We start from the raw sequence: 72,089 nt of genomic DNA, 5'->3' as shown, positions 1-72,089 counted from the left end.
ACAACGTTTTATTATTTTTTGTCTACTTTTTATTTCAAGAAATGTTCCAAATAATTAAACAAATGTTATAAAAAAAAAAATGTTTTTTTTTTTTTTTTTTTTTTTTTTTACTTTCCACCTTCTTGCAATATTGGAATTCTGAACTAACAATTCTGAAAGGTCTGATGAATTGTGACAATTCTAAATTGGATAAAATAAAATTAAAATAAAATAATTGAGATTAAAAGTTGTGTTTACCTTATTTATTACTCACTGGCACAAATAAGCTACTATAGTTATTAGACATTTCATATTTATCTTCTTAAGGTAAAAAAGGGCCAGGTATCTACCCATCTAGGAGGCACCATTTGTGCATTCGTTTTAAATATATTCATCCCTGTGGCTAAATTCATAGATGTTATTTTATCATGAAGTATTTGCAGTTCCCCTTTTCAGGACGTCATGTTTTTCCAGACTGTTTAATATTCCCTCTGACATATTTGGGTTCCTGAATATTTTTCTCTCCCCAAATAAAATCTATTCATGTTTAATGTCTGCAAACATTTCTGAGAGAAAACAGGCCATGTTCTAGAAACATTTGACTAAAGAGAGGTGAAGACATGTTAATGCAGGCTGTTATTATTCAAAAACCGATTCATTTGCATGACACAAAATATGACATTAATGGTTTCTATGAGACACACACAGCCACACGTCATTTATTATTCAGTCTAAATGCCATATAACAAATGTTAAACAATGCCTAAATTTAGTGTCGTTACATTTTGAGCCTACTTAAAAATTAGCAAAATATTGCACATGCCTCGCAAGCAGGCTTTTGTTACAATGTCCTATACCCTACCAAACAAATAGCACATAACACTTATCTCCACCAACACAGACACAATCCTAAAGACAAACGAGACTAATTGAGCAGGGCTCTGCCCAGCAGTGAGGTTTTGTATTGCAAGTATGCATCATATCAGTGCGGTCTGCAGCTTGGATGCCCCAGATCCTACAAACAACCGGGCATAACAGAGCCGATCTCTTCGTTTTGAGGCTTGTACAGATTTGCCTGTCAAGAGTGTCAGGTTTGAAAGAGAAACACACACATTCGTATGAAAGGCAATAGCAACATTTGTGAGATGGTAAACAAGCAAATGTTTAAGAAACCGCTGGGTTCTCGAGTCACTGACTTGTGGAAACAAGTTTACAGAAATCACTACAAACGAGATGCCTCGGTTTTGTGTTCCTGTAGTCAACAACCCAGAATCTGAAATCGGTCTTAATGATCTCAGGTATCATGCCACAGCACAAATAAATATTTAGAGTTTAATATGAGAAAATCAAAGTGTGAGGAATAGTAATAGTGATTTATGCCTCATCGCTAGTAACTCGCCAGCACATTTGCTGTCTACACATTACAGCACATGCATTGTGTTCCTTGGAGAAAAAATACTTGTCATCCAATAGCTGTTTCATGGAGCTAACCAAATGCTCAGTACTGTATAACCTGTCCAGAGATCGGCTCAAGCATTCTCCCGGTGGGCCGCTCTGTCTCACATCACATGTTTTTCATTCTGACACATGAAGGCAGTGATGTAATGGAGGTCAGAGTTGCTCTAATGTCACTACATCAGATGTAATTAAACCTTTCTAGTTGCCTACAGCACTCATCCGCTCATGACCTAAGGGTCAGATGGAGTCTTATTCTGCCTCGCTTCCAAGACACACTAAGGAGTTTGTTTTCTAAGTAGCTTTCTGTCCATGTGGGAACATTCAAGGAACTGTGACAAAAGTTCAGAGGTCAGGGAAATAGGGTGAAGGGAACCAACTGAAGAATGCAGACATGGGCTAATGCCGATGACTTAATTCAATTAAACAGCTCACTAATTCAATTGTAACTAGTAAAAATTGCATTAAAGAGCTCTGTAGTTGTAATTCTTACTAGTAAGAATTTAATTGTAGAGCTCACTGATTTAATTGTTACCAGTAAAAAAGCAATTACGACCAGTTACTATGGGACTATTTTAAACGGCTTGCCATGTGCGCTGAGCAAATTTTACTAAACAATTTTGATATTTGAAAGCACCAAAACAAACACACCCATACCCCAACAGGACCTCGCCCTTAATTTTGATATTTCTGCCTCACATGTAGGCAACCACAGCAACGGTGATTGCAGAAACAAGTAAAGATGACACAGAAGCATATTCCAACATAGCCAACACACATAGGCTAAATTGTGTGAAACAGTGCAAAATCTAAATTTCTCAACTATCAAGCAGAATCAACACAACGTCGGCAATCGCATTACGGGCCTTCCCGCTCTTTGAGTTCAGGTATGTTAACCAATAGTTTAATTTTGTCATTTACTGTTGCAAGTAATTTCATCATTCAAAGTCATACATTTATGAATTTCTAATTAGTGTCAGTATTGCAAAATTCTTCAGTTTTGAACAAATTGGATTCAGCTATAAAGCAGCTCTACAGAACACAATGGTTTCATTATAGAGCTCATTCTCATCCGTTCATGTCAGTGCTGCCAAATCAATGATAACTGAATATAAAGTGTCTTTATAAAGTGTCTAAGCCTCAACTAAGCAAGCCTACCAAGTGACAGAAATGGAATAAAGGGCTTGGGAGAAAGTTTTTTGAGTTTTCAAAATGATGAACAATTACAAAGACAAATTTACAATAATCCCAGGAGCTTGTACAAAGAAAGTAAACCGAGTTGCTTCTGACTTCATGTTGACTTTAACTGTCAAGTCACTGTTTGCTACATATTTCATAACCTTGCATAGTGATGTAGCAATATAACAGTCAGCGTCCCCCAAGCGTGTATATTTGAAACTGTAATCATCCGTACATGCCCCCCCCTGCGATATCTCAAATAAGTCACATCATGGATACACTGAGCATACTTAATTACAGAACCCTGTTCCCCAGCCCGGCAGACGCCTCTCAAAAACTAATTGAGTCACGGTAAAAATTGGAGAGGTCCTGTATGAATAATTAATGAAGGCCAGAGCCTGATTTCTAACCATACTGTTGGCTTATTATCAATGCAGATGTGAGGCACAGCCATTTATCCTGAAACTGAGAAAAGATGAGCTCCCGAAAAAGTGTGAACACCAGTATGAGTCTCAGGATATGTTAATATTCCAATCTGGAAGACCCAAAAAACAAGTATGGAGATGCTTCTATCAATCAAGCTTCGGTTCAATTTCACGTGCCTTACGAAAATGTGTCTGAGTGCAATTTGTAAGGTTTACCACCCAGAACCCCACAGCAATGCACTGCAAACAGCTCAACACCTAAGTAACCTCAGAAAATGGATGCAGCAATCATTGTTGGAGCTTCTGTTTACTATAGATAGAGAATATCATAAATCATCAACATCATCATCACCTTGTGTGGAATCCAGATGGCTGTACTGGCTTCGTTCATTGTGTCCAGGTGAGGCTTCTGTGGGGTTGGGGAGTAAAAATGTAATTTAGAGTATGAGAAATGAAATTGTTCAGTGCTCCAGGGACATTTTGCAGCCAGTTCGATTTGATAGGTTCTCCACTCTCTCTCTCTCTCTCTCTCACACACACACACACACACACACACACACACAAAAACATGCATACTGCTTAAAGGAGTTGTTCACAAAGTTAAAAAAAGCCATAATTTCAAACCTGTAAGCTCTTTTAAAAAAAAAAAATTATGCAAATATGTTAGAAATGATGCATCATGATACAAATGCCAACTTGTATGCAATGCAAAAAATATTTATCTATGAATTGCATTTCATACTCATCTTTTCAGACATAAATTTCCAGTTCAGAGTTGCAACATCTGTCAAAAATAATAATATTTATTTAAATTCTTTATATTAATTGTGAAAACAATTAAATGCAACCAATTCATGGTTCAAATATGGCTAGTTTTAAAACATGTCAGGGGAAAAAAAAACTATTTATTTAAATCAAATTTATTAAAGTATAGTTCAGTTAAATCAAATTTGTTGAAATGCAAGAGTGTACTGAAACTTTAGACAAACTATATACTGAAAATATGGAGAAGAATATGGAGATCATACTCGAGGTTGGAACAACATCTAAATCATAATCAGGCCAATTTGGTGAAGCTTTTATTAATATTTCCAAAAAGTGTTCTATTTCTAAAAATGTGTCTTAGTAAAATCATATTTAACCTGTTTATTGCATAGGTTCCTGAAACATTTGGTTTATTATTACTAGCAATAAATCTCTTTCGTTTCATTTATGACCGACATTAAAAGTGTCACTTTATATCAATTAAAATACATAAACTTTTAACAAGGCTAAATATTTTGAGTGAACCATTTATGAATTCAAACGGCAGCTATGTGTTAGAAACATAACTAAATTTGTTATCCACGGATAATGTTCCCCTCTAGTGAGCTGTCAGCTTGAAAACTGGATCACTGAGTCAATTAGAATTAAAGATCTGATTCTTTCCCATGCACAGTATGATCTGGTTCTCCAGTCCAATGCAATGATCTAGTCACAATGGATAACAGCTTGCTGGAGAGGATTATTAGTGAATAAATCACTTACACTTTTGTCTGCTCCTCATCCAAAGACACGATAGATAAGGACCAGCATTAACATATGGCAGTTAAGTTTCAGTTAGAACTTTAATGTTTGGATGAACTATTCCTTTAACATGGGGAACATTTCTCCTCTATTGCACACACTTCCTCTTTAACCCAAACGAGAGAAAGAGCGAGCTAGTATTGGCTGAAGAAGACTTTATAATAGAACTAAATCAAATATTAATGTTATCTCACCATGTCCTTCACAAATGTTATCTACATTCAAATCGGGTGAACTTTGTCGAAGACTGTTCGACTGCAAATGATAATTTCTTCATCATTTTACTGCATGCGTTTGATGAGGTGCTGATTGCTGCTTTTCTGCAGACAATGTCACAATGTCCCCTGTCTTATTGCTATAATTAAAAACCAGTGAAGTGGGTTCGGGAAGGGGGAAAAGGTCAGTATTGGAGAATGAACACAATTCGAGAAGGAGTCAGGACCGCCATTACAAAGATCAAACTCAAATCCATCACTGATATGGTAGAAACACAGTGTGACAGGGTGTTTATACTGCATGATCATTGGAACTAATTGAGATTGCCAGTATAGTAAGACTGCAATGACATAATGATATCATAAATATTAACAATGCATTGTTATAGTTCTATAGCTCAGTTCATACATTTACTGAAACGTAATTATGAAGATGTCAGATACGAGCCTTTCAACTGACACTATTCTTACCTGCAGTGAATGAGCAAAGAGTTCAGTGCTAATTAAAATGCTGACAATTATAGCAATGTGTTACTAATTATCTGACTAAATGCATGTGTTGTTTATTAAGGGAACTCAAAAGAATGCAATCAACTTAATTAATTTTCTAACTACGGAAATGCCTATTCGGTCCTCAACACTTTGCGGAGGTGCTGTTGCTCATTTCTATAGATGCACTGAAAATAGTAATTATTTTCATATTAATATTAAAATGTAACACTATTTTGTTTAAATAAATTTAAAAAATCACAATATTATAATGGACATTACCGTTCAAACATTTGGGCTCAGTCAGAATTTTTACTGTTTTACAAAGAAGTCTCTTATGCTCACCAAGGCTTTATTTTATCAAAAAAAAAAAAAAAAAAAAAAAAATTCAATTCATTCCTGTGATGCAAAGCTGAATTTTTAGCATCATTACTCGAGTCTTCAGTGTCAGATATTGTGTGTGTGTGTGTGTGTGTGTGTTTGTAAACATCATAATTTTTTCAGAAAAAGAAAATAATTTATTGAGATATAGAGTCAGCATTTATTTAGACATAGAGTCACATTTGATCTAATGTCTTTGCTAAATAAAATTAATAATTTCTTATTAAAACAAAACAAAATAAAACAAAAAAACAATAACAAAAAAGTCTAACTGAATCCAAACTGTTGAATAGTAGTGTAAAAAGAACCAATATCTCATGCATCTCTGCATTAAGTTGTGGCCTAATGGTTAGAGAGTCAGACTCCCAATCGAAAGGTTGTGAGTTTGAGTCCAGGGCTGGCAGGAATTGTGGGTGGGGTTAGTGCATGTACAGTTCTCTCTCCACCTTCAATACCATGACTTAGGTGCCCTTGAGCAAGGCATCGAACCCCCAACTGCTCCCCGGGTGCCGTAGCATAAATGGCTGCCCACTGCTCCGGGTGTGTGTTCACAGTGTGTGTGTGTTCACTGCTCTGTGTGTGTGCACTTCGGATGGGTTAAATGCAGAGCACAAATTCTGAGTATGGGTCACCATACTTGGCTGAAAGTCACTTCATAACTCAAGAGATCAACCAATCGTAAGCAATGTAATTTACATAAGCTTTTTTTGTGTGTGTGTAATTATAAATAGGCATTCACTATTAATTCACATAAATCAAAGCCATCTACTTAACGACTGTTGCATCTCTTTCAATAACATTGCTCAAATAAAAAAAAAAATATTTTTTTAACCAAAAATCACTGTCAGTGTAAATTCCAATTTAGAGCCAAAAAAGAGAGAAAAATTTAACTTTTTAGTACAAGGAACTTAAGGAAAAAAATATAATCTTTGACAGAGCAAACCAGCAGATAATTACAACAGGAAAAAATTAAAGAGAATATGATTTAACAGCATCCTAATAGCAGTACGCACAGATAAAATATGATTTGTTTTTCCACCACTGCAGGACTGAGGAACTCAGATGTCTGCATGCTCCTCACGCAGCGGTACACCAGAAAAAAAAAAGGCATATCCTACTGCATCCGGGATCAGGTGTTAACCCCCAGATGGTATTTCTTCACACATGTTAGCTCAACGGCAGACTAGAGCAAATAACCATTTACAGACCCATATGGAGAGAGACTAGTGAGCCTGTTGAGTCTTGAGCATCAGACTCTCAAAATTTGCAAACAAAGAACAGCTCAGGTTCTTGTCGACAGGAGTACCATGGCAAAACAACCCCGAAGTCAAGCATCAGGGACTGCAGACACTGGGTATCCAGAAGATGGTAAAATTATCCATGAGGGGCTTTACATTCAGGTTCATCGCTCACAATGTAAAGGAAGCATGAGTCTCACTATGAAGGGGAATACACAAGCATGCTTAAGATTTTGAAGTGTCGAAAAATGACATGTGGTGCTCTTGTACTATGCAATGAACTATTTCCTTTGAACTTTGCTCTTTGCATATGAACAGCATTTACATGTATGTAGATGATCTTCTCTAATTATTCCCTCTAAGGCCTATCAGTTCTTTGATGAACATATGACATTGAAATGCCCCATCCCAGTTCATCCCACAATTTTCTATATTCCTGTACAAAAAGTGTATTACTAAGAGTTTTTATTAAAATCTCAGTATAAGATTTAACGGTGAAGTCATCTTAATGGTTTAAGCCAGCTCTTTTATCACGTTTTTAAAGATGCTATGAGCTATTTTAGCCAGTTCTTGTTAGTGGATCCATCATGCACAGAAAACTATAACAGTACGCAGTATCCAGAAGGCTCACGTTTGTCATTGATAGTCACTTGTGTGCTGATTATGCTAATAAATGTACATTTTCATTCAATGCTTTCAAAGCTAAGTTTATTTGATTAGATTTTTTTGGGCTACATGCCCAAGTAGGCCTTCAGGTCCAGATGGAATCTGCAAACATTTCACCCCCTTTTCTGCACTGATTAGCAAAAATCTGCCAAATTTATTTAATTGTGGTTCTTCTTACAAATTGCAAGTTTTGTACAGGATTTTCAACTTCATGTGTTACTGTACAGTATGTATGTATATATTGATGTGTATAGCCCATCAAGACCTGGCTTTATAAGCCGCACCAACGAACAGAGAGGTGAGAGATGTCTCCAAAGACTCGGCTAAAGTATCTCTGTTGTATTCCTCCAGATAGCAGTGTGTGGCCGCCAGCCCTTGATATACACGGACTACACGGACCCACACAGCACTGCACATGGAGAGAGAGAGAGAAAGAGAGAGAAGGCCAAGCAAGCAAGCTCGCCGCCCTCCGCATGGCTGCTGACCCGCGAACTCTGCTACCTGACCCACGAGCCCAGGCTGCACAGCTCATCCCCAAGATGACAGCGCATGATGACGTCGAGACAGTCCTCCAAATGTTCGAGACGATCGCTGCCCGGGAGGGGTGGCCAAGGGACGAGTGGGTGCGGATCGTGGCGCAGTTGCTGACGGGAGAGGCGCAACGGGCGTACTTTATGCTTACCCCCGAGCGGAGCGGTTCATATGAAGTGCTGAAGAGCGTTCACCAACGCCGATGAGCTGGTGGAGGCAATCGAGCTGGCAGAGGCCACCCAACACCGGGAAGCTGGGGAGCGAGCGCCGCCCTTTCCCCAAAGGGTGGCCCAGGAGTGACACACGCCGGAGGGTACCCAGCGACCAGTGAGCAGGCCGGCGGTTCCAGGGCCACAGGACAAGCCCATGCCCACCGAAGCTCCCCACTCCCCTGGACGGGCTTGGCTGGCAGGCTGTGCCGTACACGCGGAAAGTCCGAAACAGGCCCCATGGATGGAAGTGAAGATAAATGGCCGACCGGTCCTCGTCCTCCTCGATTCTGGCAGTGCGATCACCCTCATCTGGCCGACTGTCGTTCCTCCACGGCCCGAACCCAAAGCCAGACTGCCCATCACCTGCATCCATGGCGATACCAGGGAAGTACCGGCACTGTGCGTCACTATCACCGCGCCCCCTGGCTCCTGGCCGGTAGAAGTCGGGATCGTCAAGGATCTGCCAGATCTGCTCCACTCCCCGCCCTCCCCCAATCTACAAATCATTCTAATATGCTCTTTTGCAGCTCAACAAAACATTTATTTGTTATCAATGTTGAAAACATTTGTCCTGCTTAATATGTTGGTGGAAACATGATACATTTGTAAAGGTTCTTTGATGAATTAAACATTCAAAAGAACAATATTTAGAATAATTTTTTCAACTTTAAATTGAACCTTGAATTATTGTAACTTTAAATGTCTTCATTGTCACTTTTGATCAGTATAATCAACCCTTGCTGAACGAAAGTATTAATTTCTTTAGGCTGTAAAAAAAAAAAAAAATATATATATATATATATATATATATATATATATATATATATACTACTACTACTACTACTACTACTAATAATAATAATAATAATAATAATACATTTTCAGTGTCACAGTCTAGATCACATTTTCCAGACATCATAACTAAATCATGGAACAAAAAATAAATAAAAATAATTACACATGCATATTAAAGAAAACATTTCCTAAATTGTCATTAAAATAATGCCACAATGCAAAAACTTACCAAAACATGTTGCTTATGATATTCTAACATATTGCCTGGATATTGTCTTGATGGGTTTTAGGAAGTAGAATCTGTGCTCTGGTGATGCAGGGCATATAGTACTTCTCTTTTCAAGCATTTAAAATATGATCTTGTGTCTCCCATTTTTCATTGATGTGTTTGTTTGTCTTGAAACTCTTTGTAATCATGCACTCTGATGTCGCTCCACCTTTCCTCATTACCTTTGAGCTTTTGTCTTTTCCCCCTTTCCTGCTCATGCCTCGTTCTGTAATCCATCCATTACAGGTCTCATTTTGTCTGCGTTTCTTCCTTTGCCAAGCGTTCCTCTCGAGACCTTGGATTTGCTGCTTGGTTTTTCATTCCCACCAGCTTCTGCACATGGGTCCCACCAAATGGATTTGAAGTATTCCCACTTCTCTCCACCTGACCTTGAGCTTGTTGTTTACTGCCACTGGTTTTGAAGTGGAGGGAAGTTCTCGCTCTTGAACATACTACAAACCCTGGAAGAATGGGAAATGATCTAGTCCCTCTGATTTTCTATTAGTGCTTCTGCACATGTCACTGTGACCTGGCTTCTCGTTCACCTTGAGTGGATGTGATTGATGCTATTGAGAATTCCTTCTTAGAAAAAAAAAAAAAAAAAAATATATATATATATATATATATATATATATATATATGTGTGTGTGTGTGTGTGTGTGTGTGTGTGTGTATTTTTAAGAATCTTCCAGCTCATTTCCAATGCATGCAGCTTGCATGATTTACAGAGATATGTCATATATAAATTATGTTTTTTTCTATCTTTCTTGCTTCTCTGTCCTATATATGTGGCTGCATCTCTTATTGACTGATGGAATAAATTATTTATATGAATGATAAGCTTTTGTCAGATTTGTTCCTCTGTGCCACGTAAGACGTCAACCCTGCACAGACCTGTGCGAAGCTCATTTTTATTCTTCACACTTAGTCATCTAGCATTTTATTTATTTCCTTTTGAATTATTTCATTTCAAATTATTATTTTTTTGATTGCTTTGATCTTTATTTGTCTTGCAGTCCCTGGCCTAGGAGGGAAGAATACATAAACAACCTGGATATTGGTATAATGTCTCAATGTTTTCAAAACATCATTTTCTGGATTAGAGTGCTGGGGAATGTTACTTTTAAAACATTCAAATATGTTACAATATTCTGTTACTCATTTTAAAACGTAACTGAAGCATCACATTAGTTACTTTAAGCACTGCATCATTTTGAATTCAAAACATTAAGACTTTTTAAACAGCACATAAAACGTCCCAAGGTTACGCATGTAACCCTAGTTCCTTGAGGGAACGAGACGCTGCGTCGATAAAACGCTTTGGGGAACGTCCCTGACGAGACCGGCTCTGAACATCATGTGTAATCTGTCCAATGGACGGGCGTGACGTCACGGAGCGGGGTGACGTAGCGACCAGGAAGCTATATAAGCACGTGCCGTGCAGCTGGCTTCAGCTTCGAGTAGGGAAGCAAGCGCCGGCAGGGGTGCCGGGAGTATGGCTCTGCGACGCAGCGTCTCGTTCCCTCAAGGAACTAGGGTTACATGCGTAACCTTGGGACGTTCCTTTTCGGGAACTCGAGCTGCGTCGATAAAACGCTTTGGGGAACGAGGTGCCCACGCTGCCAGACTATCAAATCCCTGCCCAGTGTGTATCCGTAGAGCACAGCTAAGGCGAGAGAACAGAAGAGCCCGGAGTGGCTCGCATATCAAGATCGTAGAATCTGACAAATGTAGAGGGCGTGGACCACCCCGCAGCGTTGCAGATGTCCAAGAGGGACACACCTGCTGAGAGGGCCTTGGAGGCCGCCATACCCCGAGTAGAGTGAGCCTTGGCCCCCAAAGGGGGGGGGGATACCAGAGGACTCATAGGCGACGTTGATAGCCTCGACTATCCAACGACTGAGGGTCTGCTTGGTGGCAGGAGCCCCCTTGTTAGTAGGACCGTAGCATACAAGCAATTGGTCGGATTTTCTCCACAGGGCAGCTCTGTGGACGTCTGTGGACCCATGGGGGAATACGGGACCGTACTGGAGGTCTCAGCCTCAGTGCACCTCGGAGGAAACGTGTAACTAGGGGGTGTCTACCCAGTGACTGGTCACTGAAAGGGACGTGGTAAGCAGCTATGGCCGCCACGTACACCTTTAAGGTGGAGTGGGTTAACCCCGCAGAGAGCCTAGCTTGTAAAAACTCCAGAACTGTACCAACTGGGCAGTTAACAGGGTCAAGGTGGCGATCTCTGCACCATGAAGTGAAGAATTTCCACTTCAGGGCGTACAGTTTCCTCGTAGAGGGAGCTCTGGACTGGAGGAGGGTCTCAACAACCTCGGTTGAGAGACCAGCTGCTAACAGTTGTGCCCCCTCAGGGGCCACACCCACAGCTTGAACACCTCCGGGCGAGGGTGAATTATCGTGCCCTGCGCCTGTGAGAGTAGGTCTGTCCTGATCGGTATCTCCCACGGAGAGCCGTCGAGGAGCGAGACTAGATCTGAGAACCATACTCGGCCCAGCCAGAACGGGGCTACTAGTAGCAGACGGACCCCGTCCTGGCGTACTCTCGCCAGAACTCCCGGGAGCAGAGCGATAGGGGGAAATGCGTACAGACGAAGCCTCGGCCAGGTCTGTACCATAGCGTCCAGTCCCAACACATGGTGACCTCTCAGGTCTGGGAGGAAATATTTCAATGCTCGATAGACTGCTAACATCTCTAGGCAATTGATGTGCCATGTCAGATGGCGACCACTCCACAGACCGCGGGCAGGGTGGCCACTCATGACCGCACCCCAACCGGTGAGGGACGCGTCTGTCGCTAGCGTTACACGGCGACGAAGAGCTCCCAGCACCGGGCCCTGATTCAAGAACCAAGGATTCTTCCACATGTCTAAGGCACGAAGGCATCGCCGCGTGACCTTGATAGTGCGAAGTGGATTTCCCCTCGGGGAAAAGCCCTTGGACTTGAGCCACCACTGCAGGGGCCTCATGTGCAGCAGGCCAAAAGGTATCACGTTGGACGCAGCTGCCATGAGCCCTAACAATCTCTGGAATTGTTTGACAGTGAGTGACTGGCCTTCTTTGACTCTCTCGACTGATGTGAGGATCGACTCGATCCGAGCAGGAGACATACGTGCCTGCATCGTGGTCGAATCCCACACTACGCCTAGATAGGTGGTTCTCTGAACTGGAGAAAGTACACTCTTCTTGGCATTTAGTCTCAAACCCAGCTCCCCCATGTGTGCGAGAACGACATCTCGATGTCGAACCGCCATCTGCTCTGATTGAGCTAGAATCAACCAATCGTCGATATAATTTAGAATGCGGATGCCCTGCATACGGAGGGATACCAGAGCCGCATCTACACATTTCGTGAACGTGCGGGGTGAGAGTGCAAGGCCGAAGGGAAGTACTCGATATTGATAAGCTTTGCCCCCGAAAGCGAACCTCAGAAACTTCCTGTGTTGTGGAAGGATGGATATGTGGAAGTATGCGTCTTTGAGATCTATTGTGACAAACCAGTCCTCGGATCTGATTTGAGCTACAACCTGCTTGACAGTGAGCATTTTGAACTTCAGTGACATAACTGAGCGGTTCAGGAGACGTAAGTCTAAGATCGGACGCAACCCCCCATCCTTCTTTGGAACTATGAAATACCGGCTGTAAAATCCGGATTCCCTGTCTAGAGGAGGGACCACCTCGATGGCCTCCTTCCTTAATAGGGTATTCACTTCTTGTTCCATAACCAGAGCCTGCCGGGGGCCGACCACAGTCGGTGTAACCCCGTTGAAATTCGGTGGTGGACGACCGAACTGAATGCAATAGCCTTCTTTTATTGTACGCAGGACCCAATGAGATACATTTGGCAGTAGCTTCCACGCTGCTAAATAATCTACTAAGGGAATCAGTCTCTCGAGACTGACCTCTGGTGTAAGAGGCCCCCGCAGGGGCGGCGAGCATCCTAGCTCCGCTACGCTCACGGGCGGAAGTAACTGGGAGGAGTGCTCGCTGGAGGCCGCTGCGCCCTGGAACTCTGGCAGGGTTGGCAGACCGACCTCCTGAGGGCACTTGGGTGAGACGGGCACCGTATACTGGGGTGGACCGCGCTCTACCCCAGTAGGGGCTACACTCTGGATCCTGGCGTCAGGATCGTTTCGTCGAGGACTTCCGGGCCTCGATAACTGTTCTTAAATCGGGCTTTTTTGATTTGGAAGTCCCCGACTCAGAGCGACGCTGAGGCACTCGGTCCCGGCGTGGGGGAGCACGAGCGGCGACACTCTGTTTTTGCGCTTCCCGGTATGAGGAGCCGGTATGCGGCGTGGTGATCTCCCGCCCAGATGCACCACGAGAGCGACGAGGGAGGAAATCCTGGAACGCCGCCGCCTGTTTGCGTGCCTCCTGGAACCTGTCGACGACAGTGTTGACTGTGTCGCCAAACAGGCCCGAGGCTTGAAGCGGGGCGTCCAGAAGGCAGACCCTGTCTCTCTCTTTTATCTCAGACAGGGTCAGCCACAAATGCCTCTCCGCGGCCACTAAGGCTGCCATAGACCGCCCAATTGCGCGAGCGGTCTCTTTAGTGGCACGGAGGGAGAGATCAGCGGTCTTTCTAAGCTCTTCAATATCTACAGACTTAATCCCCTCTCCCTCATCGATATCTCCTAGCAGGTCGGCTTGATAAGCTTGAAGGACTGCCATGGTGTGAAGGCAAGCCCCAGCCTGACCTGCTGCCGCATACCCTTTGCCCACAAGCGATGATGTAACCCGCAGCGGCTTAGTGGGCAATGTCGGAGTCTTTAGAGACGATGCCGAACCGGGCGACAGATAGCCCGCGAGCGTCTGTTCGACCCGTGGCACCGTTCTATAACCACGCTCTCCTAGCCCCATCACGTTGCCATAATATAGTGAATCGGGGCTAAAGAGGCAGGTAGAATACGGACGTTTCCACGATCTCGATAACTCGTCATGGAGATCGGGAAAAAACGGAAGACTCCGACGTGGAGGTGGTTGCCTCGGCCGCAGAAAGCGTTCATCTAGCTTGCTTTTCTGCGGCTCAGAATGTTTTTCAGCAGGCCATTCGATTTTTAATTTATCTACTGCTTTAGTAACCACCTCCAAAAGCTCCTCATACTGGGGCGATAGGGGTGGCGAATCCCCAGCAACAGTCTCCACATCGACCTCCTCGGAGGAAGAGAGGTGAAGAGCTGTCTCCTCACCCTGGGGGGAAGAAACCGACGAGCGTGCTTCCGAACCCAGGGTTTGGGCGCCGGATCTGGCAGATGAGGAAGGAGATAAGGACGTGCCCGTCTCCATTCCCTCTGACAGATCCACCTGCGAACCCCACGAGTGCAGCAGCCGCTCTGCCTCGGCAGAAGCGGGGCCAGCACCGCGAGGAACGCTGGTGAAGGCTCCCTCCTCGAAGAGAGCCCTCCGGGATCGAAGCGTCCGCATTGGCAATCGCTCGCAATGCGGACAGTCGGCCCCCTCGAGAGCCGACTCAGCGTGCTTCGATCCCAGGCAAGCCACGCACAGACTGTGTGTATCCCCGCTCGTGATGTAGCGAGGGCAGGGAGGAACACACAATCTGTAACGTGGCTTGGAATCGCCCATAATATGCTTGGCCTTTGCTTTTACTTCAGGCATATTGCTGTTTTAGCGATCTTTTAATGGCTAGTAGACAAACAACAATAAATAGGACCAACGGGACAGACTTGTAACATGCACACACAGAGCGCTTGCTGACAGAGCGAAGCTGAAGCCAGCTGCACGGCACGTGCTTATATAGCTTCCTGGTCGCTACGTCACCCCGCTCCGTGACGTCACGCCCGTCCATTGGACAGATTACACACGATGTTCAGAGCCGGTCTCGTCAGGGACGTTCCCCAAAGCGTTTTATCGACGCAGCTCGAGTTCCCGAAAAGGAACTGTTGTATCTCAAAAGATCAATAAACATGCATTTTTTATAGGATGACCTTTACAACATGAGTAATACATATATATAAGTCTGGACCTTCGTTTATAACACATCAACTTACTAACTCTTTTGGCAAACACTTTTAGGGACTAAAACTCTCCTGACTTCTAACTCCTATTTGATACTAAGATCAAACCCTTATACTACAAAAAAAATCTTTGAATTGTGAAGACAAACCCCATATGAGAGAATACTTTGTCTCCCAGATTCCTCCTGCTCTCTGATTTGATTTCTCAGGATGCTTTTGTTTCTGACATTCTGGAGAAATAAAGTGGCAGCTCAGGTGCTTTGTTGGAGAAACACCTGGCACTGAGAGAAAAGAAACAGACACAATCAAATGGAAATGTTCCAATCAGACATATAATAAGACACAAATTAGTCAAACACACTATGATATTTTATGAGTAGCGCTCACTGACTGTTTTTCCACATTCTTCTAGATTTCAGTCTGTGGTGCTATTCAGAAATAAATGAAACAAAAAATGTAAATTTTTCTGAAGGATCATGTGACACTAAAGACTGGAGTAATGATGCTGAAAATGATATGAGGTTCACATCACTCTTACATATTCTGACATTTGTTCATTTTTAGATATTCCTTCATCTGTAATCTGTGTTGTTTTGCAGCTCAGATTGGAGTGTTTAGGCATTGTGCACGAGAAGATGGATTATGAGCATCATGGGTGCTTTTGATTACTGCTTAGCCCCCAAACCATTGAAGAACATTGATTTATGTGACCGGGTAGAAAATATGTGTTTTCTATAGCCTGCGGGAGAAGAATTGGAAGAGAAACGGGACCCCTTCAAGGATTAATAGGGAGTGCTATCATTTGTACACAAATTTGCCCCAGTCTCCAATCTGGAATCTAACCGTGTGTGGAAAAAGCACCAGAAATAGATGGATTTTCCCTGCCACTTAACAGCCTACAGTTATAATAGCAGGCACCAATTATATCAAATCCCATCAGGGTTATTTATTTACAGTTCTGTAGGTTCAGTAGTTCATGGGTGGAATGCTGATGGTTTCCTCATGAACATGCACCTGTCTAGTATGTGCATCTGGAAAGACATTTTTTCCCTGGATGCATAGGGCCTATTTGGTTTACCGAAAATATTTCATACAATACCAGTGCATCTTCCATGAAATATCATAGCATTGTAAAGAATGCATGATAAAAACTTTGTGTCAATGGCAATCTTGCACAGCGGTTAGTGTTGGTCCATTGATATAGATTTTTATTTTTTCACATTCCTGACCCCGCGCTCTCTCTTCAGATGCTGAAATGAGAAACATTAAAATTCTGACCATACTGAAGATAACGTCCCAGTTGTTGTGGTCAGCTTCGATCCATACCACCCTTTTTTTCACTGGAGATCCATACTGAAGCTTTTGGTGACTTTGAAGTCAGATAAATATTTCAGTAATACATTTCACATTTAGTTACAAGAATACTGACAAAAAAACATTACTGTCTCAAGCCCATAAAAAAAAAAAAAAGGATGAAAGCAGCACAACTCAACATTGAGAAAAACTATAATTAAAATGCCCCTATTATAGAGTACTGACAATTACCTTTCATGCAGTGTAACACAGCTCGAAGTGAATGAAAACATCTTGCAAACTTTTAAATCTGAAAGTGCACAGTATATAAAGTTATTGCCTCTCAGAAGAAAGAGTGACTCTGAATCATTTTTAAAACAAATCCCAAGACGTTTCGTGTTGACATCAACATAAAATATTAGCATATTACCCTGTACCCTCGGTAACGCTGTTCACAAAGCAGCACTGTGCTCACAAACGCTGTTTTACATGCATGATTAAATGAAAATGAGACCAATCACCACTGAGTCAGGAAAATGAGGGGTTTGGAAAAATGAATCGTTGAGCGAATCGTTTCGGAATCGTTTAGCAAAAAAAAGTAAAAAAAATAAATGCATATTATAAAACAATGATTTTTTATTTGTTTGTTTGTTTTTTCATGCCTTTGCATGCATGTCTACCTGTTATCGGGGACCCCCAAAACCAAAATATGAACTTTTCATTACACATAATAGGGGCACTTTAATGTTTGTTGTTGTTGTTGTTGTTTTGAGTAGCCTACCAAATCAGTATATTAGAATTATTTCTGAAGGATCCTGTGACACTGAAGACTGGAGTAATGATGAATTTCCACATCATTAATGATTTTATATTTTTTGATCAGAAAGCCTTAGTGAACATAAAAGTAGTTTAATTTAATGGAAGTGTAAGTTACTTTATCATGATAAAACAGAAAACTGTTTTAAGTTGTCATAATATTTCACATCACTGTATTTTTACTAATAAAGCTTTGGAGAGCATACAATAAGAGACATTAAAAATATATTTATTTATATGCAGAGATAACTAACATAACAGCCTAACAAAGATCACTCAGAGTACCTTGGCAACCACATAGTGGAATGAAGCTGTTTATAAAGTTCCTGCCCTTGAAAATGAGAAAATAGTGAAGAAAGAAGGAGAGGAAGAGAAGACTGTGATTAAGAGGATTTATTTTTACTCTTTGAACTGAGTTTGACATTGAATCAGTGCTCTGCTTCGATTCGTCTCTTGTTTATCACAATGGACTCTATTATGAGATTGATCCAGCGGCTGCAATAAAGCACTAGAGCTCTATTTAGAGCTTTCTGTTTATTAAATGGAGGAAGCTCTACAGCTATGTAAACAACTTATTTGTTGGAAGTTAACCGTATGTATTCATGGAGATTAAAATCATTGCCTCTTAACTCAGTTTTTCTACTAAACTTTCTGTAAATAGCAACTCCATTATGACTGTGATAGTTTAGACGAACACTTTTTCTTGTTACACATAGACTTGGTGTCTATTCTGATAGCATCTTATTCTGTACTTTCACCTGGCATTCACTTTCCGAATATCAAAAGTTCTCTTTAATGATAGACCTAGCCACCTGTGGCTAAAATTGATCAATCTCTGTGTGCTCAGAAAAGAGAGAGAAATCGAAGCACATAAAGGAAAAGGATATAGAGTCTGCAGCTCTCGCTTTGGATTGAAAGTATGACGTTGTACTAGAATTAGGAAATTGATAGTATTGTATATCTAGAACCTGTGATCTGTAAACAAGCAGTTTCTTTACAGAGATAAAGGGATTTTCACATGAAAAAAATGATATGCTTTGAGATCAGGATTAGTTATTGTCACTGCAGTAAGATGTGGCAACATGTGACTGTGATTATGTCTAAGGATTATGACAAAGAAATCTAATTCTGTTAATGAACTGACAATTATAATTAGAATATGAGTTCCTAATCAAATTACAACTGTATTAGGCACTCTCCCATGAATAAGGTACAAACTGGAGCCCAATTACTTAAAAAATTAAATAAAAAAAAGCATGGGGCACAAATCCCATGTTTTTAGTGTTAAAAACTATTATATACTGTATCCTTCCATAATATCTATGTATCTACAGTATCTACAGTTGCAGTCAAAATTATTCAACCCCCTTGACCTGCAAGACATTTTGCTGCAGAACAACATTTTATGAAAACAATTCAACAAAGGCATCAGTAAAGTATTAGAGAAAGTTTGTTAATACACTTTTGACTGATTCTGAGAATGGAACATTGATGAATCATGATAAAATTCAAATTGGCTATAAACATTCATGTTCAAAATTATTCAACCTCCTTTGTGCAGAATCTTTTATTCTTTAAAATCATCAATAAATGCTGTCTGTAAGTGTTTAGAAGCTTCTGTCACCGCTCTATTACAGTCTTGGTCCATTCCTCGCCTGAAAAGCTTTCAGATCACTGATAACCTTTAGTTTTCACATTGCCACTACTTTCTTCAAATTCGACCAGATATTTGCAATGAGAATTAAGCCTGGAGACTGAACAGATCACTCAAGTACATTCTATGACTGATCCCTGAACCAAGCAGAAGTAGATTTGGATGTGTACTCTGGGATGACTTTCCTGCAGGAAAGTCCATTGATCATCAGCTTCAGTCTTTGCACCAAAGGCATCACAATTCTTGTCAAAATGGCCTGATACCACCATGTCTCTCATACAGTCAAGACTTCCACTTCCTGCTACAGTAAAGCAACCCCAGAATTTATCCACCTCCAAGTTTGAGGATGGAGATGGTGTTCTTCTGCTTATGAGCTTTGCCTGTTTTGCAGCAGACATACCGCTGATCCAGTTTGGTCACATCACTCCATAAAACATTCCTCCAGAGCTCCACAGGTCTACACAAATAAATTTTATCAAGTTCAATTTAGCCTTTTGTTCTTCTTGATCAAGAGTGGTATTCATTGAGATGTCTCAACATGAAGGCAATACTTGTCTAGTGTTCTTCTTACTCACTGCATTGAAATGGTTTTCCTCCTTTCATCGGGTCATCTTGTAAGTCTTTGGCTGCACAGTACAGGTTTTTCTCAGTTGCTCTGATTAAACATTTTATGATATTGTGCTATTTTTTCAACACCCTCAAAGATTTTCTGGTAAAACACACTTTAAGTTTAGGAATAAGGCTGAGAGTTGTGTCTCTAGTAGCTTTCAATGTCTTGGAAATCTTCATATACCCTTAGACTTTGTAAAGTAATACAATATTTATTCTCTTTAGCTTTTGTGAGATCTCTGATGACATTTTTGCTACTCAACTTCAACACATGCATGGGCTAACTGTATTTGTAATATATATATATATATATATATATATATATATATATATATATATATATATATATTGCATTACAAACTAGAATCCCTTATACTATTTGCAACCTGGTTACATAATCTTTCTCCATTTTTTTTTTTAATTTTTTTTAGATTTTATAAATATTTTGTATTTACATTCAATGCATATTGCTAGAAAAATAACACAAACCAAGGTTTAAAATGTTGCAGGGTTGCAAAACTGCAAACATTCTATAAAACAGGGTTTTTGCAGTTCTTAACAAGTCTTAATTTGTCATTTCACAAATTCAGAACTTCAAAGGTTCAAATCAGGACAGAAAGTTATAGATTCATTTAGTCATGACATTAAACGCTGCATGTGTCGCTGAAAACAACCAAATAATATATTCCTGCTAAATCAATATCTTGTATTTTTGTCTTGTTTTCCAATACTAATATTTAAACACCCTTAAATAAATATTTTCTTAAAGAGATCCCGGAAGATACAGTAAAAGTTATTTCCATGTACTATTGTTTGGGAGCATAGGCGTTCAAGTCCTTAAATGAATTACAAAGTAAAGGAATCAGTTTTGTTAATAAAACGTATTCCTGTAAAAATGTATTCCTTAAATGTAATTTACGTTAAAAAGGTCTTTAAAAAGTCTTACATTTAACTTCATAAAACCTACAGAATAAATACCCTGATAAAATGAACTATGAATAAAACCTTCAACCATTGTTAGAAACAATAAATTAGAGACATTTAAGAATAATTTCAGGCTCTGACTTCAAGTATGTAAAAACCGCACCTCAAACAGAGTGTACACCGTATAAAACCAGTGTTGACAGGTGCATTTTAGTTTTTATTTTAGTATACCATGTTGATAGTTTGGAGTGCACACACATATTAAACTGTTTGTAGGAGAGTGTGTGTGAAAGAACTCTTTTCAAGCTTCTTCGTCCAGTGTAGTTTGGTATTTTCTTTATTCATTTGGAATACAGTACAATGTCACAGGTGGATACATAGATTTTGTGCACTCAGTAACACACGTTCACGAGGTGAAATGAATGAATAAGGTTACACTGACCCTCCTTGGAGAGCGTTAAGTCTCACTAATAAACACATGTATGACACATTGATTTTCCACATTCAAAAATAGTTCATCCCAGACAGAAGTATATTCAGACCTGATAGGAACATCATAGAAATGTCGTCACTGTAAACAATAATCTTTATGATCTTTAAAAAAAACAGCATAAGGCAAAGTAAGAAATGTCACAGGACAACATTCAACACGTTTGACGTCTCCAGTATGGAAACTTGTTTACATGAATGTGAGCTGAATTTGTGTGCGTCTCTTTAGAAAAACACAGAAATGTGGCTCACATCTCCAAAAAAGCCTGTCATATATTGCCATCTCTTTCACAAAAAATAATGAAGCTCTACATGTATCGGTTCAGTCTTACAAACATTAACATTCATGTAATACAAAAAAAAAATCTGGCTATAATAAAAATGACAAAATCTTGGATACTAAAGTGCTCTACAGATAATAAACTACTGGTCTGATTAATGAGAAAAGAGATCCATCCTCTTTTGTGCAAACCAACATTCTCATTAAAATCCACAGTACTTAGCATTTGTCAGCCCACATTTCCGATTCGCTTTCATGTATTGCTTAAATATATACTCAATATTTCCTCCTCATGAAAGATGACGCAAACAACAAACCTCATAAAAAATGTATGCTTCTTCAGATACCCTTTTTCATGATGCCAAGTAGACATGAAACACTTATATATAATATATGCTTGAATATTGAATGTACATTACAATGAACCATATATTTTGAATGTTTCAAGTTCCGATTAAAAATGGAACATAAGATTCATATACAGGTGTCCCCCAGTAACAAGCGTAATCTCTCTTTTATGAAAGTGGAGCTTTTAATCGAAATATATGTCCTGTCGGCATCCATCAAGGCGACATCAAGAAGGCATTGGTTTGCATTTCACGTCTTGGGTCATTTGCCAGCATATTCAATAAGTAAATAAATCTTTACCGTACGTAGAAATTTACGGGTCATCTTCAATTAACTGGTTTTATTCGTGTCAAAAATTGAATTTAATGTATTAATTAATGTAATTATTTTAGATATTAAATTATCTGGTTTTATTCAGGGTAAAAAAAAAAAACAATAATAATATTTGAATAATGCATTCAATAATGAAATTGTATTCACATCAAAAATATGATATACCCTGAATATAAACTGGTTTTATTCAGGGTAAAATTATATATATATATATATATATATATATATATATATATATATATATATATATATATATATATATAATATATATATATATATATATATATATATATATATATATATATATATATATATATATATATATATATATATATATATATATATATACTTTTAAACCCTATATTAACTGGTTTTAATAATGGTTAAATTCTATTAAATTTAATATTCAACATTATATATGCTAATCATTTTAAACCTTAAATTAACTCATTTGATTCATGGTCAGTTACTGGTCAGGATGTAGTTTAATAATGAATTGAAAAATTAAACCTTAAAGTAACTGAATGAAGTGGATGAAAAAAGTAACTGAATTCATGGTTAAAAATGTTTTACTCTAATAATACATTAAATCTTAAACCTTACATTAACGGTTTTATTCATAGTCAGAAAAATAAAATAATTGGAGGTAAAAGAAAAGTGCTTTTATTAAATATTAAGCCATTTTTATTTTGTAATTAATTCATTACTGAAGATAAATCTACTAATTCTTATTATAATAGGTTATACCAACAAAAGCATTTTTAAGGGTTAGAGCAAGTAAATCTTTATGGAAAGTGACAACTTTTACAGTGTGATACGCCTGAAACGAAACCTTCAACACTGTTTTGATTTTCTTGTATTTCTTTCTTTCTTTCTTTCTTTCTTTCTTTCTTTCTTTCTTTCTTTCTTTCTTTCTTTAATAAGCAGCTACTGTGAATAATTAATTCTGCTGGATCTGATTTACCAAGCACAAATAATACTCGGGGGCAGATGGGGTTACCAGCCAATATGGTAATGATATAATGAGAATTTCCTTATCAGGTATTTCTATTCTGGATGAGTTTTGAATAACAGCTATTCTCTGGTCAAAGATAATTTGCTATTTGAAGCGATAATATTTTGCTCGCGGCTCAGGAACATTATTAGCTTTCCCTGTTTCTATTAATGAATAAGGAATCGTGCCTGTATAATGGGGGAAACCTGTACATTGTTGTCCTGTGACTCCTCTTTGACTGTCACGCGATCGGAGTGCTCCTGTGTGCGCTGAGACAGGTGTTTCCATCCATTGCATATTTCATTTATATCTGGACATCCAAATATAAGAGTTTCATGGTGCTGTAAATAACAGCTAAATCAATTCAGGCCCTGGGCAGAGTCAAAAACTAATATTATACCCTGGAAAACGCCTTTCAACAGAATGACACACTTACAGCTGATACATATTCAACCCCTGACATTCATATTTGACACATTATTCATACCTTAGATACTCCATTTTGCTATCTTCATGTCAACCTGCACACAAACTACTATATTTCCCAGGAAAACACTGAACGATGTCACAAATGTCACATTCATATGGACATATGAACAATATATTTTGAAGCATCAGTGAACCACAGTGTTTGCTCTCAGGTAATATTAATACACATATTCCTTACAATAAATAGAAACATCATGATCATCCATTTAGGTTTGGCGATAAGCTTAAATGGACATCGATTTGGTTCGAAAACAACTAATAAATAATTTCCTGATATGTCAGAAAACAACTCTTTTTATAATGTGTCTTAATAATTTGGAATTTCATGCCAGTCATGTCATTTCAATTAAAAAGCTCCTTATTATAAACTTTACGATATAATTACAGTGCAAATGTTCACAAAATGTAAGTTGATCGTTCAAACAGTTAGCCTGAAAATGCATGGTGTATTTCAGGTGAAAAGAAAATCAATTTGATCCACGTACTGTAAAACACTTAAAGAAATAGTTCTCCCAAAAACAAAATTTGCGGAACAGATTTGGAGAAATGTAGCATTACATCACTTGCTCATCAATGGATCCTCTGCAGTGAATGGGTGCCGTCAGAATGAGAGTCCAAACAGCTGATAAAAAGCATCACAATAATCAACAAAAATCCACATGAATCCAGTCCATCCTTTAATATCATCTGAAGTGAAATGCTGCATGTTTGTATGAAAAGAAAACATAATTAAGGCATTTTAACTTGAAACCCGTAATTTCAGGCCAAAATACGAGACAAAACATAATCCATAATAATGCTATATAAAGGGAAAAAATCCATCCCGTTGTCCTCTCACATCAAAATCAACTGACATATTTGTTGAGATACGTTTTGGACTGTGGTTTCTTTTGATCTGTGCATGCTTCTCTCCTGATTCAGATGAAACCACTTAAGAGAAAATAATATTACGGATTATGGACTGGTATTTGAGCCAGAAGCAATGGTTTTAATTTCACAAGATGTTAATTGATGGACTGGATTGGTGTGTATTACTTGTGAAACATTGTGATGTTTTTAATCAGCTTTGTAGACGCTCATTCTGACGGCACCCATTCACTACAGTACATCCATTGGTGAGCAAGTGATGTAATGATAAATTAACTCATCTACATTTTTGGGTGATCTATTCCTTTAATACTCCACAGGTATGTCACTAGTGGTACAGTATCGCTTTTGGGTTGTTTCATGGCACCTTTGGCCATATGGAGTACTACTACAATCATATCAGGCATGTGCAACAGGTAAAAACCAACAATAGTTACTCAACAAACACAAGACTAACATTGCATGACATGAGCATGCCCTAAACAGCCCTTATTATCATGCAAAGGGATCAGTATACATGATGGAAAAGACGTCAGAAACGGCCTCTGCTGCATATCCAACTCTTCGTACATGTAAAACGGGTCTTTCTTCAAGAAATTTGTTTTGGGGTCTAATATATAGATGAATGGATGCACAGCTGAGCTCTACTGGTACATCCAGGCTATTGTAAATCCATGCATTGTCATGCATCGAAGAGTAGGATCCTCGGTTGGAGATGTCCATGCGGCTAATCTCACCCAAAACATACTGAAGAGGGAGAGAGAGCTGTTGAAGGGGACATTTTTTAAAGTCCTTTACAGCATAAACTTCTTCTTTCTCTCTTTTTCATGTACTTTTATCAGACCCTTTTGGGTAAGACACAGTATGTGTGCGTTTATATATCTGAGTGCAATACGTTTGCTGTTAAATCTGAATAATTCTCTCCAGTGGAAGCTGTAGCTCGTCTCAAAAATATTTCAGTCACAACATTTGGATTTCACGTAAATAAAATTGACTTTTCAGCTGCTCCAGTTTGTATGTGCATGTTTTTTTATTTTATTTTTTTTATTTTTTATCACTGTTATATGTTGAATTGGATCTACATTGTGATTGGTTCATTCAGTTACTTCATGCCACTGCGAAGCACCTGATTGGCTGCGATAAGCATGACACTAATGATGAAAGCGATCGCGAAGGCGCAGATCAAACTCTTCCGTACGCATGTTTGCTTCACCTGCTGGGTCGGACTTTCCGCTAAAGAAACAGAGAGAAATATATGAGAAGATCAGGAGAAATATGGTCGTAAGACAAGATTTGGTGGTGATTGATTGAAATGTGGAACATTGTGACCAAAAAGTGTTTGAAAGATAGTATACATCACTGGATGTTTTGCAAAAAAAAAAAAAAAAAAAAAGGTTTATAAATATGTAGGACTGCAAGAAACCACCTTTCTTTGCAAAACGTAGTGAGATGCATGCTAAGGAGATCTTTTTAGGTAAATTTCAAATGCCGCCTTCTAAGATACCTTGTTTTGGACTAAATTAAAGGAGGCATCACAAATATCCTTAACAGACAAGACCATTTTAGAATGCATTGAGACCAACTCCACGAAAGCCCATGAAAGTTGGTAGATAGAATCGAGGGGAATGTCAATGAAAATATACTGAAAAATATTTTTTTGTCTTTTTGTGTGTGTGTGTGTGTGTGTGTATGTGTGTGTGTGTGTGTGTGTGTTGATTAATCAACTGTGAGTTTGTCAAGTCTTTTGTGCATTTTGCCTGCTGTAAGAAGTGCTATTTGTATGATGTCACAAACTATCGTTCAAAAGTTTGTGTTTGTACGATTTTTAAAAATGTTTTTGAAAGAATTTTCTCATTCTCACTAAATGTACTGTACATTTATTTGTACATATAGATACAAAATGCAATATTGTGAAATTGTATTACAATTTTAAATAACTGTTTTCTACTATATTGTAAAATGTAATTTATTCCTGTTATGCAAGGCTGAATTTTCAGCATTATTACTGAAGTCTTCAGTGTCACACGATCCTTCAGAAATCATTATCAATATGCTGATTTGCTGCTCAAGAAAATGTATTGTTATTATCAATCTTGAAATCATCTGTTCTGCTTAACATTATGTGGAAACTACTTTTATTCAAGATCTTTGATAAATAGAAAGTAAAAAAAATATGCAATTATTTGATATATAAATATTTAATAACATTGTCTTTACTGTCACTTTAGGTTAATTTATTGTTAATTTATTTTTTTTATTTTTTTGGTTATTTTGCTAAATAAAATTATTATTTTATGTAATGAAATTCATACTGACTCCAACATTTGAACAATAGTGTATGTAGATCAAGATATTAAGATTCTGGGGGGTTTCATTCACCAAAATCCTAATTTAGCACCTTACAAAATTAAAGCTGATGATGAAATACTTCGTTTTACAGGGTATTATTAATAATTCAACCCGTATTTCATTCAGAGTTGTGCATTCTTACTGTCAATGTCAACCTGGCAGTCCTCAGGATTTTCGATGTGATTCTCCTCTGTCATTATGATATTCTCGATGTCCTTCATAGTCAGGTGGTCACAGAAGGTGTCATATAAGAGTCTCTTCAGCTCTTCCACAGTCAGCTTCTGCAAATCACACTAAAAACAGAGACCAAACTCTATTATTAGGGGCCAAGCACCAAAGGTGCCAAGTGTGGAGTCTCTTACTCAAACTTTGTAGTGCTACCACTTGTCTAAATTTTCAATCATGTTTATGATCATTACATTTGAACCATAGGGCACAGAAGGAAAACCTTTTTCCTCTGAATCCTTGGCTCATGCCGATTCGAATTAACTCCAAAATTAACAAATTTTAAGATTTTCTTTGTCTCGCTATTTTTAATAGTTAGATTAAAACCTACTTTTTTTTTTTTCTAGATGGTTTGTCTGATTTTTGTCAAAATTGGCTGAGATCATCTTCAGAACTGGCAAAAAGTTATGGAATTCAAGTTGATTAGTCAAACCGTTCTCAAATAATGTGTGAACAAATTCAACAAAAAGCAAGCAAAAATGGATGTGAGGCTGTATTTTTGCAATAGTTTGGCAAATTGCGACCAACTTTGGTCTGTGTTACCTTTCATAGGTCACTTCGATGCTGCGGTGACGTCACCACGTATGGGAACACCTTCGGTGTGACGAATGTCTGAAGCCCTATACCATCCCGCCAATCCTATTGGCCAAATGGCGCATGGCACCACCCTACGCATGCGCACGCATGATATACCTGGGTCCCGCGCGCCATTTCGCTCAGATTTCATTCCTTCAGGAATAGCGAATCATCTGTGCCCTATCATCTCACGTTCTCGCGTTCTTCGCGGACGTGATGAGTTTCCGTAAATGCAAGGAGCCATGTACCAGGTACATCACGGCGGGTGACACTCATGACAGGTGCGTAGTATGTCTTGGTTTGCATCACGCACAGGCGGCACTTAGCGGTCTTTCTTCCCCTGTGCACGAACGCCACAGGTTTTTCGTGCCCGGACATTTTAACGCGTATGACAGCGTTGCAGGAAGCGAAAGTTTTGAAACCGCTAGTATTGTTTCGGGCCACGTGGGAACGCTTGCCCGACATTTCTCAATGGGTGTTACGCACAATTTGTCACGGATACACCATTCAGTTTCGAAAAGGCCCGCCTCCTTTCCGCGGAATTCTTTCTACGACGGTGAAGTCTATGGAAATAGCAGTGCTGCAACAGGAAATGTCAACTCTGCTGAGCAAAGGGGCTATAGAAGAAGTACACCCCTCTCAGATGGAGGCAGGATTTTACAGCCGTTATTTTGTGGTACCAAAAAAAGACGGCGGATTACGGCCCATTCTGGATTTACGCCGTCTGAATCTTGCACTCAGGCCGAGCAAATTCAAGATGTTGATGGTAAAGTCTATTCTGTCTCAGATCCGACCAAACGATTGGTTTATTACAATCGATCTGAAGGATGCGTATTTTCATATTCAGATCGTCAAGAGACACAGGAAGTTCCTCAGATTCGCTTTAGCTTATCAGCAAAAGCTTATCAGTACCGCGTTCTTCCCTTTGGCTTGGCTTTAGCGCCCCGTACTTTCTCAAAATGCATGGACGCAGCTCTGGCCCCGTTGCGGCTCCAGGGCGTTCGTGTTTTGAATTATTTGGACGATTGGCTGGTGCTAGCGCAATCGCAGACTCAAGCACACTCTCATCGGGATCTTGTGCTGAATCATTTAAACATCCTGGGCTTACGCACAAATTTCCAGAAAAGTGTTTTAATCCCCTCTCAACGGATAACCTTTCTGGGAATAGATTTGGAGACCTGATCGGTCTGTTAGCGGGCTCTCCATGGGAGATTCCCCTCAGACAGGATTTATTATCACAAGCACAGGGACTGATTTGGCACCCGAGGCCAGATCTGTGGAAACTGTGGGCGTGGCCACTGAGCGGAGTGCGTTAGTATGTCCCGGTCTTTCTGTTGAAACCACTGAGACTATACTGAATTCTAGAGCAGCTTCTACGAAACGCTTATATGCTTTCAAGTGGAGACTGTTTACAGCCTGGTGTGGAAATCGTAATGTGGATCCAGTTTACTGCCCAGTGGCTTCAGTACTGGAGTTCCTTCAGGATCGTTTTTCTGATGGAGTAACACCAGCCACTCTAAAAGTTTACGTGGCAGCCATTTCAGCTTACCATGAATACATAGACGGTGCCTCAGTGGGCCGTCATCCACTAGTTTCTCGTTTCATACAGGGTGCGCGACGGCTGAGGCCTTTCCGCCCCGTGCGAGTTCCTTCATGGGATTTATCCATTGTGTTGCTAGGTTTATCAGGGCATCCGTTTGAGCCCTTGGAGACTGTACCAGATAAAATCCTGACACTGAAGACACTTCTTCTCATGGCTTTATCCTCCCTCAAGAGAGTTGGGGATTTACAGGTTCTTTCTGTTTCACCCTCGTGCATGGAATTTGCACCGGGCTCTGTAAAGGTGCTGCTGCGGCCCAGGCCTAACTATGTTCCTAAGGTCGCATCTAACCCCTTTCGCTTTCAGCAAGTGGTCCTGGAAGCTTTACCCCCTGCTGAGGCTGGGTCAGGAGATCTAAGTCTTTGCCCTGTGAGAGCTTTAAAGACTTATGTGGATCGTACAGCCCCATGGCGTGAGTCTGACCAGCTGTTTGTCTGTTTTGGACATAAGAGTAAGGGCCATGCGGTTACAAAACAGCGCATGTCCCATTGGCTGGTGGAGGCAATATCTTTAGCCTATGAGGCGCGCGGACTCGCTTCGCCCTTAGGAGTTAAAGCTCATTCCACTAGAGCTGTGGCTTCTTCTCAAGCTTTTCTCAGTGGATCTTCTATTGATGATATCTGTGCTGCGGCAGGATGGTCCTCACCGAGCACTTTTATCAAGTCCTACAGTCTGGATGTGAGGATGGCTCTTGGCTCCCGGGTTCTCTCCGCTTGAGCAGATGCTTCCTCGGATCCCAGCTATCAGGTACATTAGGCGTTTTGGTATAGCGTTCCCATACGTTGTGACGTCACCGCAGCATCGAAGTGACCTATGAAAGGGAGCATCTCGGTTACGTATGTAACCATGGTTCCCTGAATAGGGAACGAGATGCTGCGGTCCTGGCCATGCCATACCTTGATAGCATTCTTCTTCTTCAGTCATGAAATCTGAGCGAAATGGCGCGCGGCACCCAGGTATATCATGCGTGCGCATGCGTAGGGTGGTGCCATGCGCCATTTGGCCAATAGGATTGGCGGGATGGTATAGGGCTTCAGACATTCGTCACACCGAAGGTGTTCCCATACGTGGTGACGTCACCTCACACTGACCATGCCACATCAATTTGGTAACAGTGCCACCAATTGGTCAAAAGTGTTAAACCAGTCATTAGCCACTGATAATGTAATTTACAAAAATGCCTATTACTTTTCATTACATTAGCCCATTGTAATCATTCTGACAACACAGATACCAATGTTACCATAGTCAGCTGAGCGTCCTGTCTGCCATTTTGATTTATGTTGAAAACCTACTTTTTTAACTCCTCCTAGACTGTTCGTTCGATTTTCACCAAATTTGACCATGCTGGCACAAAGTTATGGATTTCGTGTCAATAGACAAAACCATTTGTGTATAGCACCACTACAAATTTTAGTCATAATGCTAAAATGACTCTGAGGCTGTATCTCTGCAAAGCTTTGACATATTGACACCAAACTTTGTGTGTGCCATTGTCACCTCACACAGAACACACCGCATCGATTAGGAATTAATTGGATTATTAAAAGTTGACTGAAGGACAGATGGGAAGTTATCTTTTCAGAAAGTTGTTTTGCATACATTTTGATTACAAACTACTTTTGTTTTTCTTTTTTTCTTTTTTTGTAAAACAACATGCACTGATGAATGTCTGATCAGGAATGTTTTGTAAAAAAAAAAGTGGATGAGGTTGATTTATATTTCAGCGCACATTTATTCATAGCTCTGTACCCATAATTACACAGAGAGAAGTTAAAGAGAGGGAGACCCCCGCAGCTATTTGGGGTCAAACACGCTGCTAAAAAAAATGCACCAGCAGCGAGCTGCGATTAGTGAAACAAACCCTTTGGGGGAATCACCATATGGCCCGCACAAATTATATTCTGCTTGTCTCACTTGGAGACATGCAGCGAAGGTGACTTATGAAATGTATTAATAATTCTTGCTTAAAGTCATCATGCCACATAGAATATATCTGCATTTGCATGTTAATGTATTCAGATATGTAAATTTGGCTCATGTTTAAAGGCTAGGATGCCCTTTATATGAATCAATTGCCATAAAGTGATTCTTGTCTGTTTGTTGGATTTTATAGAGAGCATTGAAAGTGTATCTAATCTGGTTTCTGTGTGACAGGGACAGACAGAAGCAGCATACTTTTTGCCTGTTGTCACTTGGAATAAGAGAGAAGTAGCTAATAATCACCTTCCAGAACACAGAGTCAAAATTGGTTCCGTTGAACTTGTCAGGCATCCCGGCAGCTGAGAGTTTGGGCCCCAGGAGAGTAACAAATTCCTCAAAATCCACCTGGCCATCACCTAAAAAACAGACCGTGAAGTATTAAATGCATTCTAGCACCACATCAAGTTCCAGCATGTTGGCTCTGGAATATGAAACGGGTTTAGAAATGGACAGAAATCTGATATTTTCCGTCAGGGTTGTTTGCTATTAACATCTGAATAGAGAATGCCTGCATCTGAACTGAATTTGCAGTGAGGTGTCAACGTGATGAAGAATTGTAATTTAAATTTAATAAAGAATCAAAACGGCATGAAATTAATAATATATTTAATTTGTATCTATGAATGACCCATGAAAATGTAATCAAAAACTATCAAATAGAGTTTGTGAAAAGCTAATAATTAAATAAATAAAAAAATGAAACACCTACCAATTAATGGTTAAATGTTTTATTAGTTTTTCTGATTTTCATATGACTTATCCAACATCAGAGAATATTACTGAAAAACTAACTTTAAATTTCAAGCTGTAAAAAATAAGTAATTATTCTAGGTAAAAATGAATGAAATGGGTAAATAGAGTTTAAGAAATATGAGATAACACAATAATCAAAACAAACAGAAATTATTATTATTATATTTTAAATATTAATCATATTTTTCATATATTTTTTAGCAAATTGACTTTCATTTTGTGATTCTGTCCATATTAAAATGCTACTGCTGTTGATGGTAATGAGTTTGGAGATGTCTGAACAGTTAAAAAAAGAATTTCACATATCTGGGAATAAATAGTTCATAGTTATATGCTTAATAATTATTTAAAAACAATAATATAATTTATAACTAATAATTATAATATTATTTGATGACAATGATTATTATTTGGTTAGACTAATAAAACTGTTTTGTTTTATTCAGATTTTTTTTTATTATTGCAATTCCCAAATATTCAACAGTCACTGCTTATTTCTTAAATGTTGCTAAATTCCTACATTTTGCCTGGGTTTGCTGGCCATGGAATGGTTTCCTAATTAGCCCATTGTTGGATTAGTTTGATTAATCTCTCTCTCTTTTCTTTTCTCCTAGCTTCAAAATATTTTTAGTGTCAGATTGAGTATAACTTCATGAATTTGGTTTTGTCGAACTGAAAGACCCTCTCTGAGTCTTTCTTTAAAGCACCGCTGCTACAGCCATCAAAGCACCGCTTTCGCCTTCAATTAATTTCAAGACAATTACTGTCAAACTTCAAAACGCCTACTGTGAACAGTGTTCTCATTATTAGCCCATGCATAATCCATATGTCTCCATGCATTGTGAGGAATATGATAGTTTGGAGCAATAAAAGGTTACAGTTATTTAGCTTTTATATGTGTTGAATATTTGTCAATTGCAGCAGGCATCCCTACAGTGCTGAGAAATGCATATGATGGGTGTCTGGTGGGCTTCCTTAAAGGGATATTTCACTAAAACTGAAACATTTTCTCACCCTTACGTTGGTCACAAACATCTATCTATGGAGAACACAAAAAACAATATCTGGAAATAAAATAACTGAGACATCTCTTCTTTTCTACTCCACAGAAGAAAGAAAATCAAACAAGTCTGAACACAAACAATTTAGCACACTGAATATTAACATTTTTGGATGAGCTATCTCTTTAACCCCTTACCTGTCACCCCCCATTTTCGGGCATGGAGACAAAAATAACATACCCAAAATTAACAGTTGCTGCTCATGAGTCTTTCTGACTAGATACATAATCAACATATGTTCACAATGCTGACACGTCAAAGTTTACTGCTCAATAATCATAATTATTTAGACCGTTATGATATTAAAGATATATTAGCTCAAACATGAATACAAAAAATAAAAATATTAAAAACATATGTAGCTGCATTAGTGCTAAGGTTAGCATCAAGCTACATCAGATCATTTATGAAATGATTAGTACACTTTTACTCAGAACTCACTTTAAACCAACGAGTGTTTGTAATAACTTCCTTTTGCGATCACATTTGGAATTTGGTGGTTTACTGTTGTTAAAATATGCTATTTATAGCTGTTTATATTGCTGCACAAACTAGCATTTCATATGTACATATTTTTTATGGTTTTCAAAATGCCTCAAATCGAAATCAAATCACATACAAAGCCTATCCTTTCATAATCGTGTGTTTATTATCTATGGTCTTTGTGTGTAAAAGTGTTTATCTGCGTTTGTTATGGTCAGATATGTACAGGGAAGTAAACAGGAAATGCATCACAGGATGACGAGTCGGGATGAGATGTACAATATGATTGTGACATATGATGTGGCATGATGACTGACATTTTTACCAACAAACGAGCACGAGCACGGAACAGTGTAAACACACAGAGAGCCCAGGGAGCTGCTAAGCATCATCAGATTGCGTAAATCAGTGGAAAATGAATAGAAATTATGTTTCTGTCTGAAGAATTATGAAGTAAACAAGAGTAAATATATCTATATATCTCTAGGTACATGCATTTTTAGACTATAATCCTTTATTGACACTGTTCAGTGAATCTATGTGAACACAAATAATTTAGCTCTTCTGACATAAATTACTGTTACTGCAATGTCTTATCAAAACAGTGGTTAAATATCAAAGCCAGAGTCTTTTATCTTTCTACTGATTGCAGAGTTTGTCCAGAGTGTGATGTTTAACGTGCTGTGAAAGTGAAACAACATTAATCTGGGGCCGTTGCCGATCTTTGTTTGCACTGCAAACAAATATATTAATTTTAATGTTAAAAACCTGTAACTGGTTACTACTGAGTTTTCCTGTTTTACTGTAATGAGACAAATGAGATGGGAGGCGAGCAGATTCATATACAAAGCATTATTCTTAGACAAGGTCAAAACAGGCAAGGGTTGGGCAATGGCAAACAGGTATTCAGAGGGCAAGACAGAAGAGGACTCAGATAAACAGGCTTAGGTCAATCGATGGCAAACATAGTCCAACAGGGCAAGACAAAAGGGTAATCCCAAAACACAGGCAAGAATCTGAACACAAGAAAACTGGCAATGCAAAACTATGACTAAACTAGGAAAAACAAAAACTGGCTGGTGTGAGACTGGCTTATATAGTGTGTATTAGTGGTAGCAGCTGTGTGTAATTGGTTTCAGGTGAGTTTGTGGTCAGTGCAATGGAGCATGGGAAATGTAGTCCCATGCGATGTGAGCGTAAATATAATAGGAAGGCGATCTCTGGAGGCAAGCGGACGGAAGTTCATGGACAGGATTTATGACATTTAAACATTAAAAAAAGTAATTTTATGTGAAATATTGTTAAAATTGCAGTTTTTGAAGTTAAAAAGAACAAGGTCATCTGACAATTTAAAGTGTAAATTGCCATAGCCAGAATTCCCCATGCAACATTTTATTTGTATTTATTTATTTATTCATTTATTACAGTTTCTTCTTATTTTTTTTATTTATTACATTTTTTTCATTAGGTTTAAAGATAAAATTTTATGTTGTTAAATTGTTACCATGGCGATTTGTTTTTATAAGACACTGTTCACCTTCTATGAGTCAAAATCTGCTAAAGGGTGGTAATGGAATAACACATTTAAAAAATAATAATAATAATAATAGTCACTGTTATTTACAACATGAGCTGCATTTTCATGGGTTTAAATAAAAATGTTTTTGTTATAAGGGACAACGAAAACAACTTTCTGCATCAAAGCCACATTCTTCACTCATTTTTATAAAATATGTATATCATTACCATTTCAGTTTGAAGATATACATTTTTACATGATTTGTTACATTATATTACCCCTTTGCAGATTTTGACATATTGGTATTTATTTCACAATAAAATAAAATAAAAAAAAACGTGTGGTGTTTTTTTTTTTTTTTTTTAATTAACACGCGTATTTGTGATGCATGTTTGTATATTATAAATTTACAAAACAGATTTTAGTACTTCAGTAGGCTGGTAAATTAACACTATATCAGTTAATGAAGTTACTCTTATTTTAAGTTAATTCCATAAAACATTCATGTGACCACAGCTTTTTTTTTTAGCATAAATTGTACATATTTTTTCAGTATATCAGCTGATAACCCATGCTGAGAGCAACAATCTATTCTTGTTTTTTCAGCATGGCACTCCATTCACAGTCTTGTGTGTGTCTCCTCACCATCCATGTCGAGTCTTTGAATGATAACCTCCAACTCGACCTCATTGGGCATGTACCCTAGAGAACGCATGGCCAAACCGAGCTCCTGCTTTGAGATGAAGCCGTTCCCATCTCGATCAAACACCTTAAATGCCTCCCGGATTTCTGAGGAAGAGAGCAACACACCGATCTGTTAGACATCCAATATTAAAACTATTACTCTGCAACATTGTTATAAGAGACAGATATTAAAATCATCACACCTAAGTGACTCAAAGAAAAAGGATGATTGCAGTTTATTGATTTTTGTGCACAATAATTCACTTTCAACTTCAGCAAAGCGCAGTCCTTTTGACTTGATTGATTTAAAACAAAGGAACAGGAATATTTCCATTGCATCCGAACAGGCTTGTTAAAAGAAGTCAAAATGCCATAATACATACGGTTGGTTGAGCCTACTTGTTTCACCATATATGCATTATACCTTATCAATAAGTCATTTGCAATTTTCCACTTGTCACGCCATGATGCCATATTCATAACTATGAAATATGAGCCACTCTGGCTGCAAGATATTACTATAAATCCAGATAATATATTCAATACGGAGTGTGAACTGGATTATTCGCTACTATGCTTTGCTCACTGTGCTTTAGATTTGATAAATGGTTATTTGGACATGGGGTCCAAACAAAAACAGCACACTGAATCTATCACTCCCCTGAGTGAAGGAAATTAGGGAGGAAATATGAGAAAAATACAAGAAATGACGGTACTGCTGTCCAAATAAGCCAACAGCAACAGATGGTTACTCTGCATTACGGTGGAAGTAAGCAGATTTCAAACGGAAGTGAAGTGTGGGCTCTAATTTGCTCATTTCAAAGCAAAACAATTTAGCTGCAAGCAACACTTTTGAAGGCCGGAAAAAAGAAATGTTTTTAAAGAAAAATAAGATGGTTCTAGGATACCCTATCAACCAGATGAGAGAAAGCTCAAACAGAATATTTAGAGTCATTAGCATTTGATTTTAATGATTATTAACAAGCTCATTTTTCAAGAAGCTCAACAAGTAGAACAGAAAACACATAAACAACTAGAGACAGGAATTAAGAATTTAACTATTTTTGTTCGAATAATTAGTACTTTTTAAGAAAAGCCACGCCATTTAATTGGCAAAAAATATTGTGAGATCTTTTAAATAATAATTAATTATTTGTTTAAACAAATATTTAATAATTTAGTAAATTATAGAATAGTACTGACAAAACCACGTCACATTCTTTAAACACGTCATATGAACAACAAGTAAGGGTTAAAGATTTAAGCATCAACACAATAAAAAGTATATTACAGTTTACATTTTATACATGCATTAGAATGTGTTCTGTTTAATTTAATTTAATTTAATTTCTGATCATAGATTTTTACCATTATTTCTGGAAAACAATCCGCTAAAATGTCATTCAGTGTTAACAACAGCTCATATACCAAAAAAACTTGTCCGGTATATTTAGAATTAAAATCAACAGATGACAGTAAACGACTCTCCAATCCTTGCCACTATCCTTCAAACAAAAAACCTTCATTTTTTTTCAGCAATACATTTATTTAAAATATAATCAAATCTGGTATGATCACTTATTCTTTCATATATTTTAGTAAGTACGGGACAGACTGAGTACATTTATTTTTTTCATGAATATATCTGTTGAGCTGAATGACAAAGGAAACATTATTTCACCCATGTTTTGACATTTTGTTTTTACAAAAGTTATTTGAAACATTAATAAAGTCGACACTGTTCGATTAACTAAAAAGACCCAGTTGATAAGAGTTGTTAATTCACATCACACTCATTTTTTTGTTGTTTTTTCTTCGACTTGCTTAAAATAACAGATTTATGATATTAGAAGTGAGGCTTTTTAAAATTAACTGAACCAGTTACTGTACTTTGTTACAGCTACTGGGGACATCCAATGGTTAAATCTGCATAAAAGAAATTATACACAGCAAAATCTGACATGATGTATTCTACAAAGAACAAGTGTAAACTATAATATCATTAAAATCCAAAATAAATTGTCTATATCATATAGAATATAATAGAATACCCCCAGCATCAAACCAGTGGCATTTCTGAATGTCATTCAGCTCCATGCAGTATTTAAAGTAAAAAGTACTTTTCCAAAAACCAAATGCATTAATGTAATGCACTAAAAACACTTCAGTTCATGAATTATTGTGATTGTTTTAATAGACTGAATAGACTTTAATAGACAAAAATCAAGTTTGAAGTCTTTAATCTGATAAATAATAATATCTAATAGTTACTTACGGAATACAGAAATAGACAACAGGCCACTTGTCTCAGTATATTCTGATCGACAGACAGGTAATTACTGCTGTGCAAAGGTGATCATTTGAGACTTTTTAAGGGACCTCCGTCATAGAGTGACTCAACCCACATAGGATTACAAATATACATGACAAACAGAAAACTGGCATTCACATGACCTGGCAAAAGTTTTGTCCAACTAAATTTGCTTTAACCTTTAGCCTTCGATTTAATTTAATAACCCTTGGAATGTCATTGTGTGAAGAATACATGACACTGTGTAGGAGTTGTTTGGAATAGAGAATCATGCCTCTGTCACAAACCGAGTTTATAAAAAAAAAACATAATGATGTGTGATATGTAGGGAAATTTGGGAAACTACTGAATCTCTATATAGTGGACTCAACCATGTTGTGCAACAAAGCTTCTGGGAAACCCACCTCTGCCTGTTGCTAGGCAACTGCACAACTGTTCCAACCCGCTATTGTGAGGGTTGTGATTAGACCACAGCCCTTCCAGCATGATAGCGCGCACTTGTCACATTAAATCAAAAAGTTGTACCCGCTCATAAAAATAGCACTTTCTATAAAAATAATAATGATATCTTTGAAAGTCAAGCATGCACCTAAAAATGATCCAGTGTGACATGTGTTTTCAACAGTGCAATTAAAAAAAATACAGCTTTTCAGGGAATAGTTGCAGTATGGAGATGAGTTTGTTTTTTCGTCACAAAAGATTTGAAGAAATTTAGCATGCCATCACTTAACTGACCTTACTGATCCTCTGCAGTGAATGGGTGCCGTCAGAATGAAGGTCCAAACAGCTAATAAAAACATTACAATAATCCACAAGTAATCCACACCACTACAGTCCATCAGTTAATGTCTGGTGAAGCAATATATGCTTGAAATAAACAAATACATTATTAAGGAGTAATTTTTGGCCAAAATACAAGTCCATATGCTTCCTCCAGTGAAAAAGTATATCCCATGTTGCCCTCACACATATTTGTTTTGAAATGTTTTGGACTGTTTTTGTTTCGGTATTTGATCTGTGCATATTTCTCTTCTTATTCAGACAACTTTTTCACTGGAGAAAGCAATATTATGGATTCCAATTAATTTAGTCAGAATAATTTGTTATAAGTTAAATATGTCTTAATAATAGACTTGTTTATTACAATCATTGAGCATTTCACTTTTCAATATGTTTAGTGATTTAATGTGGTACTTGTAAATTTATTGTGATGTTTTTATCAGCTGTTTGGACTCTAATTCTGACGGCACCCATTCACTGCACAGGATCCATTGGTGAGCAAGTGATTTAAGCTACATTTCTCCAAATCTGTTCTGATAAAGAAACAAACTCATCTACATGTTGGATAGCCTGATGGTGAGTACACTTCAAACACTTAAAGTAAAATCTTTTCAAATCACTTTTTCAAATCTTTATTTTTGAGGGGGTGGAAATTAAATTTTTGTTATCATTTACTTACCCTAATGTTGTTCCAAAATCTTTTAACTTTCTTTTTAAATCAAAACATTTTTGAAGCTCATTATTAAGACAGATTGAAAGCTAAAAATTCCTTTAAGCTATCGTTTTACTTTAAAAGACCTAAAGTCATGGACAACTTTTATGTTTTAATGCTGCTTTGCAACCTTTTTGGAAAAGGAAAAAGAGTGGTTATGTTTTTCAGAAGAAAAAAATATATCCAGTTTTGGTAAATAAATGGATGAAAAATGTATCATTTCTGTGCACGTTGCAAAGATGCATCAGTGACTCCGTTTTAAATTACTAGGTTTCAAAATATTCTTCATTCAACTCCATCAACCAGGAAGATTTGAACAGCTAATGTTTTATCTACTGTTTTGCTCAAAATTAACCAGAAACCAACATGCCTTGACCCACACCTGCGGTATAATTTACATAATTACCTAAATAATAACCTTCAGCCCATTACACATGCAATGTTCATAAATAGAATTAAACCTTTTTTGTCTTTGAAATAACACAGAAGACGTTTTTCTGCTAATTTAGTGGCATGAGGCAACAACAACAATACAAAAACTCAAGTAAACTCAAATCTCTTGTGAGGAACAGATAGCAATCCGATTAAGGGATTTGCAAAAGGTTTCCTTGGAGTGAGAAACACTTCGATTGGGGAAGTCCATGCCAGAGCACAATGCCTTGCCAGATGCTGTGCTGCTGGCAATGATTAGATTTGTTAAGAAACCTCAGTTCTTTGCCAATTAAATTCTGACCTACCATATGTATTTGTTTGTAAATGTTTTGGGGATTTTTTAGATTGTCTCCTGGAGAAAACTCTTCTTCTTTTCTAGAACTAAAGGAATGTTTTTGGTTTAATACAAGTCAGCTCTATTGACAATATTTGTGGCACAAACCTGATTAAAACTAAATAATTTACATGAAACACTTATTTACATTTGAAATATAATCATAATATCAAATAACTGTAAATCAAACATTAACACTGGTGTTAATTTAGTATTATTTATAAATTATTATATATAAATTTTAGGTTAAGTTTTAGTAATTCTATGTGATTTTATAATTTTTATATATTTATATAATTTTATATATTTATATACATCTTTTTCAGTTTTATTAATTTTAGTAATTCAACTTAACAAATATTTTTTAGTTTGTTGCCAAGGCAATCCAAAGTTTTCATCTTATATATATATTTTAATGGAGATTTATTTCAGACACCATTTTATTTTTATTTTTTTTTATTTTTTTTTATAGCTTTTGTTTAATAACAACACCAATTAACACTAAAATAATTTATATTTATCTTCAACCGCTTTATTTTCATCTTAAACCAAATTATATATATATATATATATATATATATATATATATATATATATATATATATATATATATATATATATATATATATATATATATATATATATAAAGTCCTGGACAAAGTGTAAGTATAGAACAGAGATGAATGAAGTTTTCTTCAAAGAGAGCTAATTAATCACTTTCCAGTGTTAACTCTCTCTTTGTGAGCCTCTTATAGGGGGATTAAACTGACATAGTCATGCCAGCTCAAATCGCCGCTCAGGAAGAGAGAGATAACATATCCATACTTCTCTTTCTGTTCTAGAGTCAGATAATGGATGTAGAGAGAAGAGCTGAACTCCCTCTCACGTGGCAATCATATCTGATGACCATATGCTCAGGGGTTTGCCAATGCATTATGACAGCCAGAAACGGAATCCATGTATGGTGTTTCATTTTACAGATTTAATTTTAGACACCAAATATTCTTCCATATAATGTCTGCTGCTCGATCTGTTCATCAAATTATTTACAGAAATAGTGTAAATCATGTCAACATTTACTCACTTTTACAGTATGCCATTCCAATCCAGAAAATGTATTAAGATTATACACTTTTCATTTCCATAATATAGTTTCAGTAAATGTGGACATCATATGGACCAAATTCATATACCTTTATCATTTTTGGTATTTATGGAGTTTGACTCTGCACTGCAGTGTGAACATTCTGCATAAAAGTTCATGTTTTCCAAGCAGGTTTAAAAATTACACTTCACATCATTAGAGATGATGTTCTGAGTCAATGATTATACAAGTGCATCTCAATAAATTAGAATGTCGTGGAAAAGTTCATTTATTTCAGTAATTCAACTCAAATTGTGAAACTTGTGTGTTAAATAAATTCAGTTAACACAGACTGAAATAGTTTAAGTCTTTGGTTATTTTAATTGTGTTGATTTTGGCTCACATTTAACAAAAATCAACCAATTCACTATCTCAACAAATTAGAATATGGTGACATGCCAATCAGCTAATCAACTCAAAACACCTGCAAAGGTTTTCTGAGCCTTCAAAATGGTCTCTCAGTTTGGTTCAGTAGGCTACACAATCATGAGGAAGACTGCTGATCTGACACTTGTCCAGAAGACAACCATTGACACCCTTGTCAATGAGGGTGAGCTACAAACAATCCATTGCCAAAGAAACTGGTTGTTTACAGAGTGCTGTATCCAAGCATGAAAGTTGAGTGAAATTAAAAAGTTTGGAAGAAAAAGATGCACAACCAACCGAGAGAACCACAACCTTATGAGGATTGTCAAGCAAAATCAATTCAAGAATTTGAGTGAACTTCACAAGGAATGGACCAAGGCTGCGGTCAAGACATCAAGAGCAACTACATTTTAGTGTTCCTGTAGCTCAACTGGTGACGCATTGCGTTAGCAAGCAAGCAAGCACAAGGTTGGGGGTTTGATTCCCCGGGAACACATGATAAGTAAAATTTGATAGCCAGAATGCACTGTAAATACTTTGGATAAAAGCGTCTGCTAAATGCATACATTTAATTTTACATTTAATTTTACATTTGGCTACAGCTGTCGTATTCCTCTTGTTAAGACACTCCTGAAAGACAGGCAACATCCAAGAACTGGTCTATTATCCAGTGGTCCAAAGTCCTCTTTTCAGATGAGAGCTTTGAAAGTTTTGTATTGTATTTGGAAATCAAGGTCCTAGAGTCTGGAGGAATGGTGGAGAAGCTCATAGCCCAAGCTGCTTTAAGTCCAGTGTTAAGTTTCCACAGTCTGTGATGATTTGGGGTGCACTGTCACCTGCTGGAGTTGGTCTGTTGTGTTTTTTGAAAACCAAAGTCACTGCACCTGTTTACCAGGACATTTGGGAGCACTTCATGCTTCCTTCTGCTGACCAGCTTTTTGAAGATGCTGATTTCATTTTCCAGCAGGATTTGGCACCTGCCCACACTGCCAAAAGCACCAAAAGTTGGTAAAATGACCATGGTGTTGGTGTGCCTGACTGGCCAGCAAACTAACCAGACCTGAGCCCCAGAGAGAATCTATGGGGTATTGTCAAGAGGAAAATGAGAAACAAGAGACCATAAAATGCAGTTGAGCTAAAGGCCACTGTCAAAGAAACCTGGGTTTCCATACCTCAGCAGTTCCACAGACTGATCACCTCCATGCCACACTTAACTAAAGCAAAAGAAGCCCCTAACAAGTATTGAGTACATCTAGAGTTAATGAACATACTTTCCAGAAGGCCAACAATTCACAAAAAAAATATATATATATTCGTCTTATGAAGTATTCTAATTTGTTGAGATAGTGAATTGATGGGTTTTTGTTAAATGTGAGCCATAATCATGAAAATGAAAAGAACCAAAGACTTGGTTACTTCAGTCTGTGTGCATTGAATTTAATACACGAGTTTCACAATTTGAGTTGAATTACTGAAATAAATAAACTTTTCCACGGCATTCTAATTTATTGAGATGTACCTGTATAATGAAATCGTGACATCACGATACCAACAAATCACAAAGTGTTCCGATCACATTCTGCCATCGTCTTTAAATACCCTTTGTTGTCCAGGGATTTTTACTGATATTGAATCTCTGTTTAATCCCTGTGGACCTTCCCTTTAAAAGTCCTGGGAGCTTGAAAGGGCTCGCAGGGTCTCTATCATCTGAAGGCAGGGTGCTTCTAATACACGCTGAAGCCCTGTTTGATGTATGAAGGTGCAGTTGCACTTCAAAGCTGTAATGTGTTCTCACAGTTCTCATAAAAAGATGCTATTGAAAGAGAAAGACATGAAAGTGCATGTGTGGGGTTAAAGAACTGTCAAGCCTTCAACACAAACAGCTCTCTTTCTCTCAAACACACTTGCAAACAAATTATGCACTGAGGACTTAAATATAATCCATAATGTATGCAATGGCTCACTCATTAGTTTTTCATTTAAAGTTACTCATCTATTATGAATAGACAGACAACAGTGGCCCAGTAGTGCACAACACACAAATTCTCCACAACACAAGGAAAAACACTGCATAGGTCTCATTTGTGTTGTGGATTTGTTTCCATTGTGTTGCAGCTTGTTTCTGTTGTGTTATGACTTGTTTCCATTGTGTTCTGCTAATTTTGTTGTGTCGCAGCTTGTTGTGTTTTGCTAATTTCTTTATGCTACTGTATGGATTTTTTTTATTGTGTTGCAACTTATTTCCATTGTGTTGTACTAATTTTGTTGTTCCATGGCTTGTTTTCGTTGTTGCAGCTTCTTTCTGTTGTGCTAATTTAATTGTGTTGTGGCTTGTTTCCATTGTGTTGTGCTAATTTTGTTGTTTTCTGGCTTGTTTCCATTGTGTTGTACTAGTGACATTGTATTGCAGCTTTCTGTTGTGCTAATTTAATTGTGTTGCAGCTTGTTTCCATTGTGTTGTGCTAATTTTGTTGTGTTGTGCTAATGTTGTTGTACTATGGCTTGTTTCTGTTGTGTTGTGCAAAATTTTTTGTGTAGGGAGTTGTTTCCATTGTCCGAATTTTGCTGTGTTGGGACTTGTTTCCAGTTTGTTGAAACTTTTTTTCAAAAAGGCTTGTGTCTTTATGTTCCAGCTTGTTTCCATTGCGTTTTACTAATTTTGTTATTTTGTGTCTTGCTTCTTTATGTTGCATCATGTTTCCATTGTGTTATGCTAATGACATTGTGTTGCAGCTTGTTGTTGTGCTAATTTTGTTGTTTTGTGGCCTGTTTCGTTATGCTGCATCTTGTGTTGTGCTAATGATATTGTGTTGCAGCTTGATTCTGATGTGCTAATTTCATTGTGTTCCAGCTTGTTTCCATTGCGTTTTACTAATTTTGTTGTTGTGCAAAATTCGTTGTGTTGCGGATTTTTTCTGTTGTGTAGTGCTAATTTTGTTGTGCTGCAACTTTTTTCCATTGTCTTAATTTTGCTGTGTTGGGGCTTGTTTCCATTGTGTTGCAACTTTTTTTCCATTGTTTTGTGCTAATTTTGTTGATTTACAGCTTATTTCTGTTGTGTTGTATTGTGGCTTGTTTCCATTGTGTCCTGCTAAATGTATTTATTTATTTATTTTCTGTTGCATTGTGCTAATTGTACTGTGTTGTAACTTGTTTCTATTGTGTTGTACACTGGGTCACTTTAACAGATTAGGTTTAGTCCATTTTAAAAACACAGCCTGCAATGACTTGCAAAAAAGAAAAGCATATAAACGCATTCATTCATTCCAGCAACACTTTTACTGGCTCCACTCCCACACTTGCCAATTCCCGTCAGCTATATTCCATAATCTCTCATTTCCCCAGTGAAGATCTATCAGCGGCGTCCTTCCCCCTTCCACAACAGGCTTCCCTCAAATGAGCTCTTTATGTAAAACTCTTAAAAATCAATTTCTTCAGAGACAATCTTGAACTTTGTGGGTTGAGTGTGTCTTTATACTAGCCTGTCTATGTGTGTCTATGCCTGTGTGTGCATGTCCTCAAGACTATTTTTAAACATCTGTGGCAGGCTTAATCCATCTTGTGTGGTGAGAGGGCCCAGCAGATCTGAATATTACAGTAACCATATTTTAACAAGACTCTAGAGTATTCACATAAGCATTAAATACAGCGCCGGGTCGCTTTGTTGGAGGGGGGTTACTCTACTTTTGCATTCTGATCCTGTAAACCTACAGAGAAGGCTAAATCACACATGGTTGTTGGGGTTGTGGGAAAGCAGTTGCATTTGCCTCCCGGTCACCAGAATAAAGGCATTTTAAAATGAGAGTTAAGCAGTAAAATTAATCCATGTTTCACGCTTATGCTTCAACATGTTTTTGAAAACATAAGGTCAGTGATGATAAAAGAATCTAATCAAAGCATTTTTTCAGAATCCTCTGTAAAATAAAGATAAAACGATTAATGAATTCAGATGAATTGTGTCTGCTGATGGCTCTGTTTATTTGCAAGCACTCTCTGCATTGTTTTATTGTTTGATTCACTAAAGGAATTATGCAAATCAAGTAACAGCATAACATGGCACAAAATCTGTGCCAAACACAATTTGCATGGCACTGTTTCTACACAAAATGATCTACTGTCAGAGTCCGAGTGCATAGGTTAACATGCTTATGAACATCATAGTCACCCAAAGTTTTCCTGTAACTCTCCGCTATATATTTCAAATGAAAAAAAGAGGCAAAAGTCACAAAAATGAAAGCAAAACAAAAGCGGTGTTTAGTGGTAAAAAAGAAAACTCATAAAATTTAATTGAAGATGGGACCCTAGTCATATCTAGAGATGAAAACTAATTGAAACTTGTTGTGGGCCAGCATTAACGCCCAAGCAACAAGTATAACAACACCCTAGTATCTAGTGTTGGGGTTAACACATTACAAAAAATACAATTAACATAATCAAATTACTTTTTTTCAACTAGTAACACAATAAATAAAATATTTACAAGAATAAGTAATGCCAGTTACTTTGTTACTTACTTTATGTCCTGGGGGTTATTAATTTCACTTCGGTGTAAAGATGCTTCACATTTGCCAAAAATATAAATAGAACTATAAAAATAAAAAATATAAATATATTATAAATATCAATTTTTGTATTAAAAACAAACAAGTAAACTTAGCCCAAAGAATAAAAAGTAACTCAAAAGTAATGTAATACATTACTTTCCATAAAATGTGATCAAGTAATCCAATTAGTTACTTTTTAAGGAGTAACGCAATATTGTAATGCATTACTTTTAAAAGTAACTTTCCTCAACACTGCTAGTGTCATAACAATCACTTTTGCTTGGCAATCAATCAACACTCACATGTTCTTCAGCCACTAACAGCACCAAACAGACTTGCAAAAAAATGTATGCACTTGTTTCCCAAAATAAACATCACTTCAGAATGCAGAACACAAACTATAAGACACAAAGTGAAATTGTGAAGAAATGGAGAAGAAAAAAATTGAAAAAAAGAAGGAATAAAATGAAAGAATGAGTAGCTGTGGCAGTTCATAGTGACACGTCAGTCAAGCTCTAAAAATGATCAAACTAAAATAAAATTCCACAAGCCTCATACACTATATTCTCAGTTCTCTGAGGACAAACAATAGCTGTGTGGTACAGACCAAAATGTATGTTGTCACCTGTTACTTTCATTTACTTAAACGTACAGTATGGTATTTTTGGCCACCAGGGGTCACTCAATCAAAATAATAACATAAGACGTACTTTGATGACGTCGGGAAAGAGCGTAGGGTCATGGGAGTTGTTGTTCATTGGAACACGCGCTCTGTCGCTCCCTATCATTCCTCACTCATTCTAACTTAGTATTTTGACAATCACGTCTTTTCGAACGGAGAGATATATGAATTATGAGACCCCTATCAAATCAATATTCCATCTAGCTAGTAGTAATATATGTTAAAAAAACACGGTCGCCTTTCGTTAATAATTATAATTACGTTTATACCATGATATCGAACATTTGAAGCTACTTTATCCAGCTAGATATAGAACAAATGTAGATTTACATTATACCAGTGATCCTCAAATCTGGCTCGCGAGATCCAGTTTCCTGCAGAGTTTAGCTCCGACTCCAATTAAACACACCTGCCTGTGATTTTCTAATGATCCTGAAGACACTGATTAGCAAACTCATGCGTGTTTGATTAGGGTTAGAGCTAAACTTTGCAGGAAAGTGGATCTCGCGAGCCAGATTTGAGAATCACTGCATTATACTATACATGAGAGCTAGTCCTTCTGCGTTTTACACAAGACATCATCGTTTCACAAAATATATGGATAGATACAGTTAGCTGAATGAATGCATACCTGTTTATCAGAATGCAAGCGAGTTCGGCATCTCTCTGTAGTTTCAGCTTGTCACGAAACTCTAACTTGGAAATGCAACTCCAATATTTACCCGTGTCTTGTTTCTTATCTTGTCCCAAAACCTTCTCGGGTCATTTATTTCACCCGTACGTTTGCGCTTCACAGAACGTGCAGGCAAAGCATAATCATGATCCATAACTAAGTTATTGATTGAGGTTTAAATACGAATGTAAACAATATAAATATAAAATATAATAGTCTCGATCAAGGCTAGCTACTACTTTTTTTTCTTCGTCTCGTCTTTGCTTCTGTTCACCTTTGTATTTGGCGGTTCCACAGGAAGTAAGATAAACTAGAGGGGTCAAAGTTTATATGACGCCATAGACGGGTGACAAAACGGAAATAAAGAAACGTGCCGTGTCTTCTAATTAAACTATAATTTTCTCTGGATTTGCAGAAAAATTACATATCGTGCCTTTAACTCTCTCCTTTCCGACATTTTTGAATGGGTATCCCAATTTCTTAAGAAAGAATAAATAAATAAATAAAAATTAATGAATGAATTAATTAATTAATTAAATAAGCAAATAAATAATTAATTAATAACAGCATATAGAGTTGTAAAGACCACTCATGAAAGGTGCATGTAAATATAATTGGCATATAATATAATATAGCAATAGCTATTCACATTTTTTTAAGTGTCCACTGCCTAGACCAAATTAATTGAGCCACATGGTTTCATAGAAAAATGTGAAACTTGACTTCAGTAAAATGAGATTCTATTTTGTTGGTCGTGATAATTGCATGATGACAGAAGTTTGACTCAAGGCGGAAGGCAGATGTCTTCAGTCATTGTCACACATTCAAAAAGGAACACTGATCTGCCGTCTGAAAAACTGCTCCTAAAAATCTATCACCAGATTTGAAAGAGAAGAGAGGGAGAGAAAGATAAAAGCTTCATGAGTCCATAGACATCTCATGTGCTATCTTCCCCTCTTTGACATCTTCTGATTCAGTGTACTTTCAGCCCTCAGCCTGCTTACATTTTTAGAGCTGGCTCTGTAAATCATGAGCCAAAATTTATATCACAACTTTGTCTCCGCTTCTACTGTGATTTGAGAGAGCCGTATTTGACCTATATGAACTTACGCCCCCACAACGCCTACCCTTTGAGTTGAGCCCTACATTACAAGAGCCAATGTGAATCACAAAGCTCAGGCAGACAAACTGCTCCTCTGGATAAGCCCTGAAAGTGCAGATCACGCTGCCAGTCAGGATTTCGGCTGACATAGTAACATTCTGTTGAAATATTCAAAAACATAAAGATAACCTCTTCACGAGTTATTCAGATTGTTGGTGTTTCTCAAAGGCTTTTGTAGGATTTTTAATCAAAGTAGTGAATCAAAAAAAAAAAAAAATCCATGTTCAATACAAATAAAGAAAAAATATTTGAAATGTTTACATTAATTAATGTAAACTTTTATTTTACAAGCTGAAGAATAAGGGCCTTTGCACTAAGCTTGACGCAATAAAGTTAATCGAATACCTGTCAAATGGTAGCCTGATGACATCAGACTTTGTACTTCCACTCAATTTCAGTTCGCTTCTGTACTCAGTCTGAGATAGCAAACCATCTCTCAGTTTTCCTCTGGCTCCAAAACATCCGGCCAATCAATGAACAGAGGGCGGGCTGAGAGCCGTTATGTAGACTCTAAGTGCCAAGTTTACGATCGTAGTTTGGGTTAGGCAAATCGAAAGCGACAGCGGACATGGGGACACAAGATTCTATTTGCTCCATTGTGGAGAATATTCCTGGCATTTGCCAACTGAAGCACGAACAAGAAGAGTGTTTGTTTTACATTTTGAATGGAGGTGATGTTGTGGTCGTACCGACAGGTTTTGGGAAAAGTTTAATTTATCAACTGTTACCGATCGTCAGCGAGAAACTGGGGAGGCAAAAGTCCGGCAAGGTGATAGGTGATACATGGAGGATCAGATTAAGGAGGCAGCAAAACTCGCTCTATGTTTTTGGTTTCGCAGCATACAGTGTTTACAGTGGAAGTGTGACCCGGCTGAGCCAGCGCATAACACACGTCATAACCAAACGTTATGTGATTGGCTTACAGGTAACCAATGATTTTAAACTTCAGACAAGCGCCCACCCACGGGAAAGTAAAAGCTTGTCAATTATGCCCTTCCAGACTCTGTCTACAAAGCAAAGTGAAGTAGCAGAGTTTGGTATTACCAGGCTAGTCAAATGGTGCTTTTACACCGAATGAGAAACAATTGCTCATTTCAGTTAATTCATGCCTGCCCAATAGGTGGTGCTGGCTGAGAATGCATGTTACACCTGCACACTAGGTGGCACAACAACTATTCATTATAACAAACAAAGTGTAATGTGATGTAAATGAGAGATTCATTGTGCAAAAGTTACATTTATTATAACGGAACTTTGTGAGATTGCGGTAAACTGAAGTGATTGACAGATTTTCCGTGATTATAAAGATAGTGCTCTTTGTGTGGTTTTTTTGGTAATATATAATCTATTAAGAGTTTATTAAAAAATAATAATAATAATAATTTAATAAAACTTTATGGACACATACATGCTGCAAATTATCAGGAATGACATTCACATATTTATGCGAGATTCACTCTTGAAATAGCAGTGACTGCCATTTCTATAACCACACCCGTAAAAAGAACAGAAAAAAAAAATGTTTTTGTTGTTGGTACAGTTCTATTATTGCTTTTTATAAACAGCTCGTTAGCGATTTCATTGTTGTGAGCACATAAACAATTCCACCCTAAAATTAAAACAGCAAGTTTGATCTTGACAGTGCCTGGACATGTAGGCTGTACAGTGATACATATTCACCCCTACCAAAAGAGTAAAATAACACAAATAAACAAGCCCCCTATATACCAACACCAGCCTATTGTCTCTTGAGCCGCTTTACCTTTAAATTACAGTCCAAGTGTCAACAGCACAACTTGGTCCCCATCCCAGAGGGCCATTTGTTGAAGGTGCAGTGCCTTCACTTAAATGTCAAGTGTCTTGTTTTGAGGTTGGGTATCATAGAGGATTAATAGTATAGGTCAGTGTCTGGTTTTGTATTTTAGTGAATGTACATTCTGTTAAAAACACATACACACAGATTCACACATATGCACTGAGAGTCTAGTCAGAAGATATTGTATATTGTAGTCTAAAAACGCAATTTATTTTATTTCCCCACAAAACAAAATGGCATCCTATTTAAAAAAAAAAAAAAAATAGGGATTTGCAGCACCATTTTGGAAAGCCAGTGAAGCAGAACCCTGTTCTAGTTCTCACCAGTGGATATGTTGGTAATGGAAAATCAGAGTGTGTGTAAATTGCCCTCCTGTCAATGCGCCACAAAACACGCTGCCCTCACTGAGAAACATATAAACAGCTTTAAATGCACCACAGCTGCTTTATATATACAGATTTGTTTAGCAAGAACATAATTGTTAGACACTTGTTCGGTTACTTTTATTATGCTGCTATATTATTGTTCCAAATTGTGGAATATCATTATTTAAATGACAAAACAAACACTCATATTAGAAATGTCACATCTAGGTCACTTAAAGCAGTCAAATAAAAGCACAAACAATGATAATTGCATGCATGTTTTAATCTGATTGGTCATTGTAAAATCAGATTCTTGCATAATAAAATGAATTAAACTGAGAAAAAAAATCTGGTTACAATGTAAGCTAAATAAAGTCCAATTAGTCAACCATTATTGCAAAATGATGCCTTTTAGGCTAACGCTTGATCACCCCGTTGGGATTCATTTTCTGATAATGATCAATTGACTGTGCATTATTTTTTACACATTTGCCTAAATTACATATATTTAATTTGTATTTTGATCAATGGGAAAAGCATATTACATATTCAATAAATTATCTTTAAAAACATTTAACATAATGCGAAGAAATTTAGATAAAATGCATAAAGGTATATATATATAAATAAGAGGTTTTCTTTCCACATCAAAGTCACTTAAAAGCCAGTGACATGCAATTATGTTACAGTTACATTTTATGGGATAAAATCGTCTCGGTTACGTATGGTAACCCTCGTTCCCTGAAGGAGGGAACGGAGACACCACGTCGTATGACCGACGAATATGGGATATCGCTTCGATAGACCAATCTACTTCGAGTGTAAACTAAACGAGCCAATGCACATTGGCATGCAATTATTGCATCCAGCTGCCGCTGATCACTGCGTGAGTATAAGAGGGCAGCAGGTGCAATGCATACCAGTTTTTCGCTGAGGAGCCGAGCCGGGAACCCGGCAGCTCAGCGGCGGTACAGCAACCATGGCGACGGGACGTGGCGTCTCCGTTCCCTCCTTCAGGGAACGAGGGTTACCATACGTAACCGAGACGTTCCCTTTCAGTCGGTCACTCTCGACGCCACGTCGGATGACCGACGAATATGGGATCCCTATCAAAGCGCCATGGGTGCTGCCCCTTCCAGTGCCCTGTGCGAGCCGCCTGCGCCCCTATTAGGTGTAGGCCGGGGCTCAGAACAAGTAGCTCCACTCACCATTGTCAAAGCACTACCTCACTGGGTGAGATTGGATAACACTGGGAAAACTTCCCCGGTCCGCTTGGAGCCGGGACGCTGCGGAAGCCCCATCCTTCCCGAAGGAGGTCTCGGAGGCAAATACACATATAGCATCCGTTTAGGAGTATACGGAGAAATTTGAGGTGATTAAAACCCTCTTGGGAAGGCAGAAGTCTGCCGGGGAAACACGGGCTCTAAGGCTATACCGTGGACTATACACATACGAGTACCGCTTAGGTCTCAATATGGAGCCCAGCCTTCCATGGTTCTCACGGATTCATCATGAAGGCCTGGCGCCGGACGTTCCGCCGCGTCCAGCTGCCTAGGGTGATGGAGGATCTCAACAGGGTCTACAGTTCGGACACTCTGGAGCAGTTTTAGCAAGCCGACACTAACCGGGGCCTCTCAGTGCCACTACCCGTTTGAGGTGAGAACACAGGAGGATACCGGCTCTACACAAAGGCTATAGAACCTAGCGAACGTGTTAGGGGTCGCCCAGCCCGCAGCTCTACAAATATGTCAAATATCTGTCAGCGAGGCGCCACGAGCCAGCGCCCAGGAGGATGCAACACTTCTAGTTGAGTGAGCTCGCAGCCTGAACGGGCAGGGCACATCCTGAGCCTGATAAGCCAGGGTTATGGCATCCACAATCCAGTGGGCCATCCTCTGCTTAGAGACGGCATTCACCTTCTGCCGGCCTCCGTAACAGACAAAGAGCTGGTCTGAGGTCCTGAAGCTTTGCGTCCGGTCCACGTAGCACCTTAATGCTCGAACAGGACAAAGCAAAGCCAGGGCTGGGTCTGCCTTCTCCAGGGGCAGCGCTTGCAGGTTCACCACTTGGTCTTTGAAGGGTTTAGTGGGAACCTTGGGCACGTAGCCAGGCCGGGGCCTCAGGATTACCTGGGAGTCAGCCGGCCCGAACTCTAGGCACGAATCGTCGACCGAAAATGCATGCAGGTCCCCTACCCTCTTAATGGAGGCCAGTGCAAGCAGGAGCACAGTTTTCAATGAAAGAATATTTAGCTCAACTGAATGCACTGGATCGGAGGTGCTAGAGGAGTGGTGGTCTCATCCACGAAAGCCACCTCAGCGTGCTCGACGCCCAGACACGTGAGGCAGCGATCGTGACCATCACCCGATGCCAGGTAACGACCGCACCCAGAAACGCACGGGTGAAGCTCTTTTAGAGAAATTTGCTCTTTAGGAAATGCTCTTTTAGTGCTGAGGCGCACAGGGGAATTGGCCGCTTGCAACACGACAGGGGTAGTGCAACCTGAAGTGTGCAAATCCACTCGACACAGGAACGACCGCCGCTGAAGCGCCGTCTCGCCAACACACGAAGCTTCCGAGAGCGTGTTGAACTCGTAGTTCACAGCAGACACAGTTGAGCAGAGCGATACTAACGCTCGGCTCCGAAGCGAAAAGCTGGTATGCATTGCACCTGCTGCCCTCTTATACTCACGCAGTGATCAGCGGCAGCTGGATGCAATAATTGCATGCCAATGTGCATTGGCTCATTTAGTTTACACTCAAAGTAGATTGGTCTATCGAAGCGATATCCCATATTCGTCGGTCATCCGACGTGGCGTCGAGAGTGACTGACTGAAAGGGAACTGATAACAATAGTAAAGTAAGTGGTGACTGGCTCTTTTAAATGTAAGGTGGGACTACAGTCACTATATTGTTTTATTACATATCAATAAACATAACATTCTCCCTCTCCTTCTCTCTATATCTAAAAATAGTGCATGCACTTTTACAAAAGGATATATTTTGTGTAGTTTCAAAACAAATCAAGCAAGAATTCTGTAAACTTAGCCAGAGGATTTAATTTGACTTAAACTCTCTGAATCCCTAATGCAACTTTATGGGAAAAACTTCCTCTTTTTTTCTAACAGAGAGTATTTCCTGCATCCTCTTTTTTTGTGAGTCCTCAAGCTATTATGTTTCTCAAAAATGGAAATGTTTTCTTGCTCTGCAAACAAATCAAATCACAAAAGGGAGATGAAAAATTAAGTTATTCTGCATTTGCATCAAATGAAAGATATAAACAGAAGATATGGCATTGTCCATCTGCTTTCTCTCATTAACCATGCTGCAAAACCAGCGGTGGAAAGAGAAATGTGATGGAGGTAAAAGAACCAGGAGCAGACCTTGGCTGGTGGAGGTTTTGTGTGCTAAGTCAGTTAAATATGTGAATCACTCTTCTGTTTGTGTGCCTATTTCTAAACCAGTCTACCTGCCAAACAGCCATTTGATCTTTCTTTACTTGTACTGTGACAGGAAACACATTTGTACCTTCTGCACAGTGTGCTGAATTTACCCAAACCGTGATTTTACTCCTACTTTGGCCATAATATTTATAGAGAGAGAAGTATAACAGAATTATGTGTTTTATTGCTGTCAGAACATTTATCAGTGTGATCTAATGCAATTACAAAATGCTGGGCTTCCTGAATCATTAAGTAGGATGTTAGTAGCACATAAGTATTATTTAATATCCAGCGCATGTTTCCAATTACATATTACTGAGTAATATGTACAAGCATTCATAGAATTACCACTTGTAAATCCATTATCTGCAACTTAATAGGATCTTTACACTTGCTTTCAAAGTTTAAGAGAGACAAATGGCACAAAGTAAACTATATAACCCTACAAAAAAAAAAAATTCATAAATTGATACTGTGCACTCTGATACTTCCCTCAGACCATTCGGGATGGATTGTTTTGCATTTATTGAGGACCATATGGATGAGTTTGTTTCTTCTTTGGAATAGATTTGGAGAAATTATTTAGCATTACATCACTTGCTCACCAGTGGACCCTCTATCACGTGTTCTCATGCAGGCGTGTGAGGAGGCTTCTTGCTTTACAGCTGATGCAGACTTATATGTGCATTACCGCCACATATCTCTTAAGTGCTGTATAGACATAATACCACAAAAGACTCTGTAATATGTGCTTACATGCTCATGCACTACAAATGATCTTGCACTTTTCAACAGCCAGCTGCTTGACTTACGATGTTTCTCTTTGCACGTGTACAGTATTATGTGAAGCATTCATATAATCGATATATTTTTCTTTTTCAGTCAATGTATAGGTAAACATTTATATATAGTATATTCATATTCAAAATCTGTCAGTAATGTAAAGTTGTATATAGGTGATTATGCCGGCTTGCTATGGTCACGCAGGTTTGTTTACGCATTAAACTCGTGGCCACGAGAAAAACATGTCGTTCCCTCAACATAAGAAGTCGTGGCCACGAGAAATGGATGTTGTTCCCTCAACATAGCATCTCGAGACCACGACATAAGGATGTCTTTACCTAGACAAAATTATCTCGTGGCGATGACAAAATATGACGTTCCCACGAGTTAATAAGACGTTCCCACAAATTAATATCTCGTGGCCACGACATATTATCACGTTCCCACGAGTTATTATTTCGTGGCCATGACAAAACTAAGTAAAGCGAATAAGTCACTTTATGGGCACCATATGAAATAGCTGCCCGGAGGCGTTGCCAAGATGGCGGCCGAGTGGCACAACTTGCCTAAAAGGACTTAGTCACGAGTCTGCTTGTGAATGCGCTCAGGGGGATGCACTTAGGAGAGTTTGAACAGTTTGCACATTGCGTAAATCAGAGGTAAAAAACAATACTGTTCTGTTTCTTGCACAGATCAATCATTTAGTGTCTTTACACATCAGTGTCTCGTCACGAGCCACGGGGTTTCATTTGGTTTTGTTCGTGTATGTTTTTTTTTTTTTTTTTTTTTTTTTATTGTTTTATGTTTTTAACCGTGATTTACATCCACTTACATAGTAAGACTGATAGACGGTTTTAGTGAAAAATCTCAGTTTGTGTTCTAATGAAGAAACAAAGTCACCTACATTTTGGATGCCTTGGGGATACGCAGATAAACATCACATTTAAATTTTTGTGTGAACTTTACCTTTAATAGAGCGACTTTAAAAAGTAAATACGTATACATTTTTGAAAATGTTGTCACAACTTTTATTTCAATCAATTTTAAAATGGAAGCTTACTTCCATTTGTCTTGAGCCTGAAAGCTGGAGTTATGTAAATCCAGACAGACTCAGACACATTGGAAAATGATGAGAGTTCATTTTTAATGTAAGCCTGATATAATTTGTTCTAGATCATTTAATTTAGCACTCTACTAAATTAAAATAACCTTATTTCTTTATTTATGCCAGAAATAAAATTTTATTCAGATGTCCTTGACATTTTGATTGTATCTGGGAGCATAAGTACATTAACTTAAAATCATACAACAAGACTAGAACTAATCTGTTCTAATAAAAAAAGCTTAATTTAATTACATGCAATAGTTTTTCTCAATTTAATTAGGTTAGGGTTATTGAACATTTTTATATTTTGACTGAGTTTCTGAACAGACAAAAGGGCTTAAATCGTTCTATAAACCATTTTAAAGCTATCGTGTAATGCTTACATGGTTCTCTTAGTATGCAAATTAATCAGTACTAGTATTACTCAAGCAATAAGTAGTTCTCATTAGTAAGAATGATGTTAGTTACCCTTATGAGCAATTTTTATGAACAAAAGCCAATTTGCTATATTGCAACCCATTCTGGAAAATTAGTTGAATTTTCCCCAATACTGAAACCATCTGTCAGATTTTTCAGTTGGTTAAGCTGCTGTCAGCCAAATCAGACGGATCTGCATCCATCAATAGATGTCACATCAGCACAATACATTATCTCCGACTCCAAGATACATCATCTGAATTCAGCATCCAAAGTGTAGAAACTTCAAAGTAGACACAATATCCAAAGTTTTGATATATAGGTCAAACAAAAAATAAATGAATGAAACACTGAATATAGAAATAGAAAAATATAAACTAGACAGATGAAAAAAAAAAAAAAAAAAAACATAACTTTGAAATAAATAAATAAATAAATCCAAGATATCAGACAAAGTGCCAATAAATAATATTTTTAATTTGTCAGTTTAAACATTTATTAAGTACAATACTGTTCAAATGTTTGGGGTCTGTGAGTTTTTTATTTGTTTTTGAAAAAAGTATTTTATGCTCACCAGGGCTACATTTATTGATCAAAAATGCAATAAACAAAAATAAATATTGTACAATATTAAGTGCTGTCAATCAATTAATCACATTCAAAATAAGTTTTTGCTTACATAATAATTGTATTTATATATATATTATCAATTTCACATCAATAGGCACATCAACCATAACTCCTTCAAAAACAGCTAGAAGCCTTGGAGTTATGATTGATGATCAGCTGACTTCCTCAGACCATATTGCTAAAACTGTCTGATCCTGCAGATTTACTTTATTCAACATCAAGAAGATCAAGCCCTTTCTTTCGGGAAAACATGCAGCACAACTCCTTGTTCAAGCTCTTGTTCTGTCCAGGCTGGACTATTGCAATGCTCTCTTGGCAGGTCTTCCAGCCAATTCTATCAAACCTTTACAATAAATCCAGAACGTGGCAGCAAGATTAATTTTTAATGAGCCAAAAAGAATACACGTCATACCTCTGTTTATCAATTTGCACTGGCTTCCAATAGCTGCTTGCATAAAATTCAAGGCATTGATGTTTGCCTACAAAACCACCACTGGCTCTGCACCCATTTACCTAAATTCATTACTTCAGACTTATGTGCCCTCTAGAAGCTTGCGTTCTGCAAGTAAACGCCGCTTGATTGTGCCATCCCAAAGAAGCACAAAGTCACTTTTACGGACTTTTAAATTAAATGTTCCCTTCTGGTGGAATGAACTCCCCAACTCAATCCGAGTCCTTAGCCATCTTCAAGAATCGGCTTAAAACACATCTCTTCCATTTTTATTTGACCCTCTAACTTTAACCTGTTAACTGTCACTCACGTTTTTGAAGATAGACTTGAATGTGCATGATACAAACCTAAATTTTTATAATTCATGACTGAAAACATTTTGTAACATGATTTTGACGTGCCATTTACATGGTAATGCAATGTCTGATTTTAAAATGGGTTTTAAAGGATGAATTTTGAAATTTTATGTTTTCAAGTGATATATAACTTCTGATGATTTCTAAAATGTGATAGAGAAAAAGGCAACGAGGAAGCCTTTTTTTTAAACAAAGGTCAAAGCTCCTTTTGTAATGTAGATTTCTGAGGGTGCACTCTTGTCATAAATGGATCTATTACTTTTCCTACATAATTTTTAACAAAAAATATTGGTATAATATATATTTGGGAGTCTTAGACCTTTCCAACGATATATAGTTTGTCAAGATTAGATAAAATTTGATTGCAATATAGTATAGTCAACGTAGGCGTCCCGTATACGGGACGGGGTGACATTTAACAGGTTAACACTCACTATTCTAATTCTATTCTTAAAAAAAATCTAACTACCTTTCTAATCTTTTTTTATTCTATTTTCTTTTAATTTATTATGCAATTGTATGTGTGTGTGTGTGTGTGTGTGTGTATATGTAAAGACCTCTAACTAGCTTGCTCTATTCTTTTTTTTATTCTATCTGTTTTATTTTTATTTATTATATTATTTAAAATCCCATGCTACATGTACTGTGTTAACCTAACTGAGACTCGTTATAGCACTTATATATCATTGCTCTTTTTGTTGTTTTTGATTGCTTCCACTGTCTTCATCTGTAAGTCGCTTTGGATAAAAGCGTCTGCTAAATGAATAAATGTAAATGTAAATGTAAATGTAAATGTATTTGTACTGTGTATATTTATTATGTATATATAAATAGAAACACATACAGTATAGATTGAAAAAATATTAACATTTATATATTTATATTCTTATATTATATATAAATATATAAACATAAATTTTTTCTAAAATGTATGCATGCATGTATTTGTATTTATATATACATAATAAACAGTATACACACATTTATTGTGTAAATGAAAACTTTTATTTTGGTTGCTATTAATCACGATTAATCATTTGACAGCACTAAAATATTACTGCAATTTAACTTAAAATAACTAAATATATTTCAATATATTTTAAAGTGTAATATATTTTCAGTTTCATTACTCCAGACTTCAGTGTCACATGATCCTTTAGAAATCCTTCTAATATCCCGATTTGTGTTTCTTCTCATTATATCATGTTGAAAACTGTTGTGCTGCTGAACCTTTTTTGTGGAAACAGTGATACGTTACTTTTTTTAGGATTCTTTAAAGCATTTAGAACAGCTGAAATATTTTTTGTTACATTGAAATGCATTTACCTTGACATTGCATTTACTTTTGATCAATCTAATATTTCTAAAAATATTATTAATTATTTTTTTTACTTTAACTCGCTTTTCACTGGTAATCTTTTTCATCTAACTTCCAAATAGTGATCTTTGTTCTGATTGGTTGAGTCTTTGCATATCAACGTAGTTCACATTGTCCGTCACAACAGTGTGTGTGAAGCTGCTGAAAAATAAGTGGCCATTGTGATGCAATAGATACAATGATGATTTCCTTAAAACTTATTTTTGCAGCCTAGTTTCCATAAACGCTGGATTTAAAAAGGACCATCATGTTAGAGCATATGAAGAGCAAAGAAAATCATGTTTTCAATTATACACCCTCTTTAGTTTCATCAACTTTTGACTAAGAAGCAGTAGCTTTAACAGTTTTTTTTGGACCCTGAGGCTGAATATGACTTGGTGTGTAAAACATCAGTACAGCAGTCCACCATGCTGCCAGTGTGTGCTTGATCAAGAGGGGCTGGCGAACAGCACCCCTTACCATCCCTGTGACAATGGGCTTTGAGATTGCTTTCTGAAATCCATCCACAGCACCAAATTTAATCACAGCTTTATTTGCTTCCGTCACTCTTTTAATGAAATTTCAAACAAGCTTGATGTCTGATTGTCATGCGGTGCCATAGAAAGACCATGTGGTGCGTGACGTGGGACACGGTTAACAGCTGGGTAATTCCCGGTGCATGGAGACCTCTGCACATTAAAGCCGTGAGGCTGCTGCTTTGTACTGAATGTGCATTTAGTGAAAGCCTTACCAGTAATGGATGTTTATTCAGTTCACGTGAATCACATGGGTAACTGGTTCATAGTAAATAAACTCCAACAAAAAAAGCAGCATTCTACTTCTTGTGAATCATGATGGGTAAAAGACGTACTTATCTTTTAAATAAAAACAAACTCTAAAACCCTAAATGGGAGTTTTATAGAACATCCTGGCCAGTCTTTTTAAGGACAAAAAAAACATTATAAATGTGTTTTTTCCACTACACCTAAAATATGTGCATGAGGAACAAACTGAAATGTAAGCTGTTATCTAATGCAAGTCTTGGCATTCCTTCTTATGAGGGAAGTAACAATGAATTTGTATGAGTCATTTGCATGCAAATATTTTCATGAAAAATTCAAGACTGACCAGTAACTTTATTACTAAAATGTATTCAAATGTTTTTAAAAATGTAGGAGCTACAACAATCCCACCCAAGCAGAAACCACATACTCGGCCAAATAAATGTGTTAAGGAAAGACATTTACCCCACAAAAAAAAAAAAAAAAAAAAAAAATTAAAACATAATAAACACGTCCATCATTGAGGCGTTTTACTTTAAACCATTGCTTCTAGCCAAAATATGAGTACATGATTAATAACACTTCCTCCAGTGAACAAGTTCATCTCCAATTGTCCTCTCATCAAAATCCCTGGCATTTTTGACTGTTTTAATGGTGTTTGGTCTGTGCATATTTCTCTCCTGATTCAGACGAAGCAACTTTTTCACTGAAGAAAGCAATATTATGGATATAACTTGTACTTGCCGTTTGAAGTCAAAAACACCTTAATGATGGATTAGTTTTTTTATAATAATGCGGCTTTTCATTTCACAAGACCTTAAGTGATGGACTGGAGTCATGTGGATTATTCTGATGTTTTTATCAGCTGTGTGGACTCTCATTCTGACGGCACCCATTCACTGCAGAGGTTCCATTGGTGAGCAAGTGATATAATGCTAAATTTCTCCAAATCTGCTCTGATGAAGAAACAAACTCATCTAAATCTTGGATGGTGTGAAGGTGAGTACATTTTCAGATCTTTTCAATGAATCAATTGATCCAGTTAACCAATCAAGTATAAAAGATTCATTCACTAATCTGGCTCATTCTATTCTTGTGTTCAACTCACTGACTTGATTCAGTCACCGTGGTTAACAGCCCACTGTAACTAGGGATTATCAGCGAATGATGACTCACAGTGCAGTTTGTTCTTCACACAAAGCTTTTGAACAGCCCCAGAAGACTTGGAATATAGCACGTGGTAAGCTTGAAAGCTTCATTCTCCATTCATCTCTTTTAGTGTTCCACCAAGATAAAAAAAAAAAAAAAAGTCATACGGGTTTGGAAGGGGTAAATGATGTCAGAATTTCCATTTTTGTGTGAACTAATCCTTTAAAGGACGTTGTCAGCAGGTTAAGATGTCCAGTGTGGAGATGATGTATTTTAGATGAACCAGACTTAAAGCAATCTTCATCTGAGAATAATAATGAATTCTTCAAGCATTAGCTGAGGCTCTTATACTCATTCTTCATTTTGAAAAAGGACGGGTTTATGATGAAATATTGCTAACTAAAATAAAGATGCACGGATTTAGCTCACAAATTACATCTCAGTTTCTGCCCCAAGCGTGTCATACGAGTTATAAGAAAAATATCAAAATCTGGCTCAAACTCAAGATTCGCAAATAAACAACTGTATATCCTAAGGACAAGAATGAACATGGCCTACTTCATAAGTGTGAGCACAACTGCACTAACAACTTATTCCATGAGCTTCGTTTCTATTTGCTGAACAAAACTGTTATGAGGACGAAACCCAGTGGTTTGTCCCCTTATATTTATTCTCTGTTTTCCATCTCTGTGGAAATGCGACACATATGATCTGGGGTGACCACATGCAGGCACATTTGCAAACAGATTGACTGTCACATCCACACATGGATATTTGTGTATATACAGAACGCACACAGTCATGTACTACAGGAAACATCCATATGTGGCCCCTCACGTCTTGCACTTGCACTTTCTCACCATTTAGCTTGTGTTAGTTCAGACCAACAGGTTTTCAAGGGTTTAGAGCATGAGAATCAGCCTTGAGTTTTTGGGCTATATTTTATTTAACATGATGCACTGAGAGAAAACATCCCTTGAAGAACGGAATTGCAATGAGGTGCTGAGATACTTAATTAAATCTTAATCACAAAAGATTGATCTGAAAAGACACTTTTAACTGAGCTGACAATCACACCAGTCAGAGGTCAATATATAAGGTTTAGTGGAAAAACGAATCTGAATGAATGCATTTGAAATTTGCAATTACAGACCACTACATTTTTACTTTTGCAATTAAAAAAGTTCATCAACATGCAGAGATATTAAATGAAAAAGCATGGGATTTGGATGCAATCTGATTACACTGGACTAATTGTAGTTTGAATTTCACATGTAACCTATACCTAAGCATGGCATGGTGGGAGAAAAAAAAAAAAGCATTTTATTTTGTTTTGTTAAATAAAAATACATTATTTTTTTGCTGTATTGAGCATGCCGTGACTAAATTTCAAATTACATTTTACTGATTTCTTTTAATTGGATACTTATCAGGGTAAACCAGTGGTTTTTAATCCTGATCTTGGAACATGTAGCCAACTTAAAGCATCGTATGATAGTGAAAATAAAGCATTTATTTTGCTGCTATTGATCAAGTAGAACACAACATGTCAATTTCAAATGACATTTTACTGATTTTATTTAATTGGACATTTATCAAGGTAAACCAGTTGTTTCAGTACTGATCCTTGGAGGTCCACAGCACTGCACATTTTGGATGCCTCTCTATCTGATGCACCAGTTCAGGTCTTGGTGCCACTATTTAGGAGCTGATGATATAAACCAAGTGTGTTAATTAAGAGAGTCATCCAAAATGTGCAGGGATCCAAAATGTGTTAGGGATATTCCATGCATTGGGAAACACTAGGGTAATAGTACATGTATGAATCAACCAGTCTATTCATTTGCATATGGTATAGTGCAATATGTTTCAGATTCTAAAAATTAAAAGTGTTGGTTTTATGACATGGTATCAAAAACTGCAAATGACCCCCATTAGTGCTGCATATCACAAACAGGTCTTTTTGCTCTCTTATACTCACACAAATTTTAACCAGAAAAGCTAAACATGTGACTTCTGCTTTTATACGACACAAATGAGAAACAGTGCTATGGAAATACTCTGTAATAGTGAGTCAAAGACTTCATGTTTGGATTCACTTTTTATTTACACACACACCTCCTGAAAAATGAAGTTTAAAGTCTAAAAGATACCAGAACTGCAGCATACCACTCTTATGTATTTCTGCTGTTTTGTGATAGACCTACTTTCCATAAATCACACCATCAGATTTACAGTATCCACTTTATAGAAACACAGGCACGGATAACGTGATTTTCTCGCGTTTAAAGTGAAATACGCTGTGTGCTGAATCCTTCCAAACTGTTCTAAACAGAAAAAAAAAAACCTTCAATGTTCACTTACAACATATTTTAAGTGGAAATTGGATCATTCTGAAACGGGGCGAGGGAGATCACTTAAGTAAATGATCAAGGAACAGGTCTTAATACACTAAAGTAATACAATAATTAGTAAGAGTATATTCGTTTTATATAAAATAGAAGAGTAGTTTGTGGGCTTCATACAACACCTGGACCCTCTCACTCACCTTCCACCTCATCCTCAGGCAGGTTGACTGGTGCCCGGTACGACAGGATATCAGGAATGGTGCAGATTCCCCGGTACATCAAAGTGGAAGTCACCGGATGCATAGGCATTTTTGCAATTTATGTTGACCAGCACGTGTGTATTGATCCTCATATATGAGATTTACTGTCCGGACGGCAACTTTTTACCCCACATCAGATCGGACTGAACCCCTCACTGGAGATCACGCGTGGAGTGGATTCCATGGAAAGCTCCTATAGTATACTCTCGCAGCGTGCGCAATTGCGCAGCCCTCTCCAATAAACCAGGTGCAGGGATTTACAAGTCTTCACAGGTCACTGGTGGTCTAGATGTAAGGCTTTTTGGTTTGGATCTTCACAATATAAGCAAACCGCCCGGTCTTTAGTTTGTTGTAAAAATGACAAAGACGACGAATTACGGCGGCTCCATCGGCGGGGAAACTAGCAGATCATAATCCACCAGCTCACACGACGCGCATCAAACAAACGCGCATTTTTATCAGTGCGACAACGTATGTGCGTGTTTGGTGAGGTTGCGTGGATCGATTCGAACTCCAGGTCGTTAAGCATATGATTGTTTTCTCCTCGGTCGCTTCTTAAGACACAGCAGCTGCGCCTCGAGCACGCACTTGTTGGACAGCGTGTGCGCACTGCCAAGAACAATGAGTTAAAAATGCGCTTAACGCGTGTGTAGTTGAAGGTCTTTTTCTCTCTTAAGAAATCCAGTTTTTCCTATGGCAAAAAAATAAAATAAAAATAATAATAATTACAAAAATAAAATAAAATAAAAAAACAGGAAAAGATGTCACCGATATAATCAAACTTTCCAGCTAATCACAACATGCAGATAAACGAGCTGTGCTGTGCGTGGGGAGGCTCGGTGTCCGGGTTCCCTCGCGATGGATCTATATTTAGTCTGAGTGTAAGCTGCTGCTCTTCACAAGGTATTTCCCGCCGCAGGTGCTGGCAGGCGTTTACACGCGGAGCGTTCTTGTTCAACAGCTAGACGGAGCGTAACGGATTGGAACACTCTTGACGCGTTTTGAAAAGTTGATCTGCTTGTTTTTTACTTGGCATGATGTCTTAAAACGCGGCGCTCACTTAAAACGCGATATTTACTTAACATGAATATTATTTGCGTGAGTACATTTATTTTTAACCTTATAGAACATAGGCCAATGTCAAAAATTTACATTTAATTCACTTTTTTAAACATTAAAGGGTTAGTTCACCCAAATAGCAAAATTATGTCATTAATAACTTACCCTCATGTTGTTCCAAACGTGTAAGAGCTCCGTTTATCTTTGGAACACAGTTTAAGATATTTTAGATTTATCCCGCGTTTCCACCGCAGGAACTTTACCTAGGAACTAGGGACTTTGGCCTGGTACTTGGTGTGTTTCCACCGCAGGAACCAGGAACTAAATAAAGTTCCGGGTAAAAAAATGCCCCTCAGAAAGTCCCTGCTGGCGAGGTGGTACTTTTTCAAAGTTCCGAACCTTTGGAGGCGGGACTTGGGCGCTAAACATCCTGATTGGTTGAGTTCACGCAGCATTGGTTGGGTTCAACCACCATTTATTCGGATCATTTTCAAAATATTACTGTTATTGTGTCATGAAATGTAATTTTAAAAGTATTTCAGGTGAGAATGTAGTTGTTTAAAACTCAAATCTGTGGTTTATTTATAAAGACAGCGCCTATTTAAAAATGTGTTTCGCCGATCTCGGAGACGTGAGCTCCACGCAATCAGCGGGAGCTCAGTCCTCATGTATCCGCCGAGAGCAGCCTCACCTCGGCTAGACCTTCTGATATGTGCCGCTGGCTCTGATGTCTCTTTAGTGGTTAAACATAACATATAATTTGTTTTGGGTAAATCTAATCTAATCTTTGGTCTGTATTCAATTTATCTATATGTTAAAATGAAAATAAAAAAGGCAAATTTATATAATATCTAGTTTCATTGTAATGACTGTATATACACATTTCCCTGAACTAAGTACATTTCTGCAGCTGTTATTATGTTTAAATGAAAACAAAAGGAGGCAGTGGTATTTGATATCCTATTTCATTTTATTGTAAATATATAGAGGGGAAAATTGCAGTAGCCAAAGAGAGCTGACTGAAGTTATCAAGTACACTGGTGTTTGCAGATTTACCGGATGTGCGTTGTAGCGGACATCACACTCCCGAGACGAATGTACAAAGTCCGCACTACCGAGGATGCACGTCCAAAATCAGCGTACCTTTGTATTGAGAAACCCGTGCAGACCTACGTCACCAGTCTATTTGCCTAATCTTCCCAGTACTTTACAACGTGGTGGAAACACAGAAAGCAAAAGGTCTGGGGGGAAAAATGTTCCTGGGAAAAAAGGTCCTGGTACAAATGCTCAGGATAATTTCGGTGGAAACTCGGCATTAGTCCGAGAGCTCTCAGTCCCTCCATTGAAACTGTGTGTACGGTATGCTGTCCATGTCCAGAAAGGTAAGAAAACATCAAAGTAGTCCATGTGACATTAGAGGGTCAGTTAGAATTTTTTGAAGCATGGAAAATACATTTTGGTCCAAAAATAGCAAAAACTACGACTTCATTCAGCATTGTATTCTCTTCCGTGTCAGTTTGTGATATCCGGTTTGCGAGTGAATCATTCGATGTAACCGGATCTTTTTTAACCAGTTCACCATATCGAACTGAATCATTTTAAACAGTTTGCGACTCCAATACGCATTAATTCACAAATTACTTAAACTGTTAACTTTTTTTAATGTGGCCGTCACACCAATATCCTGGAGGGGCCACAAATCCACGAGTTGACAAATCCGAGGGAACGGATTGTGAAAGCGTGCACACGGATTATGAACTTGTAGGCATGGATTCAAAAATCGAAGGTACGGTTTACAAAATCTGAGGGCATGGATTCAAAATTTGTGGGTACAGTTTATTAATCCATGGAGGGCACGATTTGTTAAAACGAGGGAACAGTTTTAAGAATTCGTTAGTACGGTTTATAAAATGTGGAGATGGATTGCAAAACCGGATTGGATTGTATTTTTTTCTCCTACAGGTGACCTCCCGGGCTCTGTAAGTAGTAAATAACTACTTGAGTAGTTTTTTTTTATCCAATACTTTTTTACTCTTACTCAAGTAACTATTCAGACTACTTTTACTTTTACTTGAGTAAAAATTTCTATGAGTAAATTAACTTTTACTTGAGTACAGTTTTTAGGTACTCTACCCACCTCTGATTAAACTCGCGATAGATCAATGTTAGTTAAAATTTAAATCTCTAACATTTATTCGCTGAACATTGCATTAAAAACATTATATAATTATACATTTCTGACATTATTATTACATTTTAATCTCATTAAATACAAATTTAAAAAAAAATCTGAAGTGTGTCCGGACCGCAAGTCCGGTAATTGTGCAAACAGCAGCGTACTTGATGACATCAGTCAGCTCGCCTTGGCTAATGCAATTTTACTCACTGTATATTTACAATAAGACTAAATATATCAAACACCACTGCCTCCTTTTTTCATCCAAAAATACCTCTTCCGGTTTGTCACAAGTTTCGGAAAGTTTTTTTCGAGTATGGCTCTGTGTGACGTTAGATGGAGCAGAATTTCCTTATATGGGTCCCAAGGGCACTTCTGCCAGAAGAGCGCGCGCTCCCGTAGAGCAGAGCAGAGACATTCACTGATCAGAGCGAGAGACCGAATTGTCACAAAAGAAGTGCAGATAAAGTTTTAATAGTTGGTGATTTTAATATCCATGTCGATAATGAAAAAGATGCATTGGGATCAGCATTTATAGACATTCTGAACTGTATTGGTGTTAGACAACATGTTTCAGGACCTACTCATTGTCGAAATCATACTTTAGATTTAATACTGTCACATGGAATTGATGTTGATAGTGTTGAAATTATTCAGCCAAGTGATGATATCTCAGATCATTATTTAGTTCTGTGTAAACTTCATATAGCCAAAATTGTAAATTCTACTTCTTGTTACAAGTATCGAAGAACCATCAGTTCCACCACAAAAGACTGCTTTTTAAGTTATCTTCCTGATGTATCCAAATTCCTTAGCATATCCAAAACCTCAGAACAACTTGATGATGTAACAGAAACTATGGACTCTCTCTTTTCTAGCACTTTAAATACAGTTGCTCCTTTACGTTTAAGGAAGGTTAAGGAAAACAGTTTGACACCATGGTGTAATGAGCATACTCGCACCCTAAAGAGAGCAGCCCGAAAAATGGAGCGCAGCTGGAGGAAAACAAAACTAGAGGTATTTCGTATTGCTTGGCGGGAAAGTAGCATATCCTATAGAAAAGCATTAAAAACTGCTAGATCTGATTACTTTTCTTCTCTTTTAGAAGAAAACAAACATAACCCCAGGTATTTATTCAATACAGTGGCTAAATTAACGAAAAATAAAGCCTCAACAAGTGTTGACATTTCCCAACACCACAACAGTAATGACTTTATGAACTACTTTACTTCTAAAATCGATACTATTAGAGATAAAATTGCAACCATTCAGCCGTCAGTTACAGTATCACATCAGACAGTGCACTATAGACCCCCTGAGGAACAGTTCCACTCATTCTCTACTATAGGAGAGGAAGAATTGTATAAACTTGTTAAATCATCTAAACCAACAACATGTATGTTAGACCCTATACCATCTAAGCTCCTAAAAGAGGTGCTTCCAGAAGTCATAGGTCCTCTTCTGACTATTATTAATTCCTCATTGTCATTAGGATATGTCCCCAAAACCTTCAAACTGGCTGTTATTAAGCCTCTCATAAAAAAAACACAACTTGACCCCAGAGAACTTGTTAATTATAGACCAATCTCGAATCTCCCTTTTCTGTCCAAGATACTAGAAAAGGTGGTATCCTCACAATTATATTCCTTCTTAGAGAAAAATGGTATATGTGAGGATTTCCAGTCAGGATTTAGACCGTATCATAGTACTGAGACTGCTCTCCTTAGAGTTACAAATGATCTGCTCTTATCATCTGATTGTGGGTGTATCTCTCTATTAGTTTTATTGGATCTTAGTGCTGCGTTTGACACAGTTGACCACAACATTCTTTTGCATAGACTTGAACACTTTGTTGGCATCAGTGGAAGTGCATTAGCATGGTTTAAATCGTACTTATATGACCGCCATCAGTTCGTAGCAGTGAATGAAGATGTATCATATCGATCACAAGTGCAGTATGGAGTACCTCAAGGCTCAGTACTAGGGCCGCTACTCTTCACGCTTTATATGTTACCCTTGGGAGATATCATCAGGAAACATGGTGTTAGCTTTCACTGTTATGCTGATGATACTCAGCTCTATATTTCCTCGCAGCCCGGTGAAACACACCAATTTGAAAAACTAATGGAATGCATAGTCGATATAAAAAATTGGATGACGAGTAATTTCTTACTGCTAAATTCAGAAAAAACAGAGATGTTAATCATAGGGCCTAAAAACTCTGCTTGTAATAACCTAGAACACTGTCTAAGACTTGATGGTTGCTCTGTCAATTCTTCGTCATCAGTTAGGAACCTAGGTGTGCTACTTGATCGCAATCTTTCCTTAGAAAGCCACGTTTCTAGCATTTGTAAAACTGCATTTTTCCATCTCAAAAATATATCTAAATTACGGCCTATGCTCTCAATGTCAAATGCAGAAATGTTAATCCATGCATTTATGACTTCAAGGTTAGACTATTGTAATGCTTTATTGGGTGGTTGTTCTGCACGCTTGGTAAACAAACTACAGCTAGTCCAAAATGCAGCAGCAAGAGTTCTTACTAGAACCAGGAAGTATGACCATATTAGCCCGGTCCTGTCCACACTGCACTGGGTCCCTATCAAACATCATATAGATTTTAAAATATTGCTTATTACTTATAAAGCCCTGAATGGTTTAGCACCTCAGTATTTGAATGAGCTCCTTTTACATTATACTCCTCTACGTCCGCTACGTTCTCAAAACTCAGGCAATTTGATAATACCTAGAATATCAAAATCAACTGCGGGCGGCAGATCCTTTTCCTATTTGGCGCCTAAACTCTGGAATAACCTACCTAACATTGTTCGGGAGGCAGACACACTCTTGCAGTTTAAATCTAGATTAAAGACCCATCTCTTTAACCTGGCATACACATAACATACTAATATGCTTTTAATATCCAAATCCGTTAAAGGATTTTTAGGCTGCATTAATTAGGTAAACCAGAACCGGAAACACTTCACATAACACCGTACTTTCTACTTCATTAGAAGAATGGCATCTACGCTAATATTTGTCTGTTTCTCTCTTGTTCCGAGGTCACCGTGGCCACCAGATCCAGTCTGTATCCAGATCAGAGGGTCACTGCAGTCACCCGGATCCAGTACTTATCCAGACCAGATGGTGGATCAGCACCTAGAAAGGACCTCTACTGCCCTGAAAGACAGCGGAGACCAGGACAACTAGAGCCCCAGATACAGATCCCCTGTAAAGACCTTGTCTCAGAGGACCACCAGGACAAGACCACAGGAAACAGATGATTCTTCTGCACAATCTGACTTTGCTGCAGCCTGGAATTGAACTACTGGTTTCGTCTGGTCAGAGGAGAACTGGCCCCCCAACTGAGCCTGGTTTCTCCCAAGGTTTTTTTCTCCATTCTGTCACCGATGGAGTTTCGGTTGCTTGCCGCTGTCGCCTCTGGCTTGCTTAGTTGGGGTCACTTCATCTACAGCGATATCATTGACTTGATTGCAAATAAATGCACAGACACTATTTAAACTGAACAGAGATGACATAACAGAATTCAATGATGAACTGCCTTTAACTATCATTTTGCATTATTGAGACACTGTTTTCCAAATTAATGTTGTTCAGTGCTTTGACGCAATGTATTTTGTTTAAAGCACTATATAAATAAAGGTGATTGATTGATTGATTGATTGATCGTGTGTTGGAACCGCAGGCGGTGAGTAAAACTGCTTCAAATATCTGTGTTGTTAACTTAGCTATAGGCGCGTAAGCACATCAAGTAAACAACATGCGATGTTGTCATCAAACTGCACTTTCCACATGTACAGCTTAAAAAAAAAAAAAAAAAAAAAGACGACATAAAGTGGAACTTAGTCATTTTCCAAAACCGCTAAGCAAATATATACAGTTTCAATACATACCACATAGAGACGTCGTTGCTGATGCTGCTCTTGTTAAATTTCAGCCTCTGGATCTGATTCTGGATCATAAATATACGCTGAATCTGACTGTTAGCCATGGTTTGTTTTGGATGATGTTTTTTTCCTCACGGTAATGTCACAGCTTCCAAACGCTCTCAACGCAAAAGCCTACTGGCGCTCGTGATTCTTTATCTCCGCCCACACGTCACGCCTCCAGGCACTCGTGTTTTTCCGGGAAAAATCGGTACAGACTATCTTTCTCTTATAAATATAATAAAACTAAAGACTTTTTGGAGTTATGAAGGATGCAGTACTACTCTATAGGTATGCAAGATTAACAGGATATTGAGTGAAAACTAGCATTTCACCCCCCCTTTAAACAACTACATTCTCGCCTAAAATACTTTTAAAACTAATTTAAATGACATGATAACAGTAATATTTTGAAAATGATCCAAATAAATAGTGGTTGAAATCACAATGCTGCGTGAACTCATGTTACGAACCCCTCTTTAGAACTCATAGAGAAAAGGTTTGCATAACAAAGAAGGATACGTGAGACCTAAATGAAAGGCTAGAACATTTAAATAAACAAAACTAAGAAAACACGTATCATAACGGAATAAACACCAAAATACTTCTACAAAAGTTACCAAACTATGATAAACAGAAACGAACAACAAGACACTTCAAAATATGAAAACAACAAAAAACAACCATAAATTCCAATTAAGAAAAACAAGAAAGGAAAAGCAAGCTGTTGGCAGGTGAGTCTCCTCTCTCCTCCCTCACTCCGTCATGCTCCGCTTCAGCGTCCTTAATAG

The 72,089-nt window shown here is 37.8% G+C and overlaps 1 protein-coding gene across 1 annotated transcript; it reads right to left on the bottom strand.

Moving 5' to 3' along the window:
- Nucleotides 1-24,722: 24,722 nt before the first annotated feature.
- Nucleotides 24,723-65,246, bottom strand: LOC113068111 (calcium-binding protein 7-like). The gene is made up of 5 exons (XM_026240719.1): nt 64,057-65,246; nt 35,677-35,820; nt 31,459-31,571; nt 26,974-27,124; nt 24,723-25,715 (listed from the first exon to the last, which is right to left on the bottom strand). Exons 1-5 carry the CDS (start codon nt 64,163-64,165, stop codon nt 25,585-25,587), a joined length of 648 nt encoding a protein of 215 aa, XP_026096504.1. The 5' UTR covers nt 64,166-65,246; the 3' UTR covers nt 24,723-25,584.
- Between the last annotated feature and the right edge of the window lie 6,843 nt (nt 65,247-72,089).

Source organism: Carassius auratus, linkage group LG30F, assembly GCF_003368295.1.
Source record: "Carassius auratus strain Wakin linkage group LG30F, ASM336829v1, whole genome shotgun sequence".
NCBI lineage: Eukaryota > Metazoa > Chordata > Actinopteri > Cypriniformes > Cyprinidae > Carassius > Carassius auratus.
This window is presented reverse-complemented; position numbering and strand designations above follow the sequence as displayed.

Excerpts from the sequence above, each read along its gene's own strand:
- LOC113068111 (XM_026240719.1), bottom strand. The coding sequence starts at position 64,165 with ATGCCTATGCATCCGGTGACTTCCACTTTGATGTACCGGGGAATCTGC. Across the intron at positions 35,821-64,056 it reads GCCTGAGGATGAGGTGGAAG|AAATCCGGGAGGCATTTAAG; the intron begins GTGAGTGAGAGG and ends TCTCTTCCTCAG. Across the intron at positions 27,125-31,458 it reads TTGACTCTGTGTTCTGGAAG|TGTGATTTGCAGAAGCTGAC; the intron begins GTGATTATTAGC and ends CTCTGTTTTTAG.